This window comes from Lathyrus oleraceus, chromosome 2 (assembly GCF_024323335.1).
Source record: "Lathyrus oleraceus cultivar Zhongwan6 chromosome 2, CAAS_Psat_ZW6_1.0, whole genome shotgun sequence".
Classification (NCBI taxonomy): domain Eukaryota; kingdom Viridiplantae; phylum Streptophyta; class Magnoliopsida; order Fabales; family Fabaceae; genus Lathyrus; species Lathyrus oleraceus.
The window spans coordinates 451,137,017-451,209,105 of record NC_066580.1 but is presented as its reverse complement, the minus strand read 5'-3'; the positions used below and the strand labels follow the sequence as shown (position 1 = coordinate 451,209,105).

General features: G+C 35.5%; 2 protein-coding genes across 3 annotated transcripts; one reads left to right on the top strand and one right to left on the bottom strand.

Moving 5' to 3' along the window:
• Nucleotides 1-32,996: 32,996 nt before the first annotated feature.
• On the top strand, nt 32,997-35,582 carry LOC127121524 (serine/threonine-protein kinase STY17). 2 transcript variants are annotated; one of them, XM_051052005.1, is made up of 6 exons: nt 32,997-33,220; nt 33,403-33,493; nt 33,658-33,853; nt 33,917-34,038; nt 34,762-34,917; nt 35,020-35,582. In XM_051052005.1, the coding sequence occupies exons 1-6, from the start codon at nt 33,039-33,041 to the stop codon at nt 35,413-35,415; spliced, it is 1,143 nt and encodes a 380-aa protein (XP_050907962.1). In that variant the 5' UTR covers nt 32,997-33,038; the 3' UTR covers nt 35,416-35,582. The 2 variants fall into 2 exon arrangements, with proteins under 2 accessions (XP_050907962.1, XP_050907961.1); XM_051052004.1 differs by having other exon boundaries at nt 33,403-33,535.
• A 14,523-nt stretch (nt 35,583-50,105) lies between these two features.
• LOC127123677 (serine/threonine/tyrosine-protein kinase HT1) lies at nt 50,106-53,011 on the bottom strand. The gene is made up of 7 exons (XM_051053878.1): nt 52,810-53,011; nt 51,694-51,895; nt 51,504-51,612; nt 51,192-51,387; nt 51,003-51,124; nt 50,682-50,837; nt 50,106-50,531 (listed from the first exon to the last, which is right to left on the bottom strand). The coding sequence occupies exons 1-7, from the start codon at nt 53,009-53,011 to the stop codon at nt 50,106-50,108; spliced, it is 1,413 nt and encodes a 470-aa protein (XP_050909835.1).
• Nucleotides 53,012-72,089: the final 19,078 nt, after the last annotated feature.

Here is a 72,089-nt window from a genome sequence, read left to right as displayed (position 1 = left end):
TTCGGGAGGTACATTATACAAAGGGAAGGTGTTAGCACCCTTTGTATCCATGGTTATCCATGGGCTCTTAATTGCTCGATCACTTATATTATTTTTTGTCTAAAAAAAGTGTTTGTGAATTGTTTGGAAAATTGTTTTGAAAAGAGAATTTAACTTTGTAATGATTCTTGTATGAATGTATACAAAATGATTATCTCGTTTAGTTTTGAAAATTGTTTAGAAAAATATAACTCGGTAATGATTCTAGTATGAATGTATACCAAGTGGTGATTTTCTGAAGGTATTTTGAAAGGTGTGAGGTGTGAAAAAATGTTTTAGGTTGTGAGCCAGCAATTAAGAGTTATACCGACCCAAGGTCTTTATGAGTATTTCCTATCCTTATGAGGGTAAAACTGTCCTTATTATTGAGAAATAAGTAGTTTTATCCTTTGGATGTAAAAGGGTCATCGTAGGGTCATCGATTGGTCATTGAAGGCAACAGTTATGAGGATACCTTAGCATTCGAAGGGACTATCATCTTTTAACCGTAGGCAACATCGGAGGGTCATCGAGGGACAAAGTTGTATATTCGAAGGCAACATCCGAGGGACTATAATTTATTTTATGATGATTTAACCGAAGGGTCTTTGCTAAGGGTATCCCCACGTTCGCGGGACATGACCGTAATATCGTAATCGTAAGGCAACAAAGAGAGGTCCAAGATCACTTATTCAAAGGCAGAGTTTTACAATTAATTATATAATTAGGATGAAACTCCACATTAAAATTATTAAAAATAATATATTAAAAAATTAATACATTAAAAATTAATACATTAAAAATTAATTTAGGGTGAAACTCCACAAGGGTATCCCACAAATAAAGTGGAATACCTAGCCAATAACCTTTTCCTGGGATATGTGAACCTTTGCGAAACTCAAAAAAAAAAGAAACATGTCAGAACACCAAATCAGGGTGCAATCGAAGATTACACCGGAGAAATATCATAACAATAAATAGGATAGGATGAATAATGCATGGCTATGATAAAACATAAAAAAAAAACAGAATAGGCCACGGATTTTGAATTTGAAAACAGCCCCACGTTAGGAACTTTGAATTTTATGGCATTTTATCACAGGAATAACATGATCAAACATTCAGGGTATTCAGGCATATTTAAATTCTCATACGAAAGCAAATTATATATCAACATTTAATCATGATGCATTATATATGTAGATATGGCCAATTGAAAGTATAAACAATAGAGATACGCAAACCTGTTTGCCAATTCAAGGTTGAAGGGATTGACCACTTGTAGTATCGGAATAAGTTAGGCAGCGGGAATTGGACGGCGATGGCTTCGGTGCAGATGGGCTGCCTTCAGGGTTTCTTTACTCTGAATTCTCCGGGTAGGCAGGGTTCCTATGCCAAAGTTTCTATCTGTCCTTCTCTGTTCTCTCTCTTTCTTTTTCCTCAAGGTTTTGTTCTAAGGAAACCTCAGAGTGTTTTGCTTCTCTTCCTTCTTTCTCCAGTGAATCTCCCAGTGTAAACTCCAAGTGTCACTCCCCTACTGAAACTTCAGTATTTATAGACTAATTTCGTGGGTAATGGGCTTGGAATGAGGGAGACCCAAGTCCAAAATAATTTGTTATATTTTATTTATTTTAATTATTTAATTAATTAATTAATTAATTAATTAATTAAAAAAAAAAAATTCTCTTTTTTTTTTCTTTTTTTTTTCGTTTTTTTTTTCGTTTTTTTTTTTTTTTTTTTTTTTTTTAGGAAAAATGATGGGTAATTTTTGGGGTATGACAGCTGCCCCTGTTCAATATTCTTGAACCGAGAGAGTTAGGATGGCGTGTATGCCATTCGTGGTCTGGAGGTGGAAGATTATTGAACACTAGAATGCCCCAAAAATTTGCACTTGAGAATCGACAGTTGGTCTTGATGGAGATGGGCTTAAAGATGCCATCCGGGAGGTTTGATGACGAAAGCTTCAGATCGCGCCGTATATTAGGCCAATTTGAAGACATGGGTGCCACACTGGGTCGTACGTTAGACCGTATAATGAGTCATCCATTAGGCTGCCGACTTCGCTGGGGAGTCGGAGTGTGTCATATGCTGTTGGGGATAAAGGATCAGAATGGACCATACGCTAGATCGTATCTGAGTTGCAGAATGAGCCGTACGTTAGGCTGAATCTGATGACGAAAGGGGTAGTCGTACGTTAGACTACACTTCAGAAATGTACCGTATGTTAGGTAGGATCTGATGATGAAAGCGGTAGTCGTACGCCAGACTACACTTCAGAAATGTACCGTACGTTAGGTAGCATCTGAGGGTTGTAAGATCCAAACGGGTCGTACGTTAGACCGCGTTGGGTTGTTGAAGTTCAGAATGGATCATACGTTAGATCGTATCCGAGTTGTAGAATGAGCCGTCCGTTAGGCTGCATCTGAAAAAGAAAGTAGTCGTACGCTAGACTACACCCCTGAATGTACCGTACGCTAGGCAGCATCTGAGGATTTGAAGGTCCAAATGGGTCGTACGTTAGACCGCATTGGAGTTGCTGAAGAAGTCATATGTTGGGCTGAATCAGAATGAACCGTACGTTAGGCTGTATCTGATAACCTGTATATGTTGTACTTGCAATAAATGTCTGGGATGGGCTTAGAGATGCCATCGTTAGGAGGATATCGAAGTGTTGTCAGAATGAATGTTCCCATGAACTGTATTTGAAATATGTATCTGAATCTTGAATGTGATTGATAAAGGTGTCTGTCTGAATGAACCTTCTACTTTGACTATATCAGGAGGATAATTAACCTGCAAAGAAAAAGTTAGCTTCATGCTATGTCATGATGCATGAGATGTTTCGTGTTATGCTAAAATAAATGTGAATGTTGTATGCATGCGTATGCTGTGAAAGGATGTAATGAATGAGTTATGCGTATGAGAAGTTCTGCTTGGGGACTCTACTGGGGAAAATAAATCCCCATCTACTGATTTGAGACATTTGTGTCGATGACCCTTTCTCGGCTGGGGATGCTTGATTTCTGTCTAATGGTGGAAATATTCAACAGAGCCTGGCTGGGGATGGATGAGATGATCAATCTGTCTGGTGACGCCGACCTCTGTTGGGGAGAAACTGGCTGTGCCTGGGGATACTGCCATTTTCTGAGGAAAAAAAAACAGGCTTGCTGGGGAAGAGAATTGGTAGCGGATTCATTGGAAGCATGATTAGACCTTTTCCTTGATCCTGAAGTCGGGTAGTAATTGCTATTGCTATTCTATGCATGTATTTTTGGTAAACATCAGTCATATTCAAATGCACATATTAATTCAAATTAAATCAATGGACATTTACGCAACCAAAACAGAAAAGTAAAAACAAAAGCATCTTTTTTTTGAAAGAGGGTTGTATTGATTTTGAAAGGAGGCCTATAAACAGGCAATTTGTGTACAAGGAGACAGAAATCCTAGTAAGAGGAAATTGTCGAAAACAAAGAGAAAGCTATGTGGAAGAAGTCCTATTGATTTTAAGCCTACTACTGTCATTATGTCTTCGAGCATCTCATCCCTTGCTGTCGGATAGAAGTGATTGGCTTGGTCAGTCCCTCGAACTTGGATGAAAGTTGACTGAGAACGGGACATAGTCATACGCTTTAATCCCTAATTTTTGCCTGGACCGCCTTTTCAGGTTTTCAGTCCACCAGGATACCCTTTTTTGCCCAAGCCGCCTTTTCAGGTTTTTCGACTTGCCGGGTGTACATTTTTTTTTATATATATCCCTAATTTTTGCCCGAACCCTTTTGGTTCGCCGGGATGCCCTTACTTTTGCCTAGATACGTTGATCTAGCGGGTCTCTTTTATGCGTAGTATTTTTTAACTATGTTCGCGTTCACGGGATGTGGGAAGTCTTCACCATCCATAGTAGCGAGTATCATGGCTCCACCAGAGAATACCTTCTTAACCACAAATGGCCCTTCGTATGTGGGAGTCCATTTGCCTCTGGGATCACCTTGTGGTAGAATGATACGCTTGATCACCAAGTCGCCAAGTTGGTACACCTGTCTCTTAACTCTTTTGTTAAATGCCTGGGTCATGCATTTCTGATATATCTGCCCATGACAAACAGCCGCAAGTCTCTTCTCATCAATCAGATTTATCTGATCGAGTCGAGTCTGAATCCATTCATCTTCATCTAAGCCCGCCTCTTTCATGATTCTTAGAGAGGGAATCTGAACTTCCACTAGTAAGATGGCTTCCATTCCATAGACTAAAGAGAACGGAGTTGCCCCTGTCGTAGTGCGCACTGAAGTGCGATAACCGTAAAGAGTAAAGGGTAACATCTCATGCCAGTCTTTGTATGTTACTGTCATTTCTTGCATGACCTTCTTGATATGGTTAGCAGTCCCCACGGCGCCGTTCATCTTTGGCCGGTACGGAGAAGAGTTATGGTGTTTTATTTTGAACTGCGTGCAGAGTTCAGTAATCATCTTGTTGTTCAAATTAGTACCATTGTCAGTGATAACTCTTTCAGGAGACAGCAGGTTTCTCAAATAGGTATTTGATAGAATCCATCTTAGAAGTCAATAAGGTGGTATGATTCAACATATACTGTCTTAGTCGGCGAGCAGCCCAGGCCAAAGCACAACAAGCTTTCTCGGGCTGTGAGTATCTTGTTTCACAGTCGGTACCTTTCGCTAAGGCAGTATATGGCATGCTCTTTTCGACCAGACTCGTCATGTTGCCCCAACACACCTCATTGAATTTTCTAACACGGTCAAATACGTAATTAAAGGTCTTCCTTCAACTGGTGGCATCGGAACTGGAGGTTCTTGGCGATATTTCCTGATTTTGTCATAAGCTTCTTGGCATTCATCATTCCATACCATCTCTTGATTTTGTCTCAGTAATTTGAAGATGGGTTTGCAGGTAGCAGTCAAGTGTGGAATGAATCGGGCAATGTAATTCGAGTGCCCCAAGAAACCTCTGACTTCTTTCTTGTTTATTTCAGTACCCAGATTTACAATTTCAATTGATTCCTCATGCGGCTGTATAGTCTTTTCTTCTTGCAGTAGTCGGGCAAGTTCTCCAGGGACTTCACAATCTTCCTCGCTTCCATCCTCGGCTTGGTAGATCGGATTTTCAAAGTCATAATGAACAGTAGCAGAGTCATTACCAACAGGATCCAAAGTGGATATGGATCGGCAAATTGTTACGTGAGTGTGTGCAAGAAACATAGCTTGTTTGAAAAATGACAGGAAAGATAAAGAGCGCAATATTTGAATGCAAAAAGTCCATTGATCTATTGAATATGAATATGCTTATGAAAATGACAAACCCCTAACAAATTAGCCATTGTGCCTCGGGCATAGACACAATGCTTTAAGAAGTTTGATTGTAAAAGAAAATTAAAATTTGCAATTCTAGAATAAACAATAACAATTACTCCTGACTAAAGGAAATCGGGATAATGTCTTCAGTCTTCCAATTGTTGAGTCCGTCACCAATTGTTGGGAAAATCCAGCTATCCAAGTCACAATCACTATCAGCATCTTCCATAGCATTAATCTGATTTTTGACTATCTTTCCAGAGTTAAACCCCAGGCCAGCTTTATCAGACTTGTACGGTACATTAATCAGTCGACCCCAACCAGCACGATCACCATTTTCAATCGCGGCTTGAGCATCTTTCAGAGAGATCATGACAGGGGGAGCACGAACAACCTTGGGCACAAGGGGAGTTGGCTTAAGGACAGGACTGGGTGGAGGAACCACTTCAAATGACTGAGAAGGAGTCTCAAAGAATTCACCATTCATCTCGACGTATTTGAAGGCTTGCACACTACTGACAATATACTCTTCTTCTCCACATACAGTGACAACCATGCCTGCTATTGGATACTTCAGCTTTTGATGAAGCGACGAAGCTACCGCACCTGCCCCATGGATCCAAGGGCGCCCCAACAAGCAGGAGTAGGCGGGACGAATGTCCATCACGTGAAAGGTAGTGTTGAAGACTTGAGGTCCTATCTTGATAGGGAGAACCACTTCACCATAGACAACACTCTTCGCACCATCGTAAGCACGCACCACAACATCACTAGGTTTCAGTTCAATGCCTTTGTAGTCAAATTTATCGAGTACAGCTTTCGGGGGCACATTCAAGGAAGAGCCGTTGTCGATCAACACGTGAGCCAGGGTGATCCCCTCACACTCGATGGAGATATGCAGAGCTTTATTGTGATTCTTTCCTGCTGGCGTCAGGTCAGCATCGGAAAAGCCTAGGCCATTGTCAACAGTCAAATTAGCAACATAATGTTCGAATTGATCGACGGATGTTTCTTGAGGCACATGAGCGGTCTTCAAGAATTTCATCAATGCATTGGCATGGGATTCAGAGGATAATAACAAGGACAACATTGAGATTTTAGACGGAGTATGCCCCAATTGTTCCACTACATCAAAATCGCTCTTACGGATGATTTTCAGCATCTCTTCCATTTCCTGTTTGGCAACATCTTCAGAAGTAACTTCGACCGATGTCTCTGACTGAGGAGGATTGACTGGTCTTTTTCCTCGAATTTCGGGAGCGGGAGGTGAGATTTCTGGGGAGTAGATCCTTCCACTTCGAGTAACTTTACTAGTCCCCACAATATCATTAGGATTAGCAGAACTACCAACCTGCTTTATGCCATGGATGTAAACGTCGCCTCCATAGTTCCACGGAATAGCTTTGCTGGAGGAATATGGCACGGGGCCAGGTGCGGTAATAATCAGGGGAGCCACTTTGGGCTCAGCGGTAATCTTCACAGGCACTCTAGTAGCGGTAATCTTCACTGGAGCTTTGGACCTAGCAATCACAGATACCTCTTCAATAGAGTTGTCCACCTTAGGAACCCTTTCAAATAGAATTGTACGATCATCCATCAGCCGTTGAATACCGTTCTTCAACTTCAAACAATCATTGGGTCGGAGTACACAGAGATCGCAATCTTCAGCACAACCTGGAAATAAACCAGCTTGCAATAAATTCTTCTTAACGATCAGGAGAGGAGATGCTAAATCAGCAACGTCAGTAACGTGAGAATTGTCGTCCACAACATTAACATTCTGGTCATGATTAGGCATAGGTGCTGTGATGACATTGGGGGTCACCGGAGGATCAAATTCAATTTCTCCAGCGTCGATCGTATCCTGAATCTTGTTCTTCAACAACCAGCAATCATTCGTATCATGCCCGGGGCTATCGGAGTGATAGGCACACCTGGCGTTGGGATTATAACGAGGAGAAGTAGTGTTGGGATTTGCAGGAGGGCCTCTGAGGGTAATCAAATTGGCCTTTAACATACTCTGCAGTGCTTGGGTTAAAGTCATATTGATCTTGGTAAACTGTCTTCTCGACCTGTCTTGTCTGTGTTGGAAGTTCTGAGATGGCGGTGCGGCAATTGTAACTGCCCCAACAGTATGGTCACGATTCTTCTTGTTATGCTTCCTCTCACTGTACACAGCATTTGATTCACTCTTTCCCTGATAGGACTTTTTGGTGCTTGCAGAAGTAGCTGCCTGTATCTTTCCACTTCGAATGCCGCTTTCAACCCGTTCACCTGTCAAGATAAGTTCAGTGAAACCTGACGAGGAACTTCCCAGTAGATGGCTGTAGAATGGGCCAGTCAGTGTACCCATGAACATGTCCACTAACTCTCGATCAGTCATAGGGGGTTTGACTCTGCCAGCCAAATCTCTCCACTTTTGAGCATATTCTTTGAAACTTTCTTTAGAGCCCATAGTCATATTTTGTAGCTGTAGCCGAGTAGGCGCTAACTCAGAATTATACTGGTAGTGCTTGTAGAAAGCTGTTGCTAAATCAGTCCATGTGCGGATGTTAGAGCTCTCAAGCTGATAATACCACTCTAACTGTGTGCCAGACAGACTCTCTTGGAAGAAATGGATCCACAGTTTCTTATCAGTAGTGTGCGGCTGAATCTTTCTCACATAAGCCCTTAGATGCATCTGAGGACAAGAGGCACCATCATACTTAGTGAAAATGGGAACCTTGAATTTGCGGGGAATGACCACATCAGAGACCAGACCCAAGTTTTCGAAATCCAGACCGGGCACTTTCTGCCCCTCCATAGCTAGCATACGTTCTTCCAGCGACTTGTACTTATCATCCTTCGGAGAGTACTGTTCATGTTCATAATCTTCATCGTCGTCCTCAGAATTGACGAGATTAGGATTCTCATCTTCCGAATCATTCTCGGTCTCTTCTTCTGAATCCTTCGGAATTCTAATCTTGACTCCTGTAACCTGTCCCTTAAGCCTTCTCCCCGGGTTGATGTAACCCACAGGTTTCTGGTCCTTCTTCTTCTCCATCAAAAGAGCTTTCAGTTCTTCCTGCCCCTTAGATAAGCTCAGCATCATTTCCTGGAATTGAGCATTCTGGGCCTGGAGATCTTTGACAGTTTGTTCGAGAGCCATTGTTCAATCTGTTTGAATCTGCTGGAATCTGTTTGATAGGAAAATCGTGAGAACACTGATCCTTTAGAATACCTGTTATGCGATGCAATGCAATGTATGAAATGTTTTCAAGGACTTTCGGGATTTAACTTTGCATAAACTAACAAAAAGAGCTTTTTTTTTCTTTTCTCTTTTGTTTTTGCTTTTGTTTTTGTTTTTTTTAGCAGAGTTAAATCCCTAAATCCTTGAAATGGTTAGTACAATGCCATGATGTTATGATGTTATGATGTTATGTTGTTAGATAAATAACAAGCACAAGCAAGTCACACAACAATCATTCCTAGGTTTTAAGGCTTGCGTGAGTTTCATAGGTAAGTACCCTCCCCACTGAAGTTTGGTTGGTTCAACCTGTCTTAGAATAGTAACCGGGTTCTAGAAGGATCTCAAATCATTGACCTTTCCTTAAGTCCACTTCAGTGCAACACCAAGTGGTTGACCGAAGCTTCCCTAAAGTCCAATCTCAAAGAGTGTAGTATCGAGTCTCAACCAACTCCAGTCGGAACCGAAGCCAGTTATCTCACTACTTTCTAATGGCCAGGATGAGTCAATTAGGGTTCTAAAGGTCTGGTTAATGCTTTTATGACACCACGCGAATGCCAAATATTTCCTCAACTAACATGAGGAACATCAGGACATCCAAAGTGCCACATTAACCGTAGCCATCATTTTGACCATTCCAGTATACGCCGGACAGTCGCGATGATCTCTTGCTACTTACCTAAGGTACACTAGATCCGGGTGTAGGATCTTTCACTCAAGCATAACATACCCAAGCAATCCCTTAAAAATAAATCAGACAAATTGAATAAGTGATCTTGTTTTTAAGGTAACCTCTCTTTTTAAATAATTCTACTTCCCCAGCAGAGTCGCCAGTTCTGTCATACGGTGAACTGGACTTTTTTGTGGTTTTAATCGCAATGTCGCGGTTAGCAAGAGTCGCCACCGACTTTTCTTTTATCCAATAAGGAAAGGTGGAAAAGAACAGGAAAGACCTTAATTTAGATTTTGGGTTCGGGAGGTACATTATACAAAGGGAAGGTGTTAGCACCCTTTGTATCCATGGTTATCCATGGGCTCTTAATTGCTCGATCACTTATATTATTTTTTGTCTAAAAAAAGTGTTTGTGAATTGTTTGGAAAATTGTTTTGAAAAGAGAATTTAACTTTGTAATGATTCTTGTATGAATGTATACAAAATGATTATCTCGTTTAGTTTTGAAAATTGTTTAGAAAAATATAACTCGGTAATGATTCTAGTATGAATGTATACCAAGTGGTGATTTTCTGAAGGTATTTTGAAAGGTGTGAGGTGTGAAAAAATGTTTTAGGTTGTGAGCCAGCAATTAAGAGTTATACCGACCCAAGGTCTTTATGAGTATTTCCTATCCTTATGAGGGTAAAACTGTCCTTATTATTGAGAAATAAGTAGTTTTATCCTTTGGATGTAAAAGGGTCATCGTAGGGTCATCGATTGGTCATTGAAGGCAACAGTTATGAGGATACCTTAGCATTCGAAGGGACTATCATCTTTTAACCGTAGGCAACATCGGAGGGTCATCGAGGGACAAAGTTGTATATTCGAAGGCAACATCCGAGGGACTATAATTTGTTTTATGATGATTTAACCGAAGGGTCTTTGCTAAGGGTATCCCCACGTTCGTGGGACATGACCGTAATATCGTAATCGTAAGGCAACAAAGAGAGGTCCAAGATCACTTATTCAAAGGCAGAGTTTTACAATTAATTATATAATTAGGATGAAACTCCACATTAAAATTATTAAAAATAATATATTAAAAAATTAATACATTAGAAATTAATACATTAAAAATTAATTTAGGGTGAAACTCCACAAGGGTATCCCACAAATAAAGTGGAATACCTAGCCAATAACCTTTTCCTGGGATATGTGAACCTTTGCGAAACTCAAAAAAAAAAGAAACATGTCAGAACACCAAATCAGGGTGCAATCGAAGATTACACCGGAGAAATATCACAACAATAAATAGGATAGGATGAATAATGCATGGCTATGATAAAACATAAAAAAAAACAGAATAGGCCACGGATTTTGAATTTGAAAACAGCCCCACGTTAGGAACTTTGAATTTTATGGCATTTTATCACAGGAATAACATGATCAAACATTCAGGGTATTCAGGCATATTTAAATTCTCATACGAAAGCAAATTATATATCAACATTTAATCATGATGCATTATATATGTAGATATGGCCAATTGAAAGTATAAACAATAGAGATACGCAAACCTGTTTGCCAATTCAAGGTTGAAGGGATTGACCACTTGTAGTATCGGAATAAGTTAGGCAGCGGGAATTGGACGGCGATGGCTTCGGTGCAGATGGGCTGCCTTCAGGGTTTCTTTACTCTGAATTCTCCGGGTAGGCAGGGTTCCTATGCCAAAGTTTCTATCTGTCCTTCTCTGTTCTCTCTCTTTCTTTTTCCTCAAGGTTTTGTTCTAAGGAAACCTCAGAGTGTTTTGCTTCTCTTCCTTCTTTCTCCAGTGAATCTCCCAGTGTAAACTCCAAGTGTCACTCCCCTACTGAAACTTCAGTATTTATAGACTAATTTCGTGGGTAATGGGCTTGGAATGAGGGAGACCCAAGTCCAAAATAATTTGTTATATTTTATTTATTTATTTATTTTAATTATTTAATTAATTAATTAATTAATTAATTAATTAATTAAAAAAAAATTCTCTTTTTTTTTTTTTTTTTTTTCGTTTTTTTTTTCGTTTTTTTTTTTTTTTTTTTTTTTTTTTTTTTTTTTAGGAAAAATGATGGGTAATTTTTGGGGTATGACAATCTGGCTTTAACTTCTGCTTGAAAACCCATCTGACGCTGATGGCTTTCTTGTCTTTTGGAAGTTCTGTCAGCTTCCACGTCTTGTTTCTCTCTATAGCATCAAGTTCTTCTTTCATGGCCTTCAGCCAGAGCTTCTGCTTAAGAGCCTCTTCTGTACTTATGGGTTCAGAGTCTACTAACATGGCACACTGAATAACTTCTCCTTCAGAGTCTACTTCAGTGTCTTGCAGCATGTCAAATTCTGCATATCTTCTGGGGATGTTTCTGATTCTTTGTGGTCTCTGAACTTGTTCAGAGTCTTGAGCTTCAGAGTTTCTAGCTTCAGATGGTTGACTTCCTCCAGAGCTTTGATCATCTTCAGGGTCTGGCATATTTCCAGAGTCTGAATTGCCACCAGAATCTAGATTACCATTAGAGTCTGGGTCATCAGAGTTTGGGTCATCAGAGTCACCTTCATCTTTTGAGTCTTCTCCAGAGTCAGAATCACTATCAGAATCAGAATCAACGACAGAGTTTACTCCAACTTCAGAAATTCTTAACTCCGACCTCTCTTCAGAAGTTCTAACATCAAAATCAGATTGAGACTTATCCCAATTCCAAACTTCTGATTCCTTCACAATCACATCTCTGCTGAATTCAATTTTATTGGTTTCTGGACAATAGAGCTTGTATGCACCTGTACTGTGGTACCCTATCAGAATCATCACTTTGCTTCTATCATCCAGCTTCTGTCTTCTGGCTTCTGGAACATGTTTATAGCAAACAGAACCAAACACCTTCAGATGACTAACACTTTGCTTATCTCCAGTCCACTTCTGTATTGGAACTATTTCCTTCAACTTCTTCGTAGGACATCGGTTGAGTACATACGTTGCAGTGGCAACAACTTCTCCCCAGAGCTTCTGAGGAAGTTTCTTCTCCTTTAGCATGCTTCTCACCATATCAAGCAAAGTGCGGTTTCTTCTTTCAGCAAGACCATTGTGTTGAGGGGTATAAGGAGCAGTAACCTCATGCTCAATTCCATTCTCCTCACAGAACTTCTAGAACTCTTTGGAGTTATACTCACCTCCACCGTCAGTTATAAGAATCTTCAACTTCTGACCACTCTGATTCTCAGCCTTCATTCTGAACTTCTTGAATTCATCAAACACCTCATGTTTAAGCTTAATAAGGGATACCCATGTCATTCTTGTGAATTCATCAACAAATAACACAAAGTATTTATTCCCTCCAATCGATGCTACTGGAAATGGACCACACACATCAGAATGTACAACACCCAAGGCATGTTTTGCTCTTGGAGCAGTTTCTGACGCAAATGGCAATCGTGGTTGTTTTCCTTCCATGCAAACTTTGCATGACTTTTCAGGCTTCTTAATTGCAGGAATTCCATGTACCAACTTCTTTGAATTCAGATGTTTTAAGCTTCTGAAATTCAAATGACCAAATCTTTTGTGCCACAGCTCACTCTCCTTCTCAGCACTTGTTGCACTAAGACATTCTGAGTCTGCAGTTCTGACATTCACCTTGAATGTTCTATTCCTTCCCTGTTCTGACTCCATAATCAACTTCTGATTGCAGTCATACAGCTTCAGAAGATTGTCCTTCATGGTAACTGAAAAACCTTTCTCAATTAATTGTCCCAGACTCATCAGATTGCTTCTGATGCCAGGTACATACCACACGTTCTGAATCAATGTTGTTTTCCCATTGTTCAGAATCACTCTGACATTTCCCATACCTTCTGCATTAAGATATTTGTCATCAGCACATCTGATCTTTGTCCTCTTTTCAGAGTCAAAGTCAACCAGCCATTTCTTCTTTCCAGTAAGATGTTTGAACAGCCAGTGTCCATATACCACCAGTCTATCAGATCCATATCATCAGATTCAGAGGCCATCAATAGCACAGATTCGTCATCAGAACTTCTGGCTATATTTGCTTCTTCTAATTTTCTCTCCTTGTTTGACCAACAGTCTCTAGCAAAGTGACCAAACTTCTTACAACAGTAACATTGGATCTTCTTCTTGTCATACTTCTCTTTTCCCTTCTGAGCATTCTTTTGTCTATCAGAGGTTGAGCTTTCTGACTTCTGACCACCATCAGATCTTCTCCTGGCTTCTGATACCTCCTATCAGAAGTTGCTTTCAGAGCCTGCTGCTCTACTTCCCTTTCAGAAGTTCTCTCAGTCAAACGCAACTCTTGCGCTTCTAGACTGCTCTGCAGCTCTTCAATTCTCATAGTGCTCAGATCTTTGGAATGTTCTATTGCTACCACAATGTAATCAAATTGAGAGGTAAGGGATCTCAATACCTTCTCCATAATTGTTTCTTCAGAAAGAGTTTCTCCACACGCTTTCATCTTATTAGTGATCAGAATCACTCTGGAGATGTATTCAGAAACTTTCTCATTATTCTTCATGTTGAGATTCTCATATTGCTTTCTCAAGGACTGAAGCTTCACCTTCTTCACTGATGCGTCACCACCATAACATCTAACCAGTGTGTCCCACGCAGCCTTTGCTGTCGTTGAATCTGCAATCTTCTCAAACACATTTACATCAACACATTGATGAATGAAGAACAATGCTTTCTGATCCTTCTTCCTTACTTCCTTCTGCGCGTTTTTCTGTTCATCCGTCGCATCAGCTGGTACCAGAACATAACCATCAATGACAAGATCTAAAACATCTTGAGCACCAAACAGTACACGCATTTGGATCATCCAACGATTCCAGTTTTTACCGTCAAATACTGGAAGTTTGGTGTTCATGTTGCCGTTTCCGTTCATCTTTCTACCTTGCACAGTACACTCAGATTTCTCACACAGTGTTTCCCAACCCACAGAATTAAAATTTTGATCAGATTTTGTTCAAGATTCAACACGAATCTAAGAATCAAAATCAAACACACAAGACCTCACGTTCACTCGTGTTTCCCGTGTTTCCCAATGAATCCGAACCGGAGCTCTAGATACCAATTGTTGGTGCAAAGGTAGAATAAATGATGAATGGAAATATTCTATTCAGAGAATGACGGCTACAAAACATGATAAAAGTTACAATGATTGTCACCCTATTTATAAGCTAAAACTAGGGTTACTAGAATAGGATAAAATACTAAAATACCCTCTAACAAACTTAGGGGCTAAGAAAATAGTACAACTAATAAATATGAATTACTTCTAATACAAACCACAAAATTGTAGTAAGGGGGACAAAATTAAATTTATTAGATTTTATTTGATTTGGACTGCGAAAAGTGACCACATGTGCCTAGATGAATAATTGATCACTTATGCCCTCTAAATCTCTATAATACTCTCTTTATTTTTCGTTGCTACCATATTTATTTGTGTGTTAACACTCTATGTTAATAGTTTAAACAAATATGTTTGTATTATGTTCAAGTTCTTATAGAGTGAGACAGGGAAGCCCTTAATGGTTTAAGGTATAAAATTCCTGTGGTGTGACACAATGAAATTTAAGTCTAAATTGTTTTAGCGGATGTTTGTAATTTGATATGGTTATTGTGAAAAAATCATAGTGTGATAAGATTGAGCTAACATATAGTTAATACGGTGAACCATGATATTTTTGTGTGTGGATCTATATCCGTACCTTTTTTATTTTCCATTGCTAACTTGTTTGTATGTGTGTTATCAAAACTTTTGATAAATCTGCACAATATTGAATTAGTTTAAACCTTTTCCTTTCATTGTAATATTATCAAAGAACAAACACTTGGATATAAGTTTTTATATATTCAATATTATTTCTTTCAAAATTATACACCAGAAGTTGAGCTTTATTAAGTTTACTACTCTACATTAGTTTTTTAAACAAACATCTAGTTTGAGGCAGGATAATCCTTAATGGTTAAAGGTATCAAAGTCATCTATTTTGAAGCAAGGAAATTCTAAGAATGTAGTGTTCTAGGGATTGTCTGTAATCCAATTTAATTATAGTAAAAATATTTGAATGTGAAGGGATTGCACCAGACATAGTTAACAAGGTGAATCAAGACAAAGTCTTTGTGTGGATATCTATCAATACTCTCTTTATTTTTCATTGGGTTTGCGTGATATCAAAACTTTTGAAATGAATGTTCATGCTTTCTTTTCTTGTGTAGAGAGAATGTATTGTTTATTGTATTTTTTAGACTTTGAATGAATGTCAGGTAAGCGTAGTTTTCACAAATTTGAATTAAGATTTTTCTAAATAACCATGTATTTCTGTACTTAATAAATATTATCAGTAAACATATTTTCATAAAGGTGTGATGAGAGGTATCTACTTTAATCTTTTGTTTATTCGTAGACAAGGTGATAATAACTACTATAAATTTATTTTCCATTGCTAACTTATTTGTATGTGTGTTATCAAAACTTTGGATAAATCTACACAATATTGAATTAGTTTTTATTGTAATATTATCAAAAATTCCTTTCATTGTAATATTATCAAAGAACATACACCTGGACATAAGTTTTATATATTCAATATTATTTCTTAAAAAATCATACACTGGAAGTGGAGTTTTATTAAGTTTACCATTCTACATTAGTTTTTTAAACAAACTTGAGGTAGGATAATCCTTAATGGTTAATGGTATCAAAGTCATTTATTTTAAAGCAAGGAAATTCTAAGAATGTAGTGTTCTAGGGATTGTCTGTAATTCAATTTAATTATAGTAAAAATATTTGAATGTGAAGGGGATCATCCATAGTTAACAAGGTGAATCAAGATAAATTCTTTGTGTGAATATCTATCAATACTCTCTTTATTTTTCATTGGGTTTGCGTGATATCAAAACTTTTGAAATGAATGTGCATGCTTTCTTTTCTAGTATAGAGAGAATGTATTTTTTATTATATTTTTTAGACTTTGAATGAATATCAGGTAAGTGTAGTTTTCACAAAGAAACAACTTTGACACAATAATATCCTCATGCCCTAATCTCTCACTATCATGATTGTAAGAAATACTTTCATACAATAGTTGATGTTCAACATTGTGTGTTCGTGGTTCATAGCTCTTAAAGTATGTTTATACTGCTTATCTAGAAGCATTGAGTCAAAAACTTGTAATTCCTTAAACTCTTTGTAATTCCTCAAGTGACTTGTTTAGGTATGTAGACTTGAGAAGGCTAAGAGGTTGTCAAACTCTTAGACATTTTTGTAATATGTTGAGATTAGTGGATTAAGTCTTTATTGAAGGAGAAATCACCTTGGCCGGGTGGAATGGAGTAACTTTGAATTTCAAGCGAACCAAGATAAACTCTTTGTGTTGTCAGTATTTATTTTATGTGTGTGGTGTTGCAAAAGTTTTTAACTATTGTGAAAATAATTCCAACCCCCTTTCTTGTTTTTATCTACCTTCAATTGGTATTAGAGCTTAGGCTCTGTTATTGATTCTCGAATCAAACACTTAACTGTGTAGAGAGATCCAGGGTGAGAAAAACTTCATCGCTAACACAAATGAAAGAGATAGCTACAATGCAAAATCTCCAGTTTTTTATGGGGAAAAATTTGACTACTGGAAGGACAACATTGAAACTTTCTTCCTAGGCTACGATGCTTATCTCTGGGATATTGTTACAAATGGTTATGAACCACCCATCTCTGCAATTGGTATCTCTACTCCAAGAAGCAAAATGAATGATGATCAGAAGCGTGCATTCAAGAATCACCATAAAGCAAGAACCATTACGTTAAACGATTTTTCCTATAATGAATACGAGAAGATATCCAATAGGGAAACAAACAAAGTAATCTTTGATTCCTTGAACATGACGCACGAAGGAAACAATCAAGTCAAAGAGACAAAGGCTCTGGCCTTAATCCAGAAGTATGAAGCCTTCATAATGGAAGATGATGAAGTTGTTGAAGTGATGTTCTCAAGGTTTCAAACCTTGGTTGCAGGACTCAAGGTTCTGGGTAAAGGATATACTACAAAAGATCATGTCAAGAAGATAATCATAATTCTTCCCAAGAAATGGAGACCTATGGTTACTGCTCTGAATTTATCCAAGGATCTGAACAACATAAGTCTCGAAGAACTTATCAGCTCTCTCAGAAGTCATGCAATAGAGCTTGAAGAAGATGAACCTCAGAAGAAAAGAAAATTTGTTGCTCTAAAGTCTAGATCAGAAAGAAGAGATCCATAAAGGAATAAAGCCTTTCAAGCTGAAGAAGAAGAAACTGATGACTCTGAAAATGAAGTTTCTGATGATGAAGAAGAATTATCTCTTCTTTCCATAAGAATCAAACAGCTCTAGAGAAAAAGACAAAACAAATTCATAAGGCCTAGACAGAAGGGAGATCGTCCAGATTCAACCTCCAAAGGCAAACCCAACAAGGAAGTAACATATTATGAATGCAAAGAGCCTGGACACTACATAAATGAATGTCCAAAGCTAAAGAAGGATAGCTCTAAAAAAAGAAAGCTTCAAGAAGATTTCTTTCAAAGCAAAGAATAAAGGACTCATGGCAACATGGGATGACTCTAAATCTAAAGCTCCTGAATCTGATTATGAAGACGGGCAAGCAAACATAGCATTCATGGCCACTACCTCTAGAAGTTCATCAGAAACAGAGTCTGACTCTGAAGAGGTATTATCTAGCTTTTCTCGTTCTGATATAGAAACCTGTTTGTCAGAATCTTTGAGCGTGTATCAGAAGCTTTGACAGAAATTCAAGAACTTGAAAAAGGTTCATGAAGAAACTGTTGAAGAGTGTGATAAGCTTGAGAAAGAAGTTTCTAAACTTAAAGAAAATAACTTTATTCTTGAAATAGAAAAAGAATTATCAACTAAGAAATGTTCAAAACTTGAGGAAACTCTCTCTAAAGCTCCACCTACTTCTGACACTATCATATGCAAATATGAAAAAGCTTTTCAGAATTTTTTGAACCACAGCCTAGAAAGAAGCAAAATGGCTTTTATGATCTATGGTGTAAGTCATAATAGAAAAAGAGGAATAGGTTACGATTCTGATGACGATGATCAGAAACCTACTATAGAAAACAAATCAAAATCTCCTTTTTCTTATCATTATACACCTGCACAAACACAAAAGTTTAATAATGCTAGAAAACCCAAAGTTTTCAGAAACTCTAGGAGAACTAATCCTAAAGGACCCAAAAGATTCTGGGTACCAAAAGATAAAATAATGTATGTTGCAGATATCATGTGCAATAGAGTTAAAACACCAATCATGGTACCTAGACTCTAGATGCTCGGGACACATGACGGAAAGAAAGCATATGTTCCAAAACATGGAACTTAAAGATGCTAGTTTTATACACGCTTGGGTCACATTATCTTGAGGATGATTTGTCAGCTAAATAAACTTGAGTTAGTTAGAGGCCTACCTAAGCTGAAGTTTTCTTTAGATGCTCTTTGTGAAGCATGTTAGAAAGGTAAATTTTCTAAAACCACTTTCAAAACCAAAAATGTTGTTTTTACCTCCAGACCTCTGGAACTTCTACACATTGATTTATTTGGACATGTTAAAACAACACCATTCAATGGTAAGAAGTATGGACTTGTCATTGTTGATGATTATAGTCATTGGACATGGGCAAAATTCTTAAGGCACAAGAATGAGTCACAATATGTGTTCACTAGTTTCTGTTCAAAAGTGCAAAATAAATTTGACACTAAAATCATCAGAGTTAGAAGTGGTCATGGTGGCAAATTTGAAAACAAACTTTTTGAAGAACTTTTTGAGTCTAATGGAATATCCCATGATTTCTCCTATCTGAGAACTCCATAACAAAATGGAGTTGTACAAAGGAAGAATAGGACTCTCCAAGAGATGGCCAAAACCATGACCAATGAAACTGATGTAACTAAGCACTTCTTGGCAGAAGCTGTAAATACAACATGTTACATTTAGAACAGAATCTCCATCAGACCTATTTTGGAGAAGACTCCTTATGAACTGTGCAAGGGAAAAAAACCCAACATTGCTTATTTTCATCCTTTTGGATGCTCTTGTTTTATTCTGAACACTAAAGATAATCTGAACAAGCTTGACTCTAAGGCACAAAAGTGTATTATGTTAGGATACTCAGAACATTCTAAAGGATATCGAGTATACAATATAGAAACACAAGTTGTGGAAGAATCAATACATGTCAGATTTGATGACAAGCTTGACTCTAAAAAGTCAAAGCTAGTTGAGAAATTTGCAGATCTGGAGATCACACTTGTAGGTTCTTATGAAAAGACCAAAGAATTTGAAGAAGCGGGAAGAAAAACTTCAGAAGCACTTGAAATCACAATCAATCAGAAAAGACAAAGAAATAGGAAGAACGTTTCTGAAGAACTGATTTGGGAAACAAGAATGTATCTGTCAGAACAAGATCAACATTCAAAAGTTTCTGAAGAAACACTTTTGGGACTAGTATCTCTGATAGAGCCAACATCCTATGAAGAAGCTCTTCAAGATAAAGAATGAATTATGGAAATGAAGGAAGAACTTGATCAGTTTTCCAAGAATGATGTTTGGGATCTTGTACCAAGACCCAAGGGAACCCATGTGATTGGAACTAAATGGGTATACAAAAACAAGCTAAATGAAAAGGGTGAAGTAGTCAGAAACAAAGCACGACTGGTGGCACAGGGTTATAGTCAACAAGAAGGAATTGACTACAATGAAACCTTTTCTCCAGTTGCGAGGTTAGAATCCATTCATCTCCCTGTATCTTTTGTTGTAAATTACTCCATTAAATTATACCAGATGGATGTCAAAATCGAGTTTCTGAATGGTTATATTTCTAAAGAAATGTATGTTCATCAACCTTCTGGCTTTGAAAACTCAAAACTTCTAGAACATGTTTTTAAACTTAAGAAATCTCTTTACAGTCTGAAACAAGTTCCCAGAGCTTGGTATGAAAGACTCGGCTCATTTCTTCTGGAAAATGATTTTATTAGAGGAAAAATGGACTCCACTATCTTCTGAAAAAACATCAGAAACAATCTTATGATTTGTCAGATTTATGTTGATGACATAATATTTGGTTCTGCTAACCCCTCAGTTTGCCAAGAATTTTCTTAGTTAATGCAGGCAGAATTTGAGATGAGCCTAATGCAAGAACAAAAGTTCTTTCTGGGGATTCAAATCAATCAAACATCAGAAGCCACATATGTCTATAAAAGAAAATACATAAAAGATCTTCTGGAGAAATTTGACATGTCATAAAGCAAGCTAGCCAAGACTCCCATGCATCCTACCTTCATTCTGGAGACGAAAAAGGTAAGTCAAAAGGTTTGTCAGAAACTCTATCGTGGTATGATCGGTTCTCTCCTTTAACTGACTGCTTCGCGTCCAAATATATTATTTAGCGTATGTCTATGTGCTAAATTTCAATTACATCCAAGGGAGTCTCGCTTAACTGCTGTTAAGAGAATTCTTAGGTATATGAAAGGAACACATAAACATGGCTTGATGTATAAGAAAACATCAGAGTATAGGCTTTCAGGGTATTGTGATGCAGATTACACTGGAGATAGGTTGGAATGCAAAAGCACATATGGGAACTGTTAGTTTTTGGGAGGAAACCTCATCTCATGGGCAAGCAAAAGACAATCAATCATTGCACTATCAACTGCAGAAGCATAATACATTTCAGCTTCACTATGCATCACTCAGATGCTTTGGATGAAGAATCAACTTGAGGACTTTCATATTTATGAGAGTAACATTCCTATCTTTTGTGATAATACTACTGCTATATGTTTAAGTAAGAATCTAATTTTACATTCTAGAGCAAAGCACATAGAAATTAAACACCATTTTATCAGAGACTGTGTTTAAAAAGGGATAATTATTTTAAAATTTGTAGATACAAATCATCAATGGGCTGATATCTTTACAAAACCCTTAGCTGATGATATATTTCATTTCATTCTGACAAACTTAAATATGGCATATTGCCCAAAATGATTCTGAATATGTGATTCTCATCTCTGATGTTAAATTAGACTCTGACTCAAACATATGATGTTTATCTGATTCTGGTTCTGATACTTCTACAAGTTAGAATATATCTTTATCATAAACCTTCTGAGTCAGAAACCTCTTGGTATTCTTAACTTCACAAATATCAACATGTGCTCCCTCAAACATGAGGCTCTAGATCTTCTAGCCACATGTCTAGCTCAGAACTCAAAGGCCAAACTGTTGAGATCCTCTCGAGAAATGTGCACATCTTGAGATTAGACACCCATCATTGGTTGCATTTAATTCTCCCCGCGCTTGTCAATTCATTTTTTAGCAATATTAATTATTTTCATTTCCTCTCTTGCTAACGCTGTCGTTTTTTCATGTTTTTGAAATAGTGTATATTTACTTCCACATTTCACACATTCACACTTTTACTACTCACAACTTACACAAACCCTTAAACTCAACTTCTCTCAACTTTCTCTATAATCAATCTTCATCGTCCTCAACAACATCATGAATCATGAACAACAATAAGTGTTTGAATATTCCCAAGAGGTGAACGCCACTGAACAAGCTGCCCATTCATAATAAGTTGCAATCCCTACTGTTGTTCCTTCAACAACCTCATGTCAAGAACCTCATGTTCTTGATCGTCCTGCTCATATCAATCTTTCAACGCATTTTGATAAGCTTGAAGTTCTTTGTGAGTTGTTGGTAGATTTTGACAACCTCAAAGAAAATGGAATAGATTTAACTCAAGAACTGGAAAATCAAGGGTGGCTCAACTAATTCAACCGTTTATATGACCCCCTCTACTCAAACTTGGTAAAGGTGTTCTGGAGATTCGCAGATTGTGATGATCACTACATTGTGTCTCACGTTTTGGGAATAAAGATGGTGATTATCGAGAAGTACATAGTTGTGCTCATGAACATGGAAAAGGTTGGGGGGAAAAGAATCAATAACATTAACCCTGGGTCTAAGTATATGTCCCAGGAAGTTATCCCCACAATCTACTCTCAGAATCCAGAAGGAAAAACATCCAAGAACAAAGAGCTTCACCAGCATCTGAGGGTGTGGCTTAAGATGTCTGGTGGAGAGTGGTCTGGTGGAGAGTGGTCTGGTGGACCATCTCATCTTCTTGAATCCACTGGAAGACGTCACTGTGGACGTGAGGAAGCCTCTGAACGACAGGAATCTGAAGAGCATGGGTCTGATAGACAAGGTCAAAGTCAAACCCTCAAAGGAAACCTCCTGGGAAGTTCTGAAGGATCAAAGGGAGATATCAAATGGGATTTATTTATTCTCCAAAATTGATCCTCCTGAAGTCATTGTGTGTTACCTGCATGATCTGGAAGCCCAAGGATACGATATCTCTGGCTTCATGTTGGGTTGGCTCCTAGATAAACCCCCCGACTTCATGAAAATAAAAAGGGAACCATCTAAGAAGAAGAAGAAGAAGAAGAGTCTCAAGTTGGGATAATCTTCAGCGACTCAGAAGCAACCTGTGCCTATAAGCTCTTCAACACCAAGTAAGTCTCATATCTTAAAAGTCCTTATTTCTTCTGGTTCTAGGAAATTTATCTCATCATTAACTCAACCACCCCCACACTCTTAACCTCTGTCACTACTTCCTCCACTCCACCTTCCACAAAATCCATATCTCAACAAAATCCCTCTAAACCAACAACCTCTATACCTATATGTTCTGAATCCATTACCTCTGACCCCATAACATCTTCACCTCCACTACCTCAATTCAACCTCACAACAACATTCATCCCCATATCTGAAGCCATAATTTTCATCGACCCTATATCACCCCCTTCTTCTAACCCCAGTTCCCCCTTACTATGACCTTTCTTCAAACTCCAAACACTCTGGTTCAGATAACCATGACCCAACCTCCCTAAACCATCAAGAACTTTAGGCCATAATTGGCTCTGAAAAGATTTAGTTTGTACCAGAAACCTCTAAACCCATACCTGAAACCTCTATTCTAGCACCTTCTGAACCCACTCCTCAACCCTATGAACCTGACCCCACTTTTCTTACCCTTAATGAGGAATTTTCCAAGTTCTCAGAGACTTTTGCTTCAAGACTCAAGAAGCTGTCTGACGAATATAGTGTCAGTGATAACCCTTATGTTGTAAGGACTCACTGGAACGGGTTCATCAGGTGGATGACTTTTGAAGTCTTCAAGATGAAGGGGTTATCTGAACAAGTCAGAAATGACTATATCATAAGTGCTAAATAGAAGCTGGAGGCTCGTCTAGCTCAGGAGGCTGCTGAGAGGGCGAAGAAAGAAGATGTGGAGAAAGCTGCTATAGAGGCTGCAGCTAGGGCAAAAGCTGAAGCTGAAGCAGCATTAGCCGCTGAAGCAGAAAGTTGTTGAAGATGCTGATAAGACAACTAAGGTTGCTCTGACTCAAGGTGAGTCATCAACAACTGACCTAGCTCCTCTAGTCATCAAGACTCTGGAAGAGTTGTAGAAAAAACAACAACTAGTCAGAGCCAGACTCGACAAGCAGGATCAAGTTAACTCCAGCATCCAGAATCTTCTAGCTCAACTTCTTCAGAGGATGTCTCCATCTCCAAACCTTTAGGAACTCTAGGAATTTTCTTTTGTAACTTTTCTAAGTGTTTTTTCCTATGAGGCCTTTTTCTTATGGTTCGTTTTGTTTTGTAACTCTCTTTCTTATCAATGATTTTTTTTTGTGATTTTATTACTTGTGATTTTCTTAACTTTTTGAGTCTGACAAAAAGGGGGAGAATTAAATAGAAGTCCTTTTGATGAAATAAATTATCTAACTCTTATAAATGCACTGCTTACGATTCTGACATAATCTTTGCGCAGTCTAAGTCATTTTTTAGGATCTATCTGAACAAAGCGAAAATGAATCTTTGTGAGAAACTAATAAATCAAGGCAAGCAACCTAAGAAAATCTGGTAAGGAAGTCTCTACCCTAGAAACCTAGCTGATACTAAACATTAAAAGTCTTAAGTATCAGACTTAGGGGGAGATTTCTAATCTCAGGGGGAGTCACTTTATCTGACTCTAATCAATTTTTATTTAGCATATCTGAAAAGTGCTTATTGTTTCATCAAAATTCTAAGTTTTGATATCATAAAAAAAGGGGAGATTGTTAGAACAAGATATTGATTCTGCAATATATCTCTAAGTTTTGATGATAACAAAGAATGAAACAATTTTGTAACCTAATGATTTTCCTAAATGTGCAAGATTCTAAGTTAAAATAACTTTGAGGAAACGAATATCTGACATTTGACGTAGTCAAGAAAAGCTGACCCAACATAAAGAAATTAGATTTGACTTTGAACAAGAACAAATTTGAAGAGAAATCACATGAAGAATATGAATGCTAAAGTTTAAACCCTGATATCTGAAGACTATTCAAGAGAATATCTTAAGACTATTCAAGAAATAATATGAAGACTTTGCAAGAGAAGATCTGAAGACTCTGCAAGAGAATATTTAAAGATTGCAAGATATCTAGACTCTAGCTCAAGAACTCTGATCATGCTTACTCTAATACATGATCAACACTCTATCTGATATCACCGGATCAAAAACTTACTCTGGAAGTATTCAAATCCTTGCAAAATTCCTTTTATAAGGAAACCATGGATTATGTTCCAAGACTTCTATGGAAAGGACAAGAAATTTAATACATTTAAATCCCATAGATAGCAAGAAATCTACATTGATTTCCCTCAAACGGTATCATCTTAAAATGTTATCTAAAGGCCTCCTTAGAATTTTCTAAAAACAAGAACTTTATATACAATGAAACAACTTTGACACAATAATATCCTCATACTCCAATATCTCACTATCATTATTGTAAGAAATACTTTCATACAAGAGTTGTTGCTCAACATTGTGTGGTCGTGTTTCATAGCTCTTAAAGTGTGTTTATACTGCTTCTCTAGAAGCATTGAGTCAAACACTTGTAACTCCAGAAACTCTTTGTAATTCCTTAAGTGACTTGTTTAGGTTTGTAGACTTGAGATGGCTAAGATGTTGTCAAACTCTCAGACGTTTTTGTAATCTGTTGAGATTAGTGGATTAAGTCCTTATTGAAGGCGAAATCACCTTGGTTGGTGGACTGGAGTAGCTTTGAATTTCAAGCGAATCAGGATAAACTCTTTGTGTTGTCACTATTTTTTTTTGTGGTGTTGCAAATTTTTTTAGCTATTGTGAAACAATTCAAACCCCCATTTCTTGTTTTTCTCTACCTTCAGGAAGAACCTACATCAACTCAATAAAACCAACCAACCAGAATACAAGTTCATGCACAATTCGGCGGAGTCTATCATCAAGCAATCAATAACGTGCATCACAATAATGGACATGCATTATCATGGAACAAACATGCCATCAAGTAGGTTTTGCTTGTGTTCATAGTCTCAATCCTAATCAAAGGAAATCATGCATTCAAACATATCATTTAGACATCAAAAACACATAGCATGCAAGTTTCATGAAGAAAAAACATGACCAAGCAAAACAAGTGGAGAGATATCAAGCAAAACACACATTCATCAAGCTATATAGTCCTCCCGCCATGCATTGCCCTAATTTGGTTCTACCCAAGATCACAAACCTAGTGGAACCCCATCTTGACCTTGATGAGTTTTTGGTTTGAAGGGGATGAAGGAGCTGAAACGGTGATCAAATTATTGCCTTGAGTCTTCTTCTCCAAGAAATCAAAGAACTTCATACATACAATTGAAGAATGTTGATGCTTGATCAAAATCTCCCCATTCTCTTACAAAATCTCCTTGCCCACTCTCAATTTCAAAACTTAGATTCTAAAAGAGATAATATAAGTGAGAAAATGAGGAATTTGGCTAATTTTGACTTTATATAGGAAGACCAAGCAATTACCATAATGCCCTTGCCATTAAACTCAAATTTACTAATGGTGCTACTAGGGTTTATTAATCCCTAATTATTTAGATAAATCACCCTAATTCCATCATTAATAACATGATATTGTTTACAAGTTTAGGGCATTACATATCTTAAAGGACATGATTATTGGCACTCAACGAAAAGTGACCACATGTGTCTAGATGAATAATTGATCACTTATGCCCTCTAAATCTCTATTAATACTATCTTTATTTTTCGTTGCTACCATGTTTATTTGTTTGTTAACACTCTATGTTAATTGTTTAAATAAATATATTTGTATTATGTTCAAGTTCTTATAGAGTGAGACAGGGAAGCCCTTAATGGACTAAGGTATAAAACTCCTATAGTGAGAGAGAATGAAATTTAAGTCTGAATATTTTTAGCGGTTGTTTGTAATTTGATTTGGTTATTGTGAAAAAATCCATAGTGTGATAAGATTGAGCTTACATATAGTTAATACGGTGAACTAGGATATCCGTACCTTCTTTATTTTCCATTGCTAACTTGTTTGTATGTGTGTTATCAAAACATTGGATAAATCTACATAATATTGAATTAGTTTTAACCTTTTCCTTTCATTGTAATAGTATCAAAGAACAAACACCTGGACATAAGTTTTATATATTCAATATTATTTCTTAAAAAATCATATATTGGAAGTTGAGCTTTATTAAGTTTACCACTCTACATTAGTTTTTTAAACAAACATCTAGTTTAGGCATGATAATCCTTAGTGATTAAAGGTATCAAAGTCATTTATTTTGAAGCAAGGAAATTCTAAGAATGTAGTGTTCTAGGGATTGTCTATAATTCAATTTACTTATAGTAAAAATATTTGAATATGAAGGGATTAGACCAACCATAGTTAACAAGGTGAATCAAGATAAATTCTTTGTGTGAATATCTATAAATACTCTCTTTATTTTTTGTTGGGTTTGCGTGATATCAAAACTTTTGAAATGAATGTGCATGCTTTCTTTTCTAGTGTAGAGAGAATGTATTGTTTATTTTATTTTTTAGACTTTGAATTAATGTTAGGTAAGCGTAGTTTTCACAAATTTGAATTAAGATTTTTCTAAATAACCGTGTATTTTTTTTACTTAATAAATATTATCAGTAAACATATTTTCATAAAGGTTGGATGAGAGGTATCTACTTTAATCTTTTGTTTGTTCGTAGACAAGGTGATAATAACTACTCTAAATTTATACACACAATAAAAAAGTTTTAGATTTCAAAATCAGTCAATGAGGATGCGCTGGGGGAGTTAGCGCATCCCCCAAAAACTAAGAGGAGGCCCCAGATGCATTGACGCACATGCATTGGGCCTCATGAAGAGGCACCTGCATGGCCCTCCAAGAGGAGGCGCCAATACAGCTAGCACCTATGTGTGTGTTTCTTTTGAAAATAAAATTTAAGTTTGCAACCAACAAGAATTAAACACACAACTTTTGGATGAATAGTGAAACAAGTTACCATTGCACCACAAACACTTCATGTTAATTTGTTTCATCATATATTTAATGAGCCATTGTTCTTAGATCATAAGAGAAAAACACTAAATTTTTATTTTAAATTTTAATATCTTAAATATATGAATTATATTCTTCAATATTTATATAATTTATTTATAATCAATATAAATTGCTATTTCCATTTTAAATTATATGTTACTCCTATTTTGTAAAAAAATTTGTTTTATATTTTAACCTTAAACATATTATTTTGTTTTATATTTTTTGAAATATTCAACCTTAAACATATTATTTTTTATATTAATTTTTACACAAAAATTCAAATAAGACTTCATAATATTTATTATAAATACAATTGAAAAATTATATTATTTTAAATATAATATATTTTTAAATATTATATTACTTTTTATAAATAATATAATATATTAATACATGTCTAAGTTATATAAAATAATACTTAAATATTTAATATATAAAAAATTAATAAAATATAAATACATTATAAAATAAAACACAAAATAATTGAATATTAATTTGAATATATTAATATATAATATTTTTAAAAATTAAAGAATAGCGATAAAATTTAATAAAATAAAAAAAGAACAATATATTAAAGAATAGAGATAAAATTTAATAAAATGAAAAAAGAACAATATATGATTTTTTTTTTTAAAATAACCATGTTTTTCATTTTATTAAATTTTATCTCTATTCTTTAATATATTGTTCTTCTTTCATTTTATTAAATTTTATCTCTATTGTTTAATTTTTAAAAATATTATATATTAATATATTCAAATTAATATTCAATTATTTTGTGTTTTATTTTATAATGTATTTATATTTTATTAATTTTTTATATATTAAATATTTAAGTATTATTTTATATAACTTAGACATGTATTAATATATTATATTATTTATAAAAAGTAATATAATATTTAAAAATATATTATATTTAAAATAATATAATTTTTCAATTGTATTTATAATAAATATTATGAAGTTTTATTTGAATTTTTGTGTAAAAATTAATATAAAAAATAATATGTTTAAGGTTGAATAATTCAAAAAATATAAAACAAAATAATATGTTTAAGGTTAAAATATAAAACAAAATATTTTACAAAATAGGAGTAACATATAATTTAAAATGGAAATAGCAATTGATATTGATTATAAATAAATTATATAAATATTGAAGAATATAATTCATATATTTTAAGATATTAAAATTTAAAATAAAAATTTAATGTCTCTTATGATCTAAGAACAATGGCTCATTAAATATATGATGAAACAAGTTAATATGAAGGGTTTGTGATGCAATGGTAATGTGTTTCACTATTGATCTAAAGGTTGTGTGTTTGATTCTTGTTGGCTGCAAAATTAAATTTTATTTTCAAAAGAAACACATACATAGGCGCCAGCTGTATTGGCGCCTCCTTTTGGAGGGCCATGCTGGGCCTCTTCATGAGGCCCAATGCATCTGGCGACTCCTCTTATTTTTTTGGGGTGCGCCAACTCCCCCGGCGCATCCTCCCCCAAACATGGTTATTTTGGAAATATATATATATACGCGCACACACAAAAATACATTGCATTATAGTCAAAATTAATTAACCATGATTATACATTCATGGAATGAATGGGTTCGAATCCGAGCTTCAACAATTTTTTACTCTTTCGTTACAATGAGTGTTGTCCTTACAATAGGGTTCAAAATCACCACGGTAATTGTAACCGTTGTAAAAGGAGCTACATTTCATCATGGTTTTTTAATAAGACCATGGTGAAATTGTTTAACCATATATAAGTGAATTAACCCTCGCTTCTTGTCAGTATCGTCATATCTCTCAAAGCAAAACTCTAACACACATTTTCTCTTTTCTTCTGCGTCATTATCTTCCCTATTCTATAGTATAATCACCAATCTTGTTCTTCATACATAAATATATTCTTTTTCTTCATTATTCTCTCATTTTCGTGTATGTTGTTGTTATGTTTCACATGATTTTCTTCTTATTCAAGAGTTTATGCATTTTGTTGTTGTTGTATGTTGTTGCATGTTGTTGTTATTGTTGATAAATATAGATAAATGTTTATTGAAAGGATTTTCATATTATTTACTTCGGTTTCACGTGTTTTATTGTTGGTTGTTGTTGACAAATCTTTTTTCATATTCTCTCTTATTCGTATATGTTGTTGTTATGTTGATGTTATTGTAATGTATGTTGGCAAATTTTTGTTGGATTACAATGTCATGCTACTTTATGTTAACATGTTACTTTTTTCATGGTGTTTGCAGGATTGCAGTTGGGTATCAAACCCATGACCCTATATTTATGACAACGATTGTTTAAGTCAACCGTTGGGATAAATGACACACTACATAATTTATCACAACGGTCACATGCTCGTGGTTCAAAACATCGAACTTACAACCACATCCTACTTCATCACGGTTGTTCAAACGTGATTATATCCTTTTTCTAACTATGATGAAAGGGGTTTTTCATAGTAATGAGACTTGCTATTGATATGCCTAAGACTTAACTATAATTATTGAATTAAGTTTGAGATGCTTGTTGCTATTAGATATGATTATTCTAGCACTTATATTCATATATAATTTTTATAAGTGAGTTTTATTATTTTATGTTGTGTATAACTCATATATATCTATACATTAAGAATGTTGCAAAAAAATCAGAAAAATGAATGTATAGGCTCTAACATATTTTATTAGCCTAGAAAAATTAGATGTACAAAATCAAAAATATATGATTTTATACGGGATAATTGGTCAAATAGGATTTTAAAAAATCAAACCAGACTCAAAATAAATCCTTTGAAAAATAATAGGTCAAATCTTATTTTTTTTTTTAATTAGATATAGTCTATTTAAGTAAAGTTTGGCATAGTCCAATCTATTTACGTCTCAAATATTAACATATATACTCAAATAAATATTTGTAGAGAGATAAAATATTGTGATTGGAGTTTAAATATGAGATTTTAATAAGCAAACCACAAAATTATTGTAAGGGGGATAAAATTAAATTTATTAGATTTTATTTGATTTGGACGGCATAAAATTCATATGGCAATGACTTTATGTTAGAATTTTTTAAAAATGTTTTGTATACTTTAATTAATAATTATTTAAATTTTAGTTTTAAAAATAATTAAAAAGTCGTGCATAAATTTGGATAATTACGAATATGTCACATGGAAATTATCTTATTTACAATTCCCCTGTTTTATAATTTATATTTAAAATTATTTAAAATTATTAGATTTTATTTTAATTGATGTGTGAAGAAGGAAGGTTCATGTGACCATACATTTCCATATAAAAATTAGCTAAAATAACTTTGAATGTTTTAAATATAATAATAATAATAATAATAATTATTATTATTATTATTATTACAAATAATATATATTTATTTGAATTTAATTTTAAATATAAATATAAATTATATGTCATTAATTTTTTTTTATATTATCATTTTTAATGGCAAAAATATGAAAAGAAAAAGAAATTATGTAAATTTTAAATAGAGACATTAATTTTCTGAATGTGGTAAAATAAATGGATCAAAGCTTAAATTATTTTATGAATGTGTTGTAAATGCTTGTTGTTTGTTTAAGTTCCGACCTAAGATGTTAAATAAATATATCATTTTTGTATTTTTAGTTTATAAAAATAGATATTATTTTTAAAATTAAATACAACATTGTATATTATTTTCTCAATACTATGATTATATTTTATAGTTTATGTTGATATAATATTTAGAAGATTTTAGAGAGTTTAAATAAAATTTTCAATTATAATATATATTATTATAATGTTTTATAGATTAAAATATGATAGTTATAACTATTAATTTATGGTTTTATACAAGTATTTATATAAAAAGTTTATTAAAAACTTTTTATTATTTTATTTTTTCAAAACTCTTCCTTCCTAACTACAATTAGAGTTTTAAGAGATAAAAATTGGACCATTATTCTAATAGTTAAAAAACGATAGAGAATACGGTGTAAAAAATATTATAAATTTATTCAGCCCGTCAACTATTGCCTATTAATTCTTTAAAAATATATTATCTATTAATAACAATGATAAATATATAATGAAGTATAGTAATTTAAAATTAAAATTGAAAAAGTAACATAATACTTTTTTCAAAAATAATTTTCTTTGTTAAAAAGACACTTGTTTTTGCTAAACCACTTGCAATATGAGATAAACAATAATTTTTTTTATTGGAAATAGGTAAAATCAAGTTAGACTTTGTAAATTTTAAATTTCACATAAAACAATAATATTTACAACTGTTATGTCATCTATAATATCTAATAACGTCTTTAAAAGTCAAATATGCCATTTTAAAAAATCGGTATATTATACTATCATATTTAAATAAGTTAGATAGTAGTCTTTAAATAGAATATAATAAGTTTATAAAATAGTATTTTAATTTTTAATAAAATATTTTAGAGAATCTAATTTTATACGAAATTACATTTATAATAATACATTTAAATATATAAAAATAATCATAGTATATTAATTTACTTAAATGACTAAAATATTAACAAATTTAATATAAATTACAAAATTAATAATAATAAATATTATTCATAATTAATTAAATATACCAATTTGATAGAAATAAAATATTAGTTTTTGACCAACATTACCATTTTAATGAAGTACACTTTTTATAAAATGAAAATCTTACTTATTTACTTAGGATTATGTAGGATTATGTGGTTGGTGTTCGATTTTATTCTATTTATATATCTTAATTTATTGTTTATTTAAAAAAATTATAAATGCAAGGGATACATTAATGAGATACACTTATTCAATTAGAAGAATTTATTTTTTGTAATTATATTTTTTTGGTTAAATAGTTTAATAGTTGAAATATAATATTTTAAAGATGAATAAAGAAATATTGTCGAATTCGCAGAAATTACTCATTGAACTGATTTAACACTGACATATTTTTTTTTCTTTTTTTAATTTTTTTTCTTCTTTTTACCTCTTTAATAAATGACACTTAATGTAATTTGAAATATTTTTGCCTCTCATTCTATATGCATCACTATCTATATGCAATGCTACAATAGGAAATTTACAAGTTTCCATATAAGCTACAACACTTTTTACTTACCATTTCCCCCCTTGTTTTAAATTCTATGTACTATATATAAAGCCTGGATATCCATGCATTTGTTATAATGTAACAATAGTAAAAATGGCTAGTGAATATCCAAAGCTCTCACAGTCAGACATAAACACTATGTTACTTTACCAAATGTCACTCGCCTACTCCTCCAAGAATGTCGAAAACAGGTCGAGTGATAGTATTGTTTCTGATGGTTTTGTCTTTGATATTGATCCTAATTTGTTGATGGATTCTGATAAATTAGTCATTGATGAGATCATCGGAGAAGGCTCAGATTCCATTGTATACCGAGGATGGTAAGTACTTGCTACTATGTTTACAATACTATTATAATCGATTCTGAATCGATTAGACCACTCGAGTCACGTTTAAGATATTCAATCTTAAACGTGAAAGAATGCATAAATTTTTTATTTAGACGAGTATACGAGCTTGTTTAAGATCTATTGAGCCACTTACTAGTCGCAATTAATTTCAGGTATGAAGATCAACCGGTGGCCATTAAAGCTATACAGCCGGAGAGAACAAAGGATGTTCCGCCGGAGTCTAAGCTCAAATTCGAGAGGGAGGTAAAGCTTTTATCTAAGATTCAACATACAAATGTTGTTAAGGTATTCTTTTATTCAAAACAAGTTTACTATAACAAAATTAATTTAATCTAAATTCATCAAAATATTTCTTTGCCTAAAATTTCAAAGTTAGCTAGATCATAACATTAAAGTTTAATTTTCAGTTTATTGGAGCCATTGTAGAACCATCAATGATGATAATCACAGAACTACTAGAAGGTGGTTCGCTTCAGAAAACCATGAAAAACATCTATCCAATAACCTTTTCATTGGAACAATGTTTGAGTTATGCTCTTGATATTTCACAAGCTATGGAGTATTTGCATTCAAACGGCATCATTCACCGTGATCTCAAGCCTGGTAATTTAATTTTATATATTTTTTCCAAATGATATTTTATATGTAATTTTTTTTTATTTGTAGGTAATTTACTTCTTACAAAAGATAAGAGTAATATTAAAGTCGCTGATTTTGGAGTAGCTAGAGAGAATATATGTGATGAAATGACTTCTGAAGCTGGTACATATAGATATATGGCTCCTGAGGTATATATGTATATGTTCATTCATTTGTATGATTAAAATTATCATGTTTTGTGTATATATATTTAATCAATGAGAAATGATATTTTTACACCATTTTCATACACCAATACTTACACCATATACTATTTATCGTATAGTATTTTTTTTTTGTTTTTTTTAAATAAAATGATAATATTTATAAAAAATATTTTTTTTAATATAAATATAAAATTTATTACTAACCAATTTTATTATTATATTAATCATACATATATGTTATTAACCACTTATTTTACTTATAATTTATTGACCAACTTTACTAATTTATTTACAAATAAATTACACAACATTAACCAAACATTAAAAAGTATAAAATATAATAATTAATCTATATTTTATAATTTAATGTTAGAATTTGGTTAATATTGTGTATTTTATTGGTTAATAAATTAATAAACTTGATTAATAAATTATAAGTAAAATAAGTGGTTAATAACATATACTTTTATGATTAATAAAAAAATAAAATTGGTTAAGAATAAACTTTAAATTTATGTTAAAAAAACTATTTTAAAAACAATATTTTTTTTATAAATATTATATTTTATTTATAAGAAAAAGCACTGTTCAACATATAAATACGGTGAACAGTGTATGTTGTATGAATGGGTGTAAGAAATAGTAGAGACATAGTATTTCTGTTAATTAATATATATTTTTCTTATATTTGAATGTATTATATAGATTTTAAGCAAAGATCCACTTCCAAAGGGAGCAAAGAAAAGCTATGATCACAAAGCAGATGTGTACAGTTTTGCAATGGTTCTTTGGTCTATGATCAAAAATCAAACTCCATTTAAAGATAGAAAAGATTTCATGGCTGCATATGCTACCGTAAACGTATGCAATATTCATTACTTCATTGATGAGGTGCTTGTTTTCATATATCCTATGTAACATTAGAACATTTTTAATGCATGTAATTGTTGAAAATGGTTGCAGAATATGAGGCCAAGTTTGGATGATTTTCCTGAAGTAATAACTCCCTTGGTGCAATCTTGTTGGATTGAAGATCCAAAACTCAGACCAGAATTCAAGGAAATCACTGGAATGCTGATAAGGATTCTTCATGATATTTACACAGAAAAGATTAATGCACTTGCAAACTTAAAAAGGTTCGATGAAGGTATTAACAAAAGTGATGAAGAAATATCAAAGGCACAACATACTCCAACGTCTAGCGTTGAATCAACTAAGGAGAACGAAAACATCTCAAAAAATGAGAGTGAGACTATAAAACTTAATGGAGAAACAGATGGTGATTCTCAGAAGAAATCAAAAAAGAAAAATAAGATCAAACGCTTTTTTTCTTTTTTCTGTAGTTGCATTTCCTTTTGATATGGTATGACACAATGCTAAAAGCATCAAGTATTGATTGTTGAGTTAGTTTCTAAAGGATTCTTCTAATGTTTTTGCAATGTTATCATTGTTGCAAGAATGTTAAAACTCGGGTTTGTATTTATATTTAAATATATTTATATTATTTTGGCATATTCATTTTTTTATATTGTGACAAACTTATATTTATAAAAGAAAAATGGTAGATGTACAACTTTTTTTTACATCAGCTAGACATTTGGTTAATTATGTACAAAATGGGGTTGGATCCTGTATGCGGATGATACTTTTATTTTGGCAGAAGCCTCCATGGAGAATTTTAAATTATAAAAGTTATTCTCCATGTGTTTGAGCTTGCTTTAGGGCTATGGGTGAATTTTTTTTAGGAGTAAGCTTTTATGTGTGAATGTTGATAAGGCTTTCTTAGGTGTTTCCACAAATGTCGTCAATTGAGAGTTTGAGACTCTTCCATTATAATATTTTGGTCTTCTTGTAGGTTCTAATCCTCGTCTAAAGTCTACTTGAGAGTCTTTGATTTCTCTCAATTCTAGAAGGTTTCTTTCTTGGTGCCATAGATATGATAGCCTCGGGGGAAGGTAGTTTTGTTGAATTTGGTTCTGAACTTTATGCCAATTTTTTTATCTTTCTTTCCTTAAGATTTTGGTTAAGGTATGAAAGAGGATTTTTAGAACTTAAAGGAGGTTTCTATGTAGGGGAGGTAAAAGGGAATGTTAAGATCTCTGGGGTGTGTTGGTTGGATGTCTACAAACTTTTACGGTGTGATGGTCTTGGTGTTTGTGATCTCTACTTGGTTAATTTGGTCTTATTATATAATTGGCATTAGAGGTTTCTCTCTGGAGCTTCTAGAGTGTGTAGGGATATTCTTTCAGCTATATATGACGCTCATGTGAGTGATTATATGAGGGGGTAAATCCTCTAATCTCGGCCCTATCTCATCCTGGTAGAGAGGTTTCTTTCTCATTGGTTCGAAAGTTGGGGACCCTTTTGATTGGTTTGTTGATGGTATTAGGATGCAAGTGGGATTAGTTCTTTTTACTTCCTATTGGTTTGATCCTTAGGTGGGACTCATCCCTCTTAGAGAGAGGATTCATAGGCCCTACCTAATTGGTCACCACTAGGATATGTCAGTGGTAGAAATGGTAGTTTTAGGTAGTGGTTTGGTGATATGTATTTTTCAGTGGTGTAGATTCTTTTTTGTTTGGGAATGTGATTTAATAGAAGATTTCGTTAGGTTTGTTCAGGAGGTTAAGCTTATCTTGGAGAGTGATTGTTTTGGTAGTGGGAGGAAGAGAAAAATGGTATGTATTTAGTAACCCCGACTTATGTTTTCCTCCTTGCGACTAAGTTTGGTCTTATTTCCCCCTTAATATAGTAGACGGGATGTTATCGTGTACTTGGGTAAGTTGGGATTTGTCCAAGGTTTTAAACTTCTCTTAGCAATTTCTTTTTGATAAATTTCCTTCTAGACTTAATCTATATAAACGAAGTGTCTTATCTGACATGGTAAAAGTGTCTTGTAGTCTTTGTGGTGCCCCTTGAGTTTTCTTCTCATCTTTTTGAGACTTATGAGATAGCTTTGGTGATTTTGTATAGGATCTTTATATGACTAGGTTTGTCTTTTGTTCTTCCTAATAATGTTTTGTTGCTTTGTGAGGACTTTTTATCTCAAGCTTGGTCGAATAAGTTGAGATGAGGTTTCCTTATGGTTTACTCTACTTGGAAGTATTAAAATTATTTGATTTTGAAAAGTATTCAAACACCTCTTTTCTTTTCTCTAGTTGGCTGAAAAATCCTATTATTTGTTTGAGCCAATAACATATTGAGTGGTTTTGTCCTTTCCCTGGGGTCTGGGTCTGATTTGCTCTTGCTCCTTTTCCAGGTTAATTTTGTTTATGTTTATGGTGGTTATTGGTGTTAAGGTCTATTCAAATTTCCTCTTTGGTGGAATGTTAGACTTTTTTGTGGTTGTTGCTGGCTTTTTTGGCGTGTGTTTCTTGTTTTGGCAGAGTTGGATACTTCTTCGACCTATAGCTTTGGTTTTGTATTTGTAGCTAGAATTTTGCGATGTTTCTTCCCCTTTGTTTGTAATTTATTAATATATATTTATCATTAAAAAAGTTGAACTACGCTCCATATTTGAAAGAGATTTAGTCTTAATCGATTAACCTTATTGGTTTAATCGATTAAGAGATTTTTGAGATCTCCTTTGGTCCATTTGGGCCTTGAGAGAGTTTGGATTTTGTTTTGCTTTCCGCACCATCTTTCATTAGTTCCATACCCCCTTTTGCTAAAACCTTTCACTTCTCAAGCAACTTGATTAGAAATTAAATAATATTAATGGTCTAAGCATATTGACTTGGCAAGTGTTAGAGAAATAATCGTAATTTGTTGAATTTATTTTTCTTCTAATTGTTTTACCATAAAACCTTAAGAGATTGTTTAGGAGATTTTTTTCTCCTTTTAACAAGATATGAGTCATACATTATATCTCTTTATTTATGCATCTCTCTGAATCATTTGAAACCATAATTGATCTTAATGAAACTCTTTCTCCTTGGTTGGATATCTTCCAAGGGTTTTCTCTTATCAATAAATTTCTTCCATGTAATTCCTCAAACGTTTGATATAATTTCTTAGAAAATTCTGTAACTCATGTTTTTCACGACTTTTCTTGATTTTTATTTAGATTCTTAAAGTTGTAAAGAGTCCCTACAGAACAATCAGGTTTTTACGTTTGATGCCTAGATATTTTTGGATTCTTTATGGTTAACGAATTTAAGATGTCTTGAGTCATTCCCTTTAGAACATCTTAAATCATACATTTTAGTTAAACATAACAGCTCTAAATGACCATGCTTAAGAGGAAAATTGCTTTTATACATAAAACGATTGGTCTTCTTCTTAACTTGACAAATACTTATGAAATATTTATTAGGTTGATTACATAGCCATTTTTATTATAAGAACTATTTGATTTTATAAAATTGAGTATAGATTTTGGCCTAATCCTATCGCCAAGATATCTTCTTGAGATTTCACTAAAATCTTGAGTTTTTACAAGTTATTCCCACGAACCTTTCTTATAAGAGAATCGAGAGATTTTACAGTGGCTTGTCACCCCAACCAATAGAAAGGTTTTACACAAGATGAACCCACTCATCGACTCTTCTCAATAACCAAACATAACTTTTACATGATGAGGTCTATAACCAAAAAGAGATTTTTCGATGGTTTATCTCAAGAACTAAACTCGGTCCTTCAAGAGTATCACACTCCTGAAATAAACAGTGACACGACACAAGTACAACACTTTCCTCACAAGTAATTTTCACTCACAAGACACTAAGCAAACTTTGGTGAGAGAAAATATTTTGAGAGTGAGGAAGAGGGTGATAAAATATTTAAAACTAAGAAAACTATGAATTTTGGTGTGATTTCGACCGATAAGAAGCCTCTTTCATATCGAAGAAGATGTGACTCAAAAAGGAAATAATTCATGGGCCGGATTAATGGGATAATTAATTAGGCGCCTAAAATAATTAATTGTTAAGGCCACGTCACCTAAAATAATGGGATAATTGATATATAGACGTTACCGATCATTAAGAGATTGTCTCAATCAATTTTAGACTCAACTAAACATGAAATAATCTATTTGGTTTATGCTCTAGTCAATTATTTAGTTGAAAAAGGTCTTTCAATTAATCAGACAATATCATAATTAACTGGTTTTGCTACTGTGAAAAATCCGACTGACTGAATGACACAGAGTCGCCATCGATATTTATTTGTTCCTCGTATAAAAGAGAGGAAAGGGGAAATAGTCGATAAAAATCTTCTTAAAGAAAAAAAGAATAAAGGAAAAGGATTGATCTCGCAACCAAATATGGGTTCGAAAGTCAATTACGCAAGGGGAAGATATTATCATCCCTCACGTCCATGGTAATCCATGAGAACCATTTAAGTTGTCTGCGTACGTGAGTATTTATCTTTTTTTTTATCCTATTTTATTTAAGCATCGACCTTTGGGTTGATGACGATCTTTTCCCATTTGATATAAGCATCAACCTTTGGGTTGACGACAATCTTTTCCCGTTTAATCTAAGCATCGACTTTTGGGTTGACGACGATCTTTTCCCATTTGATCTAAGCATCAACTTACGAGTTGATGACGATATTTTCCCCATTTGATATAAGCATTAACTCTCGAGGTGATAAAGAGATTTTCCCGTTTGACCTAAGCATAAACTCTCGAGTTAACAGGGATATTTTCCAATTTGATCTAAGCATCGACCTTCGGGTTAACGACGATCTTTTCCTAGTTGATCTAAACATCGACCTTTGACTTGACGACGATCATTTCCAGTTTTATATAAGCATTAACTCTTGAGTTGATTAAAATCTCCTTATCCTTGATCTAAGCATTAACTCACGAGTTGACGACGATCTTGTGTCTTATCCTAATCTAGATTGTGTTCTTATTTTTTCCATATTTCTCTCGGTGGACAAAATTGGGGTCCTTCTATATTAAATTATCTTCCATAATGAGAATATGAAGACTGATGTTCTTCATCTTCTCCGATCAAAGATATTTAAATAGAGGCAACTGTCGTACCCTAAATTTTGTCTGTATTTTACTTGTTTACTCTTTTGGTGTATGAAAAGTATTTGCATTTGTTTTCATTTTTTTGACCAATTCAAAATAAAATGTATATATAGAATATGTATTACTATTTATTATTTATTCAAGTTTTCATTAAAACGTAAAAAAAAGTCAACAAAAAGTCAGACTTTTAAAAGTATTTTAATATTATTTTCATATTTTTAATTAGGTATTTTTTATTGTTAATTTTGTATTCATTTTAATCACAAAATAATCGAAATTCACAAAAAATATAAAAAAAATCATAATATACACAATCTTTCATGATTTGTCACTCTTGTTTTTAATTGGTCATGATTTGTTACTCTTGTTTTTAATTGGTCATGATTGGTCACTCTTGTTCATAATATTTCATGATTTGGCACTCTTGTTTTTAATTGGTCACAATTTATCACTCTTTTTTTTATTTGGTCGTGATTTGTCACTATGACTTGTTTTCCTTTTATGTTAACCAGAAAATTAGTATGAATAGATATATAATTTTCACACAATGGAGAGTGGACCATGATGGGTCGTCATGATGGAGGAATCATTTACATTGGGTCAAACACTCATCTAAAGGTTAAAGACTCACCCAAACAAGTGAGAAAGACACCACATATTAACCCCAAACATTAAGGGGATAGGTGTATGGGTCCTCTTACTTATAAAGTACTCAACCTCCATTTTTCTAAGCAATATGGGACTTAGAACTCACATTTATTTCTCAACACAACTCACATTTGTTTCCCAATAATATCCCTCTTAAGTGTGAGTCCATTTACTATGATCTCCCTCAAGCGGAAGCTCTTTCATCCACATGCTTGTACCGCCATTGGGAGACACCCTTATCTCGTCATGGGCACTTCAACAGAACACGATGTCTGACAACTATGTCAGGAAGACTTTCGACACAAGGAGTTTGTCCCTTACTCGAACCACATCTCTAATATCATTGATGGTTCATCATAAGGGGGAAGCATACACACTTGTTTCAAACATTCACCTGGAGGTCAAAAGCTCACCCTAACAAGTGAGAAAGACATCACATATTCACCAAAAACCTTAAGGTGATAGGTGTATGAGTCCACTTACTTATAAAGTGTTCAACCTCCACTTTTTTAAGCAATGTGAGACTTTGAACTCACATTTTTTTCTCAACAAAACTCACATTACCAACAGACCAATCCTAAAAAGAAAATGAAAAGGCATACAAATACCACTCAAACTTCACTTTCGACGCACCACCTGCCGAAACGCATCGCGCCGCTGTACTTGCTTCGTTGTCTCCGACGCACCGTCCATTCTCTGATCCGGTAGTTTTTCTTGTTGTTTTTTGTGCTATGTTGTTGTGTATTGATTTTGTTTCATAAAGAGCTTGAATGATTTTTTTAATTGAGAATAGAGAGTGTTAGAGAGGGAGAAAGACTTGTTCTCTTTTACAAAATTAGTTTTTTTTTTCTCTTTTTTATTATTAAATTGAAATTTAATTAAATTGAAAAGAAGTATAAGTTTCTTTTTGAGGCATCTAGCATTTTTCATACTATGTCGAATAAAAAGGATCAGGTAGCTTTGTTATTCATTTTTCACTCATTCTTTTTCTATTTCCTTTATTATTATTTATGTGCTTTCTTTTTAAAAAAGATTTGAATAAACAAGTTGCAGTTATGTTGATAATCCATGTATTTTGTTCTATGATAGTTGTATTTGGTTTCCACTCATTTCCTCATTTTTTTCTTTATTATTTATTATTACTAAATTAGGTGTATTAATATATTTGCTATTGAGCCCTCTTTTCATTTTGCTCCTTAATCCCATTAAATCCTTTCTACTTGTTCCCCTTTGCGATTCTATTTATATCCCCTTTATTTATTTTTAGTTTTTTATTACACTAATTATTTTAATTAATTAATTTATTAAGCAGATTAATTTTTGAATTATTATTAACATGAATATCAAGAGACTCACAAACTCTATTTTTTAAATATAAAGGAATCAAACTATTTTCCACAATTAAATCAATTATTTCCACTATTAAAACAAAAATATTTTCTCAATAAAAATCGGATTAAAAAGGACAATTGATGTACATCATTTTGATCCCCGGGTAATCAGAGGCTTAGTGTACACTTTGCTTCAACCGATTATTCATATTCCGTAAAGCCAAATTTCATTAATTAATTTGGATTTAAAAGGGAATAGGCGGACGTACATCCATTTGTTCCTCGAATAATCAGAGGCTTAGTGCACACTTTGCTTAAACCGGTTTTTTGTCTTCCGCCAAAGGCAATATGTCATTAATTAATTCTGGATTAAAAAGGGAATAAGTGAATGTACATTTGCATGTTCCTCGAGTAATTGAAGGCTTAGTGTACACTTTGCCCGACTTGGTTATTTGTCTTCCACCTAAATACAACTTCAGCCAATCAAACCTATTTTTTCCGCCTTAACGTGACTAAGCAAGCTCTTCCACAAACGAATGATGATTTATCCATTCCAACGCGAAACAACCAAACACTTTATTCTGCCCATGCGCGACGAACAAGCAACACTTAACCGCTCGAATTCGAATTAAACATCATTCCCTAAAATCAACAAACAAATAAATATTTTCTACGAAGAACTATTTAGTTTTGAGTTTCCCATCGCACCTAGGGATACGTATGAGCGAGACTCAACATCTCGTCAGGCACATTAATAAAAAACTAAAATTTTCCCCTTTTGTAATTGTCTTTGAATAAACTGAAGAACCACAAACATCCTTAAATTAAGAACTCTTTTCCTAAACTAATTATAAGGTTCTCATTGAGTACAACAGATGTGAGGGGTGCTAATACTTATACTCGCATAACCAACTCCTGAACCTAAAACTGGTTGCGACAACCATGTTTTTGCTCTTCAAGGGTTTTATTGACGTTTCCATTTAAAAATAAAACTTCAGTGGTGACTCTGTAGTTATTTTGAGTGATAGTGAACTCGGGTATTTTTCGCACCGCGACAGGAGGGAGTAGTCGCAAAACTGTCAAACACCTTTATAATGACTGGGCCCGAGTGGTTATCGACTAAAAGGTGGGAGTTTAAACTAGAGGATGTTTATGTTCTAACTAAAGGAGAGGAACCATTATTTCCATAATCACTATACAAATTTACAGGATGATCATTTATATGAGTCATTGCGAAAATAAAGACTGGGCACAAGGAAATAAGTTCAAAGTAAGAATGGTATCTGAAGAGAATGAAATATGGCGAAGAGGGTGGAGATTAAATGCAAAATGGGAAAGCTTTGTTCCATAAAAGAATATCGTTCAAGCAAAAGCTCCTAGAAAGAAAATAAATTACTCTCAAAAAAGGGAAGGTAACTCAAGAATGGAAAAAAAATCTCCCAAAAAGTATGGAAACCCTTATATAGGGGGAAAAAGTAGTAGGTCAGATCAAAGAGAAAACATGAAATTAAAAATCAACGATCGGATTTTATAGTGGGAACACAAGAAAAATTAAGTGCACTCAAATTCCTAGAGATTATTTCCACACCCTAACTTCCAAGCCTAAAGCCACGTACCTAAAAAATCGACGAAACATATCAATGATGGGAAATGCATTTCTTGTTCCCCACTATTTTACAACTGCCTCATAGCCTTCCCATTTCTTCTTGTGGTCAGTTCGATGGCCAGATGTCGGGGGCAACCCCTGAAAGACTTCTCGGCTGATAAAACTCTAGGTAAGCCTTGGAGGCAACTGTTCTAAACTGGTCAAAGGCCTTATATGGGTGAGATTCAGATATCAAGCCCAACATCGTAAAATCCAAGAAGAATTATTGACCATATATAATGGGCCCACGTAAGACTTAAGGAACACTTTTCTGATCTTAGATTTTCACTTCACTCATTTTGAACTCTATAACTGACTTGGGTGTCGGAGTTTTAACCTTGAAAATCCACCCACGTGCCACCGCATCGAAGATTAGTGTCACTATGTAAAGAGTCAATTGTCACCAATCAATTACAATTCTAGTTCCAATAAGGAATATTGTCTTTTGGCATATTTTAATTAAATGGAATGATGCTTTACACGTTATATGTTCCTTTATATTCAAGATATCTAACATTTTCAAATAGGGAAATACATGTGCAAATAGACTAGTCAATGTGGGTTATTTTTTATTGATTATGACACTTTGTGGAATTTATTTCTTACTTTTCTGTTCAAAGTTTTTTTGGAATAGGTTGGACATGTTCAACTATCATTTTTGCTAGTTATTTGATGAGTTAGGTTTTTTTACCCTCATCCTTCTTATGTATACATTTTTATTCAATAAATTTCCTTTATTAAAAATGAATTTTATCAGTTTCCAAATCATTAATATTTCCATTAAAAAATACAATGTTAACATCCATTGCAAAAAAAAAACTTTGATATGAGACCATAACAAGAAATTGTTTTATTTGATTAGAATCATTTTCACACGCATTTGATAACAAGCTCAATTCAATTATATATATATATATATATATATATATATATATATATATATATATATATATATATATATATATATATATATATATATATATATATATATATATATATATATATATATATATATATATATATATATATATATATATATATATATATATATATATATATATATATATATATATATATATATATATATATATATATATATATATATATATATCGGTTTCTAGGGATGTTTTAGTTGTTCTTGGCTCTAGATCATGGAAAACAATGTCTTTAGGCTTGACTTCGATCTATCATTTTGTGGTTGGACGATTTGAAAAATGCATAACAAAGTTATTTTTTGTTGGAAAATCTTGACGGTAAATCACTATATGTATAAGATTATTATTTTATCAAGGAAGTGGATTTATGCCTATGCTCCATGTTTTATTGCTCCTCTAGTTGATTATGAGTGGGATCCACTCACTTGGATAAACATTTAAGGGTTAGTTGACTAGTTCCCCTCCTTTTGTTTTGTATAGGGGTCTGTGTCTACCTCTCTCTCCATCTTGCTCTTTTTGGGGTATCTGAAGTTGAGGTTTTAAGATAGATTGGTTGCTAGAATTAGTTGACTTGTGTTTCTTTTGCTCATTATTTTATTGTTAGTCCTTTTGTATTTGTTTTTCTACTTGTATTTTTAGCAGAGGTTTTTGATTTTTTTTTTTTTAAATATCCAGATTTTTAAAAAAATTTCCAAAAATACACATTTTTTCAAAAAAATTACAAAACTGGGCATTTTTTGCCCTATTTTTGTACTTGGGCGCCACCCTAGTTGGCGCCTACCCTTAAGGGTAGGGCAAGTCGCCACTAGGAGTGGCGCCTACACTCAAATTCTTTTTTTTTTTTAATATGTTTTTTTTTTAATTTTTTTAATTTTTTTTTAATTTATTAATTTATATTTATTATAAATTATATTAATTTATATTAATACATATATATAAATAAAATTATTTACAAGATATATATATATATATATATATATATATATTAATTTATATATATAGTAATTTAAGTAATTAATAATATTTATAAATTTTTGGGAGAATTAGGGTTAATCATGTTAAGGTTAATTAATCAATTATAATTAGGGTTTATTGATCGGTTATAATTAGAGTTTGGTAGTTATGACCTAATTCAAACCCTAATTCCCCATAAGACTAATTAATCAAGTGCGACACTAATTAGGGTTAAGTAGATTGATGTACAACCTAGATCTTTTCCTATAAATAAAGTGTTATTTCCTTGCATTTTGTTCACCACTATTTCCTATCACTTTCTCTATCAAGTTGAGTTCATGGCATCCCCAAGACCGTCGTCATGACAGCGAACATCATCAAGGCGGCCGGATCCTGAACCAGTAATCTTAAAAAGGGATGGGCATGTTATTTTCTCGCCTGTGAAACCCCCAATGGAGATGAAATTTTGGAACATCTGTTCGTTGGACCAACTAAAAAGGTCCTTGATGACTTGGTTAGAGGGAGATTACGAACTTGGTGAAGTCATCAGAAGGATTCAGAGGCTTAGAAAAAGTATCTCATTTCAAACTGGAGAAACGGTATGTTCGTGGGTTGAAGTTGAAAGCGACATTGATTGCATCCAAATGATGCATGGATCAGACGACATAGTGTTAACTGTTGTAATTTCTTAGATTTTAATGGTTTTTTGTCATGTTGTTGTTGTATTTGTTATTGTTCTAGTACTTGTTCTTGTTTTAGTACTTGTTTTTGTTCCAGTATTTGTTTTTGTTTTAGTAATTGGTGTTGTAATTGGTGTCACACCTTTGCATCATCAGGTTCCACCAAGTCTTCCCCAAGACAAGACAAGTGCAACCTAATCTGTACCAATGCATGCCAACCTATCCACCTAGCCTGCACCTATTCTGCAAGATTCCCACGCATGCCTTACACGTGTCACACCTTTGCATCATCAGGTTCCACCAAGTCTTCCCCAAGACAAGACAAGTGCAACCTAATCTGTACCAATGCATGCCAACCTATCCACCTAGCCACAAGATTCCCACGCATGCCTTACACTTGTCACATTTTTGCATATTCAATCTACTTGAAAACGAGTATAAATAAAAGGTCATTCTTGCAAGTTTTCATCAACCACTAACACTTTTATTCAGAGAACTCCGGCGAAACTTCTCATCCACCAAGCTTCGTTCTACATTGCAATCATGTCTCTTCTTACCATGGGCCAAGAACACAGAGGCACTAGGGCAAACATTGCCTCATTCGTAAGTTTTTCTTGAACATTGCCTCTTTCGTATGTTTGTAATTTGTTTTTTAAAAGTCCAATCGAATGATTGTTTATATTGTTTGTTTTTGAAGGATCCCAAGAAATTTCGTCAACGTTCACACCCTATGCCTTATCCAGACCCATGGTGCGTACCTTACATAGAGCGTGCGGGTTTCGGTCATGTTATGCATGTCGTAAATGCCACAATTGATGTCAAATTTATTCTTGCTCTGTGTGAACGTTGGAGACCAGAGACACACACTTTTCACCTACCAACTAGTGAATGTACCGTCACACTAGAGGACGTGTACATGCTTTTGGGTCTTAGAATAGATGGTAAGCCTGTGACTGGAAATGTTCAACAACCCAACGAAATATGTGTTCAAATGTTGGGGGTAGATCTGGTCGAGGGTGAGGGATCTGCAAAAGCTAAGGGTCAGGGTATTAAACTATCGAGCCTCCAATTGTACCACGACTCCATAACTTTGACTGAGGATTCGTCCGAACAAGAAAAAGTCATAAAAACCCGGGTTTACATTATGTTATTGTTTGGGAACTTGCTATTTCCCGAAGGCACGGGAAATAGCATAAACTTTATGTACTTGAGTTTGCTCGAGGACATTGATAGAATAAGCACGTATAGTTGGGGTTCTGCTGTATTGGCATTCCTATATAGCTCTTTGTGTAAAAATGCACAAAATGACCACTGTACATTTTCTGGATGTGCTTTTTTGCTCCAAACATGGGGGTGGTGGAGATTGCCGAGGCTAGCCCCAGAAAATCCTAACGTCTACTCCTTCCCCTACGCAACTAGGTAAATTTATGATGTTATTTCATTTTGTATATTTATTCTATAAATATTTGTAAATAATATTATTTATCTTTTTTTGTTTAGGTTCATTACAACCGGACTGGATTACAGTCTTACCCCCAAAAATAAAATTATATTTTATCGTCAACTCTTGGATCGTCTCCGAGCACAAGATGTATTACCATTAAATCACTCATCTTCTAACTGATTTATTAATATCATGCATTCTCAATAAATAACATATTTGCTTTTTTCTTTGCAGTTTATTTGGAGGCCATATTTGGGATTGGAACATCAACCCAACCCCGAAGATGCAGCTGTTTGGACAGCAAAAACGGCCATAATGCGGTTCACCACTGTGGAGATGCACCAAAGTGACCGTGTCAAGCTGCAATTCGGAATGCATCAAGAAATCCCAGGCCCCCCAATGTCTTTGGAACCTTGGCATCTAAAAAAAGTCAGCCACCAGTGGTATGCCCAACATTGGAAGGAATTTGCTAAGGAGTTTCGTAAAATGTGGAAAGACCGTGCCCATTATGTTATACAATTTCCGGTGGCGCCCAACGAAATGAAGCCGACAAGGGAATATGTGGATTGGTATAGAGCAAATACAAATCCATAAATGATTGTGTCTGACCCGTTCTATTTGGACGATCCCCGGATGCAACAACCATATTTCCAACAACAACAACCACCACAATATTCCCAACAACAACAACCACCACAGTATTACCAACAACAACCACCACCACCATTTTACCAACAACAACCACCACCACCTTATTACCAACAACAACCACCACCACCACCGTATTACCAACAACAACCACCACAACACATGTCCACCCCCGAACCAAATCAACACTACATACCACAAACTCAACCCCAATACCATAAAGATTACCAACATCAACCTCAACATTCCCACCACCATCAACAGTCCCAACACCTACCACAATATCAATCCCCCCACATCCACCAATCCCAACACTTCCATCACGACAATGTCCCGAGCTCTTCCAGTCCTCCACCTAGCCCCGACACGGGTATACAAGAGGATTACCAACAAGACTACTACACACCACAACAAACATTGTTCTTTGGCCAACCCGATTCAACCCTAAACTACCAAAGACCACATTTCGAGGGCGCACCCAACAGTAGTCTGTTTGTCCCACCGAGACAAAGCTTTGAGGGCGCAGAGGGGACCCGTCTTTCCTACAGCACTGAAGGGACTTCGACCCAACCACAACGGCAAACGGCAAAGGGACGCGTTAGGACTAGGGGTGGTAATAGGGAAGCACCACCACCACGTGAACCGTCTAGGCGAGTAGTTAGACCTCCCCCGTGCGGATCGTACCAGGGACCGCATCATATGTGATAAATCCCAAATTAATAATGCATTTTAATCCTATCTTTATAATATTTGTCTTGTGTATTATTTAAATAAAAATATTTTGTGTTTATTATCTTTATATCTTTATCTTTATCTTTAAAGATATTGTCTATCATATCTTATATATATATATATATATATATATATATATATATATATATATATATATATATATATATATATATATATATTAATTTACATGTATATAACTATTTATTTACACGTATATAAATTAATTTTTTTTCCAAAAATTTATAAATAATATTAATTATTTATTTCTTAAATTAATATATATATAAATTTATATATATATATATATATATATATATATATATATATCTTGTAAATAATTTTATTTATATATATGTATTAATATAAATTAATATAATTTATAATAAATATAAATTAATAAATTAAAAAAAATTATAAAAAAAAAAAAAAAGAATTTGAGTGTAGGCGCCACTCCTAGTGGCGACTTGCCCTACTCTTAAGGGTAGGCGCCAACTAGGGTGGCATCCAAGTACAAAATAGGGTAAAAAATGCCCATTTTTGTAATTTTTTTGAAAAAATGTGTATTTTTGAAATTTTTTTTAAAAATCTGAATATTTAAAAAAAAAATCGAGGTTTTTATTTTCTATTTCTCTTCGGCTTTTGTTTATATTCGGTTTCATTATTTTCTTAGAAAATTTTGTATTTGGGTTGTATCATATTCTTTTATTCATTTTTATTTTACTTCTTTGTCAAATAAAAAAATTGTTCACAAAATTAAGATCCAAGATCCTCAATCACTAATTTGGAAACACCTTGTTTAAAATCAACATCGATTACACCATAATTGATATCAAATAATGAAAAGGAAATAATATCTTAAAAAGAAAAAAAAATCACATCAGATTGACCGATCCATAGACTCTTTTTTATCTTAATATTACTAGAAGTTCCTTTTGTAATATTGTGTACTAATATAGCACAAAAAAACAACAATGAAAAAATATCTTAGAAGAATCCTTTAGAAAGAAATTCAAAAATTCAAGCATGCACCATTGTGTCTTCCCATATCAGAATGCAATGCAACTGCATGAAGAAAAAAGACGCTTGATCTTACTTTTCTTTTTGGACTTCTTTTCTATTGAGTTAGATAATGATGTCATTGTTCCACTATGAGATTCATCATCAGTTTCTCCATTAGGTTTTATAGTCTCGTTCTCAAGTTTGAGAATGTTTTCACTCTCCTTATCAGATTCAAAGCTGGATAGAGTATATTTTCCCCTTGATATTTCTTCCTCGCTTTCGCTATCAACTTCTTCAACAACTTTTATGTTGGAAAGTTCATTAATCTTTTTGGTGTGTATATTATGCAGAATCCTTATGAGTGTTTCAGTGATTTCTTTGAATTCTGGTCTAAGTTTTGGGTCTTCCATCCAACATGTTTGAAGCAAGAGAGTTATATCTTCTGGAAAATCATCCAAACATGGTCTCATATTCTGCAACCATGATCAACAACAATATGCATTAAGGTCACACAACATATATGAAAAACATTACATCAATGAAGTGAAGATAAAGAAATATATTTTGAGATATATATTAAAATATGTTAAAAGAAACATTGAAGGAAGTAATGAATTACATACTTTTAATGTATCATATGCAGCCATTAAATCAAATCTATCTTTAAATGGAACTTGATTTTTGATCATAGACCAAAGAACCATTGCAAAACTGAACACATCTACTTTGTGATCATAGCTTTTCTTTGCTCCTTTTGGAAGTGGATCTTTGCTTAAAATCTGTATAATTCATTCAAATATAAGAAATATATATTCATTAAGCGTGTGTATATATATATATATATATATATATATATATATATATATATATATATATATATATATATATATATAACATGCATGATAATTTTAATCACAGAAACTAATGAATATATACATATATACCTCAGGAGCCATATATCTGTAAGTACCAGCTTCACAAGTCATCTCATCACATATATTATCTCTAGCTATCCCAAAATCAGCAAGTTTAATATTATTCTTGTCTTTTGTAAGCAATAAATTACCTACAGATAAAAAAAACATAATTAAATATAAAATATCAATTGGAGAAAATATATAAAATTAAATTACCAGGTTTGAGATCACGGTGAATGATGCCATTTGAATGCAAATACTCCATAGCTTGTGAAATATCAAGAGCATAACTCAAACATTGTTCCAATGAAAAAGTTATTGGATACATATTGTTCATGGTTTTCTGAAGTGAACCACCTTCTAGTAGTTCTATGATTATCATCATGGATGGTTTTACGGAAGCTCCAATAAACTACAAAATAAAATTTAAAATTTTAATTATCTAGCTAACTTTGAAAATTTAGACAAGGAAATATTTTGATTAATTTAAAATTATATATATATTATTATCTAGTAATATCGGAATACCTTGACAACATTTGTATGTTGAATCTTAGATAAAACCTTTACCTCCCTTTCAAATTTGGCTTTACATTTTTTATGTATAGCCTTAATGGCTATAGGGCGATCTTCATACCTAAAATTATTTAAGAACCTTTATGTTTCAATATAAATATTTGTGATTTCAAAAAATAATAATAGAAGTAATGGTACTAACCATCCTTTGAATACAAGAGAGTACGACCCTTTGCCGATCCTGTCACCAATGACTATCTTATCATAATCCACAAGCAAACTAGGATCAATATCAAACACAATACCATCATTAGTATCAGAATCTGCATTGTCACTTATCATGTTTTCGACATTCTGTGACGAAAAAGCGAGTGACAATTTATAAAGGAGCATGGTGCTTGAGCCTGATAATGCCATTTGCTGAATTATTACAGAATAGCAAATGTATCAATAGGCTTGATAACTCGTAGCATTTAAAATTAAATGTACACACACAAAAATCTAAAGTTAAAAGTGTGTAGCTTAATTGGAAATCAAATTATTTGTTTAAATGTGTTCATATGAAAATAACATTTAATGTTAAATTTTTTATTCAAATCATTATTTGGTCTTTAAACAAAGTGGAAATGAACAATGTTTTAAAAACTGAATCGAACCGGTCGGTTCAACCAGTTGAACCGGTCGGTTCAACCAGTTGAACCGAGAATCGGAGTTGAATCTGATTCGGTCAATTTTTTAAAATCGTTAGTGAGTCAAAATTGAAGTAAAACTGAAAACATCGAATAGAACCATCCAAAATTGTTCGAACCAAAGAATCTAAATCGATTTTATATAATCATCCGATTAAAAAAATGCATTAAATTGATCATTTATTTTTAATTTTTTATGAAAACTTTAATATATTAATATCAAATTTTAAAACATTCCCTATTTAAAAAAAAGTACCTTCTTTTTCTAGAAACAATACAACTTTTAAGTTCTATAACTTTTAGATATTCTTAATATTATGTTCTATTATTTAAATTTTATTTTGAAATGGTTTAATTTATTTTATTATAATTTTTTAATTTGTTCAAATTATTTTTAAATGAAGGTTGATATTAAATGCACGATTTTTTTATAAGCAATTAGATTAAAAGCGCAGAAGGGGTGTAACCCGAGGATACAAAAACACAACAAAAGAACACAAAAAAACGGGAGACCAAACAAAACTAATTCAAACCCAAATTTGGGGTGACACATCACTCCGACTAGAAAATAATACAACCCGGTTTTAGCACCAACATAAACCACTCCCATGACAAATGTTTGATCATACCCAACCCATCAAAATTGACAAACGAAACCACCTCAAAGATAATAGAATTCCGACAAGCCCATATAGTCCAACAAATAGCCAATCCAAAAATCCAACTGATATCCACCTTAAGACAAGAGTTAGCTGAAGCCTCCAAAACTTTGATACGATGAAGTGCAGATAACAAATTAGAAGGTTTCCCAATCCGCGACCAACCAATCATATGAGAGATTCCACCAAACCTCTAAATCTGACAACTACCAATAAGATGATTTGGTTACGCCGAAAGGATCCCACATTCCTTTTGCTGCCCGGCTAACATTTGAGTGCACCAACAACGTGGCTGAATACGAAGCTTGCATATTAGGGATTGAAGAGGCGATTGATTTGAGAATCAAGAACCTTGTTATATATGGAGATTCAGCTCTGGTTGTAAATCAAGTTAACGGAAAATGGTATACGCATCAGTCTCATTTAGTTCCGTACCGGGATTATACTAGGAGATTGTTGACGTTTTTCACCAAGGTGAAGATGCATCATGTGCCCAGAGAAGAGAATCCCTTGGCAGATGCCTTAGCTACTCTGGCTGCCTTGATTAAGGTGCAATGGTGGAATCAGTTCCCCAGTGTTGAGGTTGGACGTCTGGATAGACCGGCTTATGTGTTTGCTGTTGACACAGCGCCTGATGATGAGAAGCCGTGGTATTATGATATCAAGCGCTATTTAGAGGTTCAAGAGTATCCTGAGGGAGCATCTAAGAAGGACCGAAAGACTCTGCGGAGGTTGGCCATGGTGTTCTATTTGAATAAGGATGGGGTTTTGTACAAGAGGAACTTTGATTGGGTCTTGCTCAGATGCGTTGATGATAGAGAAGCAAGCCAATTGATGAAAGAGGTTCACGAGGGATCGTTCGGTACCCATGCCAGTGGGAATGCAATGGTGAAGAAGCTGCTGAGGGCAGGTTATTATTGGATGACAATGGAGGCCCAATGTTTCAATTTCGTGCGGAAGTGTCATAAATGCCAGATTTATGCTGACAAGGTGCACGTGCCTCCAAATCCGTTGAGCTTAATGTCGTCTCCATGGCCGTTAGCTATGTGGGGCATTGATATGATTAGAAAGATTGAGCCTACAGCTTCGAATGGGCACCGGTTCATATTAGTGGCTATCGATTACTTCACCAAGTGGGTGGAAGCAGCCTCTTATACGAACGGGACAAAGCAGGTTGTTGCCAGGTTTCTCAAGAGAGACATCATTTGCAGATATGGGGTTCCCGAGAGGATCATTACTGATAATGGTTCTAATTTGAATAACAAGATGATGGCAGAACTGTGCCGGGAATTCAAGATTGAACATCACAATTCTTCTCCCTATCGTCCGAAGATGAATGGGGCGGTTGAGGCAGCCAATAAGAATATAAAGAAGATTGTGCAGAAAATGGTGGTGACCTATAAAGACTGGCATGAGATGTTGCCGTTTGCATTGCATGGGTATCGAACGTCGGTACGCACATCTACTGGGGCAACGCCTTTCTCACTCGTGTATGGAATGGAAGCGGTGTTACCGGTTGAGGTTCAAATCCCCTCTTTGAGAGTCCTGATGGACGTGAAATTGCAAGAGGCCGAATGGGTGAGGACCCGGTACGAAGAGTTGAGCCTGATTGAGGAAAAGAGGCTGGCAGCCATCTGTCATGGGCAGTTGTACCAGCAACGGATGAAACGTGCTTTTGACAAAAAGGTACGACCTCGGGTATATCACGCAGGTGATATGGTGCTGAAAAGGATCCTTCCTCCTCAGAACGATCGTAGGGGCAAATGGACACCCAATTATGAAGGTCCATTCGTGGTCAAGAAGGTTTTCTCTGGCGGAGCCTTGTTGTTAACGACCATGGATGGTGAAGATTTTCCATCCCCTGTGAATGCGGACGCAGTTAAAAAATACTTCGTATAAAAAGACCCGCTGGACGAAAAGAACAAAATAGTCCAGGCAAAAATGGGCATCCCGGCGAACCAAAAAACAGAAAGAAAGGTTCGGGCAAAAATTAGGGATAAAAATGAAAAATTGTACACCCGGCAAGTCGAAAACCTGAAAAGGTGACTTGGGCAAAAAAGGGTATCCCGGTGGGCTGAAAACCCGAAAGGGCGGTCCAGGCAAAAGAGGGATTGAAACGAACAACTGCGTCTGGCATGATCGTTTGTGCTTTGGTTAAAGCATCATGGATAATACCCGGTAGGGATCAATCGGAAACGTGTTGTTCAGAAGGCAGAAAGCAAGGAGAGTCTGAGGACATATGGGGTGTAACCGAGTTGGAACTCGATGAGATCACGGGTTTCACATTGCCATTAGGATAGATTTTTCCTTTTGTCCGCAATTACCTCTTTTCAGGAATTGCTTCCTTTGTATTGCTCAATTTGAGCCACACTTTTTCAATCAATAAAATGCACATTCAGTCAAATAATTTTGTTTTTGTTTTTCATTACCGCTTTGATTGCAAAAACATCCAATTATTGTGATAAAGAATTTTGCATTTTAAGACATACAGGTCCCTTCCAATGCATGCTTATAAGATTGAAAGCTTGAAATCTTATTCGGAAAGTTGAGTGACCCAAGTGTTGAAATCTTGACACGCCTGGGGCACGGTTTTATCTAACGATCTCTTTTGCAGGTGTTGTTAGATATTTTTCACTCACTTGCAGGTTGTGATGTGGAAGCTTTTGACGAAACAAATTCCCACGGAGTCTAATCAGGGACAAATGAATGGAAGAACAGTGAAGGGACGATGGAAGACGTACGACGATCCTTGAGAATTAATTAAGAAGACTCTTCAAAGTCTGAAGGTTGAAAGGTCTGTATAAATCTCCACGAGTTCGCTCTCCGTCGAGTACGGAGCGGTTGGGAATACAAGGTGATGAAGCAGAAAAGGTCCAGACGAGTCTGGGAGTTCTCAAAATTGGAAAGCAGACATGGGAGTTGGATATGAATACCAAGGTTCGACGAGTCGTCGGGTGTTCAGTACCAGACTGTCCTCCTCCCCAAGAAGAGTCGTGAGGACTAATTCCCCAGCAGATTCAAGGTCTGTGGCTTCCCTAGCAGGGTCAGGATGGTTATCCCCAGCAGGTTTTAGATCAATGCTTCCCCAGTCGCCAGGCCTGAAGGTTGCAATTTCCCCAGCGGAAGTATCTGTGTGCGGTGGTTTCCCTAGCAGAGGCAGGATTTATATCCCCAGCAAGATAGAGACCGTTGTTTCCCCACAGAGTGCATTGGTGGATCTTTCCTCAGCAATGTCCCCAAGCGGACCGGGTGCAAAGGAGGTTGTTCCCCAGCAAGGTTTGCCTTTTTCCCAGCAGCAGTGCTAGTCCCCAGCAAGGTGGAAGTTGGAGTGTTGGCGAGTTCCTCAGCAGAGTGCCTCGAGCTCCCCAGAAGAGTCCCTTGAGGGGGATGCTTTTTTTATGCATACATCATTTAGGAGATCATAGCATATTGCATAATAAATCGCATAGCATTTCCATGATTATGGAGCATTACGCTGAAAAGAATATCATGCATCATTATTGCAAGCATGAGCTAGTCTCAGACCGTGGTTATCGTTTGAGAGGTGGTTGCCTGAGGGTGAAGGTGTTGCTCCGAGGAGTTTGGCACCGTATTTTTATCAACAATGTTCCCCAGTAGTGCGATACTGGAGGAAACTTTTCCGTCGAACAGAGATGGAAATGTTACGCAATCAGCGCGACTCGAGCTGTGGTTACCATCCGAGGATGGGTTTTGCCGGTCAGTGAAGATGTTACTCTGAGGAGTTTAGCATCATGACGTCAGGTCAGCAGTGTTCCCCAGTAGTGCGATACTGGAGGAAACTTTTCCGTCGGGCAGAGATGGAAATGTTACGCGATCAGCGCGACTCGAGCCGTGGTTACCGCTTGAGATTTGGTTTCGTCGGATGGTGAAGATGTTACTCTGAGGAGTTTGGCATCATGATGTCAGATTAGCAAGGTTCCCCAGTAGTACGATACTGGAGGAAATTTTTCCGTCGGACAGAGATGGAAATGAAGATCGCGATCAGCGCGACTCGAGCCGTGGTTACCGCTGGAGATTTGGTTTCGCCGGACGGTGAAGGTGTTACTCTGAGGAGTTCAGCATCGTGATTTTGGAGCAACAGTATTTCCCAGTTATTCCCCGGCAAGCGTCTGCCTGGTTTTGACATATGTGGATGTAATCCTTGCGATACCAGTAAGTGTCGTGTCGATCCTCGTCTGGTCGAGTTTTCTTTGGTGTCAGTAAACATCATTGTTCGATGTCCAGTAAACGTCGAGTTCCCTCCCAGTCATTCAGTAAATGTCTGGTCGAGTTTTCTTTGGTGTCAGTAAACATCATTGTTCGATGTCCAGTAAACGTCGAGTTTCCTCCCAGTCATCAGTATATGTCTGGTCGAGTTTTCTTTGGTGTCAAGTAAACATCATTGTTCGATGTCCAGTAAACGTCGAGTTTCCTCCCGGTCATCAGTATATGTCTGGTCGAGTTTTCTTTGGTGTCAGGTAAACATCATTGTTCGATGTCGGGTAAACGTCGAGTTTCTTCCCAGTCATCAGTCAATGTCTGGTCGAGTGTCTTCTGATATGTCGCCATCGAAGTGGCGTTTTGGTGTTACTTCCGGCGTTGCCAGCAGAATTATCACAAGAAATTGGAGAGTGGGGTCCAAATGGAGAAAGGGAAATGTTGTGGCATTTTCTGGAGAACGGGGTTCACAATGGCGATCACAAGTTATCGTCAGGCGACTGGGGTTCAAATGGAGAATGGGGTTCATTGTTTGGCAAACAAGACTACTATGAAGTTGTCGGGGTTCAAATGCAGTGATCCGGGATCATTTGCGCGAAAGAAAATTTCGGGGTTCAAGAAAACGAAAAAAGAGAAAATTTTCGGGGTTCAAGAAAAGCATTAAAAAGAGGATAATCCCCAGCGGATGTGGTGTTCAGGCCATGGTTATCCCTGCGTTACCATTTATTTTGGTATCCAGGTCGACGTTTCTATTTCGGTGATCAGGCCGACTTGCTCCGTACCAGACGGATTCTGCTTTTAAGATTACTTCTTTGCCGATTCTGACAGGCATTGTTAATTATTTCCCATTAGAGTGCAAATTGTTCGTCTGTTCTTGGTATTCAATCACTCTTCACCCTTATCATCTGAAAGTCGAGGTTGTTCATATCGACAGGTTCACAGTGGATTGAATAGGGGCAGCTGTAACACCTCAAAATTTGCCCTCCTCTCTTGGGACTAGCTTAGCATATTGCATTTCATTTTTAGGTCACTAGACACTGCATCTTTGCATATCATGTGGCAACAAGCAAGTCATCCTCCTAGGTCTTGATCAGAAGATAAAGAGGTTAAGATATTCAAGTTGAGGGTTTCATTGAACTGATCACTAATCATCTGAGGGTTGGTGCTTCAAATTAGGGTTTCTTGATTCATCAAGGGGGTTGAGTTTTATCTTGGTTGAAATGGTACATCATCATCATCATGGTTTTATCATCACCAAGAGATTCATTATGCTTGATTAGATTCCTTGAGATTAGGGTTTTGACCTCTGGTCAACCCTAATCATCTAGATTGTGCCAATCAGGGCTTGTTAAGGAGATGAGGTCTACATTGAGATGGGGGATCATTTTATGGTTATATTGAGCTTATGGAAGTTAGGGTTTCACCATTGAGCCATTGCATCAGGAGTTTGAGGCTCAAGTTCATCAGTGCACAGCCAATTCATCTATCAGTCAACAAAAGTCAACCACAAGTCAACTGATGGATTTGGAGGTGGGAGAGGGTTAGAGACACTTCATTCATGTCTAAACAAGTTTCATTTGACATTTCAAACATCAACAATGAAGAAAATAAAGTCAGATGAAAACTTTCCAAAAATAGAAAGTGACTTGTAATTCAAAATTGCCAAAAATGGAAAGGTTTTCTCCTCAAAGTTACATGTCCAAAAATGCTTCAAATGAAATTTTTCCCAACATGAAAGTTGAAGATCTTTCTCTCACCTTTCCAAAAAGTCCAAGGACATGAATTTCTCATTTGTGGTTGGTAAGTTATGATCAAATCATTGTCCAAAAAAGTTGAATTTCAAAGATGCATAACTTTTGATTCAAATGGCCAAATGGAGTGAGACTTTTTGGAGCAAATTTATTTTGATTCAAGCATTACATTTCATGAATTTTGCTCGCACAAAAAGTCCATTTTTCAAGTGAACCTATTTTGAATTTGGAGGGAAAAAAGGTCATTTTGAAAATTATTCATTGTTTTCACTCAATTCCACTTGCATCAGCTCACAAACATGTTTTTAAACTTGCTCCAAACCAGAAATTTCACTGTTACATTGGTTTTCACATGAGAAGGTGAATTGGCCAAAATGCTAAAATGCACCAAAACTTGATTTCACTTAAACACTCACATTAGCCTAATCATGATTAGTGAACATCATTAACATCACACATATAAACCTAATTCTAACTGTTTTCTAATTAACCATAACAGAATTGTGAATTCTAGATCTAGATCAAAAAAACTCTTCACTTTCTCTCTCACTTTTTCTCCAAAAATCTGCATAAACATAGCATTGTTCTTCATCAATTCATGATCCATGAGCATTGTTGAGGTGATTAGAAGCTAGATCCAAGAACTGTGGAGCTGATTTTGAGACTGTAGCAAGAAGCATCCTCCCATGGCAGTTGAAGAATTCCACATTATTCAACACAATTGAGCTTCGATTCTCCCTTCATTCACTCATATAAACCTTGGAGAGCATCTGTTTTCATGTTACAAAGCCAAAAAACAACAAATCCATCACTGTGCTTCAAGTAAGGTTAGTTTTCGAATGTGATGATTTATGAAATTGATGTATGCTTTAGATAGATCTTTGAGAGTAGGTCATGCTGCAAGTTGAACCATCGAATTTGGTTGAGAAACAAGGAATTTATGTGGATTAGAACTTTGATGCATGATTACGTTTTTTCATCGAATCTCTTTAATTAGGAAGAATTAGGACAAAATAAGTTGAGATTCGTGATGTGCTTGGAAAGACGGTTCTAGTGATATATATTTTGTAGATTTCTGAAACAAAATGTTCTTGAGCTAGGGTTCGTGATGAACATTGGATGAATGTTTGAAAATTTTCTCCAGAACACGTTAGATCCTGCCTGGTCGTGTCCTGCATGCGTTTCCTTGTTTGTGAGCCATGCGTCCAATTAGATCACGCCACATCATTTAGTAAAACGCAGCGCTTCAGCCAAGCGCGCGCTGATTTGAAAGCATACACACTTCGATTCTGGTTTCAGCACATTCTCATTTTGGCTTTGCATTTTTCTTCATGTATGCTACACATATTTCACCATGCCATTTCACATCATTTTTAATTTTTCTCCACACTTAAAAATTCATAACTCCTAAACCATTAATCCAATTGATGTGATATTTTTTGTGCCATGATCCTTGCCATGTCTACTATTTTATGATGATTTTTGCAAAAATTATGCACGTGTGATTTTTTGAATGGCCTAGGGTTTGTTCATGTGTGTTCTTTCATGCACCTTGCTTGATATTTTGATTGTGAAATGATGATGCTTAATCCAAAATTCTTGAAATTTTACATGTGCAAACTAGACACCTTTAGGGATTTTTTGGCTTTGAGTTTATGATTTTATCATTCCTGGTTTGTGAGATATGAGCTGATCAATATTGGTGTGACAATGTGTGTCACACCATTTCTTGTCTAACTTCCTGAATTTCTTTACCATGCCATATGAACTTGAAATGAGCTAAATTTTTGCATGTTGATTCTTATGGATGTTAAGTTTGCTTGTGAATTTTCCTGGAATTTTTGAATGTATTTCCTATTTGTTTGAGATTTTCTCCTCTGTTTGACCAATTGTGAACCTTTTGTGAGTCATGATCTCATATGTTTTGTGAAATTCTTGTGGTTTATTGGATGGACTTGAAATTTGGCATGTGTATTATAGACATCTTGAAGTTTGCCATGGTTTTGGTTTCACTCATTTATCATGTTTGGTTTCTGTTTTATGATTGCTTGAAGTTGATGCATGATTTAATGCCTTGTATGAGCTTGTTTGAGTATGCCTTGCCTTATGGATTTTAATTGACTTGCTTCCCTTTGTCCAAATGGCCTGAAATTTGGTGTGTAGATCATGTTATGAATGCTGTTTGACCATGAAATTTTTGGGGATTTATTGAAATGTTTGTGAGTTGATTTGAGTTGGATCTTTCTGTTTGGTCCTGTGAAGTTCTAAATGGCATGCTTTGTACTTTTTGCTTCATGAAATGATAATGGTTGATGATATGAATGTGAGACCACTTGGATTTGATTCTTATTTGATTGATCTTGATTTTTGATAAGTTTCATGTTCTGTTTTGGTTTATTGCTCCCATTTTGACCCTAGTCTTGTACTAGTGGTTTGTGTTCTCACATTTGAGCTTTGTTTCAGGTCAAAGAGCACAATTGCTTATGCTTGATGATGTGCACTCAATTAGGATTGGTGTATTTCTTGTTTATGACTAACCTTGAGTTTGTTTTGTAGGCATTGAGATTTATGCTTAGGCCTTGTGGCTTGCACCTATGTGCATTGATGCTTGTTATCTGTTTGTGCTGTGGACTTGTAATTTTCTGTTTGACTTTTGTTTGTCTGGTATACTGATTATGTTGGATTGATTTCAGGTACCTTAGTTGCTATAGTTCATTTTGAACTTGCTTGCGCTGTTGCTTGGTTGCTTAACCAATTGAGGTAGAATTTTTTTTCTCCATGTAGTTTGGAAGACCTGGCCTGTTACTTGGCCAGGCACCTGTCTGAAGTCCTCCTTAAGAGGCAATGCTTGTGCTTGTTTATTTTTGTCCCCAAGCAGGAAAAGACCTTTGTTAAGGCAATTGGCAGATACAAGAGATGTGCAATCCATCTCCTACTATTCTTGTTGAGTCATCCCTTTGCTCACACAACTGGTGTTGATGCATTGAGGATAGTAGCCCAAGATCCTTGTACAGTTGTACAGTTGAGTCAGTCATAAGTGTAGAAGGGTTCCCATTTTCTGGACCCACACTTCCTTTGTCTAAAGCTCTCCCTGGCCAGGGATAAGAGCTGTGAGGCACACCCCTCACTTCCTATTTCATCTGCTTCACCCTAACTCTCAATGTTAGGGTTAAGAGCTAACATCACCTGATACAGTTGGCTTGCTTTTGCAGCCTAACCCATGTGTGAGCCCACTTTGTCTATATATAGTGTGTGCTAATTGTGAATGTTTGCTTTGTTTTGATTATGCTTGTATGCTTTGCTTTGCCTGTTTAGGATAGCTTGCAGCCTGTGCAAGTTAGATAGCAACCTTAACTTAGGGATGATATGCATGATAACATCTAGGCTCGAGTCATAGTCTCCCTAGTTGTGTCTCCCTCTGTATCTGGTTAGGCTAGTCTTTCTCCCCTGTTTAGGGGAACTACGTTGCCCTGATCCTCATACCAGATGAGGTACGTAGGCAGGAGGTCGTACGAGATCTCTTCGGGCACCTTTTTTCTCTTTTTTGTGTGTGTTTGCTTGACAGTTGCTAGGCTCGAGTGCCTGACTCCTTAGTAACTTGTTACTTGTTTCTTCTTGTGTGTGTTAGGAGATGGACATAAGCCCAGCCATTGGCAGTCCGTATCCTATTGTTGTGTGCTTGGAGTCCGGTATAAGTCCATCAAGTGGCATCTGGTTTCCAGTGTGGGTTTGTTTGGTTCAGAAGCTGATGTAAGTCCAGCAATTGGCGTTCGGGTTCCATGTTTGCCTCTTTGTGTTTTGTTTTGTTTGGCGTGCGTGAGCCGAACTACGGTAGCTCTGATTCTCGTTCCAAACGAGATACGTAGGCATAGGATGCGATATCCTAGCGAGCCCTCTCCCCTCTTCTCCCACCTGTGTTGTTTGTGTGTGTGATGTTTATTTTAGCAACCTTGTTCTATCCTTCTGAGCGTGGATCTCGTCGAGTACGACGGATGCGTAGGGGTGCTAATACCTTCCCTTCGTATAACCGACTCCCGATCCCATTCTCTTTGGTCGCGAGACCATGTCTTTTCCAGGTTTACTTCGAGCGTTTCCTTTCCCTCTTTTGGGATAAATAACGAACGGTGGCGGCTCTGTGTTGTTTTGTTTTAGCCCGCCGGTTGTTTTTCGCGGATGCGACACATTGGAAATTATATTAAATCATGTATTTAACATAATAAACAGTGAGCGGTATCTAGCAACACATCACTGCTACCCAAGACACGAAAATGTCAAGTGATCTGACAATTCCTTCTGTGATAATACTTATGTGTATAATTACCCTATTTCCCTTATGTCTATATTGAACACAAGGCATAGACCGTGTCATCCTTGTCCAGTTCAATATTGGGCCCATAGACATTTATCCTGTTACGCAGGATGGGCAAATTCCATCTAGGTCACCCATGTCCCTTAGCATGCTTCGTGGAGTACCCATCAACTGTCTTTATGGTTATCCAGTTACGGATAACGTTGGATCAGCAATAAAGCACTCGACTCTACATCTAGGGTCCATAGTGGTTTCAGGTCTAAGAGTGGTATACACCATTATCACCATGAGAATAACTTATGACACTTTGCATAACTTTCTATATAGTATTCTCATAGCGGGTCAATCCGGTATAAATATTACTCCTAATATTCATACCTATGTTTAAGACTTGATAACTCTTTATCCATGATCCATGAGATGTGATCATCAGTCTACAAACATAATAGTCTTAATGCTTTAATGTTATCCCACTTCACACTAAAGCTCGACTACGGATACTTTAAGAATAGTGTCCTTATGTTTAATGTGATCTCATGATTAAGTCATACTTGATACATTAAACAGACTAGCTATTCTAGGGACTTTATTAAACAAACGTAATAAAGACAAAGCCTTTTATTATTAATAAATAATTTGATACAAGTACCAAAAGTATTGGCCTCTAGGGCTTACACCAACAATCTCCCACTAGCACTAGAGCCAATCAGGCATACCCTTAATACCCATAGATCTAGTATGGCCATCATGCTTCTGCTGCGCAAGAGGCTTTGTCAGTGGGTCAGCAATATTGTCAAGTGTAGGTACTCTGCATATTTTCACATCTCCTCTATCTATTATCTCTCGAATGAGATGATAACACCTAAGTATGTGTTTGGATCATTGGTGAGATCTAGGCTCCTTGGCTTGTGCGATAGCACCATTGTTATCACAATAGAGACCAATGGGATCCACAATGCTAGGAACTATGCCAAGTTCACTAATGAACTTTTTGATCCAAACAGCTTCCTTTGCTGCACTTGAGGCAGCAATATACTCGGCCTCGGTTGTAGAATCAGCAACTGTATCTTGCTTTGAACTTTTCCAGCTCACAGCGCCACCGTTTAAACAAAACACATAACCAGATTGCGATCTAAAGTCATCCTTATCTGTCTGGAAGCTAGCATCGGTGTATCCAATTACATACAACTCTTCCTTACCTCCATATATCAAGAATGAGTCCTTAGTCCTTCTTAAATACTTAAGGATATTCTTGACAGCTACCCAGTGAGCATCACCAGGATCAAATTGGTACCTACTCGTTGCACTTAAAGCATACGAGACATCTGGTCGAGTACATAACATGTCATACATGATAGATCCTATTGCAGATGCATATGGAATCTTATTCATGCGATCCCTTTCTTCCTTAGTTAAAGGGGATTGTGTTTTTGATAGACACAGGCCATGTTGCATAGGTATGAATCCTTTCTTGGAATCATGCATATTAAAGCGTCTCAACACTTTGTCTATGTATGTACTCTGACTTAGGCCAAGCAGTTTTTGTGATCTATCTCTATAGATTCTGATTCCTAATATATAGGTTGCTTCACCTAGGTCCTTCATAGAAAAGCATTTCCCCAACCAAGACTTTACTTGTTGTAGGGTAGGGATATCATTTCCAATGAGTAATATGTCATCTACATATAATACCAAGAAAACGATCATGCTCCCACTAACCTTCTTGTAGACACAAGGCTCATCTTCGTTCTTGATGAATCCATATTGTTTTACTGTTTCATCAAAACGAAGATTCCAGCTTCTGGAAGCTTGCTTCAATCCATAGATTGATCTTTGTAACTTACATATCTTTTGGGCTTCCTCTGGTATGTCAAATCCTTCAGGCTGTGTCATGTACACATCCTCAAGAAGATTTCCATTAAGGAAAGCAGTTTTGACATCCATCTGCCATATTTGATAATCATGATATGCAGCGATAGCAAGTAAAATCCGAACAGATTTAAGCATTGCAACTGGTGAAAAGGTTTCATCATAGTCAATCCCATGAATTTGTTTATATCCTTTTGCAACCAGTATTGCCTTATAGGTATGTACCTTACCATCCATGTCAGTCTTCCTTTTAAAGACCCACTTGCATCCTATAGGGTTAACTCCTACAGGAGGCTCTACCAAGGTCCAAACTTGGTTTGTGTACATGGAATCCATTTCAGATTTCATGGCTTCTAGCCACTTCTCAGACTCGGGACCAGTTATGGCCTCTTGGTAGGTCACAGGCTCATCTTGATCCATGAGTAATACATCACCTTGATCAGTTATGAGATATCCATATCTCTCAGGTAGTTGACGTATCCTGCTTGACCTACGCTGGTTTTGTTCTACTTGAGCAGGTTGCTCTTCCACAACTTCTTGTGTTTCCTGCTCTAATTCCTCCATAGGTGTATCTATGCTTTATGGTTCTTGAATTTCTTCAAGCTCTACTTTCCTCCCACTGGTTCCTTTGGAAATAAAATCCTTTTCTAGGAAAACTCCAGTTCGAGCGACAAACACTTTGCCCTCAGAAGGATTGTAGAAGTAATACCCTTTTGTTTCTTTAGGATACCCCACAAATAAGCATTTGTCAGATTTGGGCTCAATCTTAGTTGAAATTTGTCGTTTCACATAAACCTCGCAACCCCAAATCTTCATGTAAGACATATGTGGTTTCTTACCACTCCATATCTCATATGGTGTCTTCTCAACCTTTTTGGATGGAACACGGTTAAGTGTGTAAGCTGCTGTCAATAGTGCATGTCCCCAAAAGGAGTTTGGAAGATCGGCGTGACTCATCATGGATCGGACCATGTCTAACAGGGTTCGATTTCTTCTCTCAGATACACCATTCCATTGGGGTGTTCCAGGAGGAGTGAGTTGGGATAGGATCCCACACTCTTTCAGATGGTCATCAAACTCTAGGCTTAAATACTCACCACCTCGATCTGATCGAAGAGTTTTAATATTCTTACCTAGTAGGTTTTGTACTTCATTCTTGAATTCCTTGAACTTTTCAAAGGACTCTGATTTGTGTTTCATTAAATACACATAACCATATCTACTGAAATCATCAGTGAATGTGATGAAGTATTGAAAACCTCCTCTGGCTGGTATGTTCAGTGGTCCACATACATCAGTATGTATTAGGCCCAAAAGATCATTCGCTCTTTCACCTTTTCCTGTGAATGGAGACTTTGTCATCTTTCCAATTAAACAAGATCTGCATGTCTCATATGATTCATAATCAAAAGAGTCCAAGAGTCCATCTTTATGGAGTTTGGAAATGCGTTTCTCATTTATGTGGCCTAATCGACAATGCCAAAGGTAAGTTGGATTTAACTCGTTAGGTTTCATCCTTTTAGTATTAATGTTATATATAGGCATTTCGAGATCAAGGACATACAGTCCATTGCTCATTTGTGCAGTAGCATAGAATATATCATTCAAATAAATTGAGCAACAATTGTTCTTTATTATAAATGAAAAACCAAACTTGTCCAAACAAGAAATGGAAATAATATTCCTGCTAATTGCAGGTACATAATAACAGTTCTCTAACTGAATTATTAAACCACTAGGTAAAGTTAATACATAAGTTCCTACGGCTAAAGCAGCAACCTTTGCTCCATTGCCAACTCGTAGGTCAACTTCACCTTTTTCCAAATCTCTACTTCTTTTTAGCCCCTGCACATTTGTACAAATGTGAGAACCACATCCAGTATCTAATACCCATGATGCAGAAGTAGATAAATTTATTTCAATAACAAAAATACCTGAAGTTGAAGTCTCTACTCCATTCTTCGTATCTTCCAGGTACTTTGGGCAGTTTCTCTTCCAGTGTCCGGTCTTACCGCAATGGAAGCAGGTGCCTGCCTTTGCTATGCCTCCTCTAGGCTTCAAAGCAGCAACAGTGGGTCTGGGTTTGGCAACTTCCTTGCCTTTCCCTTTATCACCCTGCTTGGTGGGCCTTTTGTTCTGTCTCTTTCCATTTCCGATCATCAGAATGGACTTCCCTTTTGTCTTCAGATTCTACTCAGCTGTTCTCAACATGCCTAGCAGTTCAGGAAGAGATTTATCCATATCATTCATATTGAAATTTAGGACAAATTGACTGAATCTGTCTGGCAACGATTGCAAGATCAAATCAGTCGCAAGTTCCTTTCCGAGGGGAAAACCCAACCTTTCAAGGTTTTCCACATACCCAATCATCTTGAGCACGTGGGGACTTACAGGGGCTCCCTCAGGTAACTTACTTTAAAAAAGGGCTTTTGAAACTTCAAACCTCTCATGCCTTGCTTGCTCTTGATAGAGCAACTTCAGGTGTTCGATCATATCGAACGCTGACATGTTCTCATGTTGCTTTTGCAATTCTGAGTTCATGGTAGCTAGCATGAGACAAGCAGTTTCATTGGCATCATCGACATGCTTCTTATAAGCATCTCTTTCTGCCTTAGGTGCAGAACTAGGAGGTTCCTCTTCAGGAACAGGAGTCTCCAAGACATACAGCTTTTTATCATGTTTGAGGACAATCCTCAGGTTTCGGTGTCAATCCAGGAAATTTGTCCCAGACAATTTTTCCTTGTCAAGGATTGATCGCAAGATGTTGTTAGAGGTGTTTGTTGTCATGGTAATCTACATAAGAATTAATGAAAATATAAGTATCATTGACATATTTAATTAGGCCTTTAATTAAATATGCTCCCACTATTTTACTCAAAACAAATGACCCTCATCATTTGATTCGGAAAATCCCGTTGGAAGATTTTCTAGTGGGTCGAGATCCATATTTCACTTCGTTCTAAGTCCGCGTAGGCGGATTACACAAAACTAGGTTATTTAGGTAGGAACTCCTTCCAATTGTATCTCATACAACTCTCGAAAATTTCAGTTGGGTGAATAACTCCTTATTCCAATCCATCATATGGATCATTCCCAACTCTTGCTTCTAAACATATATAATCTTATTATATATTTATTTAGTTAAGTTTGACCCATTGTTTTAGCAATTGGATATTACAATTATCCCATCACACCTTACTAATATAGAACATGCACCTCGCGTAGGCGAAACCTACATTATCCGATACTAGTCTTGATGAGTGCTAAAACTTGGAAAGCATAAACTTAATATTTAATTTGAGGGAATTGTAATTGTCATGATCTCACCGGCTTATTTATCATATAAATCGTCTCTCACATGCATCAACATATATTCACATGCATCAACATACATACACATGCATCAACATACATAATGAAACAGTTATGGCACCTAGCGCAATTATTCTCCCAAGCCAATGAGAGAACCTAAGTTAACCTAATAACGATCTAAGCTTCTCCAAGCAAGATCTTCAAGGTTGTCCTCCTTTGATATTGAATTCTTCTCTAAGCTTCTCCAAGCAAGATCTTCAAGGTTGTCCTCCTTTGATATTGAATTCCTCTCTTTCTTCATGACATTGTCTTCTTTTCTATCTTCATTACATTACAGAAGAAACTCGTTTTACATACGAGGGATTGAGATGAGAAAAGAAGTTACATTAAGAGATTAAAAGGAGAGGCACGACACGCAGGTCGTATTTAAAACCCAAAACAAAATAAAGGACAACTAAGGCCATAACTGATCACCACAAGGCAATAATAATTAACACATTATTATTATTATTAATTTTAATTCCTTTAATTAATTAAAACAAAATTAAATTTCGGCGACCGATCACACTACGCAGAGTTAGCCGGGGGTTCCGCTGCCCGGTCATTGTTAATTATTCTAAACATATATAATCTTATTATATATTTATTTAGTTAAGTTTGACCCATTGTTTTAGCAATTGGATATTACAATTATCCCATCGCACCTTACTAATATAGAACATGCACCTCGCGTAGGCGAAACCTACATTATCCGATACTAGTCTTGATGAGTGCTAAAACTTGGAAAGCATAAACTTAATATTTAATTTGAGGGAATTGTAATTGTCATGATCTCACCGGCTTATTTATCATATAAATCGTCTCTCACATGCATCAACATATATTCACATGCATCAACATACATACACATGCATCAACATACATAATGAAACAGTTATGGCCCCTAGCGCAATTATTCTCCCAAGCCAATGAGAGAACCTAAGTTAACCTAATAACGATCTAAGCTTCTCCAAGCAAGATCTTCAAGGTTGTCCTCCTTTGATATTGAATTCTTCTCTAAGCTTCTCCAAGCAAGATCTTCAAGGTTGTCCTCCTTTGATATTGAATTCCTCTCTTTCTTCATGACATTGTCTTCTTTTCTATCTTCATTACATTACAGAAGAAACTCGTTTTACATACGAGGGATTGAGATGAGAAAAGAAGTTACATTAAGAGATTAAAAGGAGAGGCACGACACGCAGGTCGTATTTAAAACCCAAAACAAAATAAAGGACAACTAAGGCCATAACTGATCACCACAAGGCAATAATAATAAACACATTATTATTATTATTAATTTTAATTCCTTTAATTAATTAAAACAAAATTAAATTTCGGCGACCGATCACACTACGCGGAGTTAGCCGGGGGTTCACCTGCCCGGTCATTGTTAATTATTATTTGAAATGGACATTGTTTTGCATGAACACAACCCTTGCGTAGTCACAAAACAGAAACCCCAAGAATTCTGACCATGTGAGTGTGATGACCGTCACAAGCATGTTACGACCGTCACTGGTCACAAGCATGTTACGACCGTCACAGGCATATGTTACGACCGTCACGGGGCCAAAACAGAAATGCCTACAATTTTGGATCTGTGAGTGTGACGACCGTCACAAAGCACGTGACGACCGTCACGTCCTTGTTACGACCGTCATGGGTCTGTTGCGAACGTCACGCGTCTTGGTACGACCGTTACGCATCCAAAATAACAGAACTTTGAAACAGTCTACAGACCTGTTCCAAAAACCCTAAATTCACAACTCCTTGACGGCACAACCCTTGCGCCGTCACCAACCCTAATGCGCCAATTTCAGACCGTCAAACACACCTCGATTATTGATTCAGTATGATTGATCAACAGGTCATCGCTTCACCATACTAATGTCGGATTCCGAAGCAAATGACCATTGATCGCTCAAAGGAAAACAACCACTTAGTGTTTGAATGAACGAAACAGAAACAGTATATCACATATACTGTACTTTGCATTAGGACTACTTATATCATATATAAGCTGATCGGTCTCAATTGCGTAACCTATGGACGATCGATGCATCGCTGCTTCACCATACTAATGTCGGTACCGAAGCATAGTCAACATCAATCATCCAACTCGTACACTCATGATGCCAAATTTAATTACCCGTTTAATTAATTGATTCTTTCTGTCTTTTAATCATATTAATACAGAAATTAAACAGCTATCCGAGTCATGGTTTCATAAGTGGCTCTGATACCACTGAAGGAGAATTGCGGTCCAAAACGCAGCGGAAATTAAAATTTTTCTCCTTTAGAGATCCTTACAAATGGTCATGATCAGTGATAGAATATTTACCTCTTGTGACGATTGAAACCTTTGGTGCAGATCTCTTGTGACGATCAAAACCTTTGATGCAGATCCACGAAGCGATCACGAACGTTGAACGATGACAACGTCTCTACTCAGTCCACACGAACGGGTTCCTTCAATCTTAGTGCTAGCTGGTACGAATGAAGGCTTTGAGTTAGAGAGAGAGAGTGAGAGAAAACGAAAATAATGCAACCGCTATGAATGCTTCTGCACAAGGGTTCTATTTATAGAACCACTTGTGTGGGCTTCAAGCTAAAAGCCCACTTAAGTGTATTTTGGCCCATATCTCATAATATGCCCAAAATCACTTAAGCCCATGGTACCTTACCATATTTCGTATTCTACTCAAGTACACCGTACCTTACGATGTTCTATAATTCACTTAAGGGCACCATACCTTACGGTATTCCTTATCTACTCTATCTCTCATCAATCCGTCCTTTGTGTGTGACCCTGTCGGTTTTCGCGGCATTGGCAATTATATTAAATCATGTATTTAACATAATAAACAGTGAGCGGTATCTAGCAACACATCACTGCTACCCAAGACACGAAAATGTCAAGTGATCTGACAATTCCTTCTGTGATAATACTTATGTGTATAATTACCCTATTGCCCTTATGTCTATATTGAACACAAGGCATAGACCGTGTCATCCTTGTCCAGTTCAATATTGGGCCCATAGACATTTATCCTGTTACGCAGGATGGGCAAATTCCATCTAGGTCACCCATGTCCCTTAGCATGCTTCGTGGAGTACCCATCAACTGTCTATATGGTTATCCAGTTACGAACAACGTTGGATCAACAATAAAGCACTCGACTCTACATCTAGGGTCCATAGTGGTTTCAGGTCGAAGAGTGGTATACACCATTATCACCATGAGAATAACTTATGACACTTTGCATAACTTTCTATATAGTATTCTCATAGCGGGTCAATCCGGTATAAATATTACTCCTAATATTCATACCTATGTTTAAGACTTGATAACTCTTTATCCATGATCCATGAGATGTGATCATCAGTCTACAAACATAATAGTCTTAATGCTTTAATGTTATCCCACTTCACACTAAAGCTCGACTACGGATACTTTAAGAATATTGTCCTTATGTTTAATGTGATCTCATGATTAAGTCATACTTGATACATTAAACAGACTAGCTATTCTAGGGACTTTATTAAACAAACGTAATAAAGACAAAGCCTTTTATTATTAATAAATAATTCGATACAAGTACCAAAAGTATTGGCCTCTAGGGCTTACACCAACAGTTCCGCACTAAAGAAGAATGTGCGCGAGCTATCAAAAAATTTCACATGAATAACTCTATTGATTTCACCGTGAAACACACTGATTCGAGAAGGTATATCATCAAATATTGTAACAT

Excerpts from the sequence above, each read along its gene's own strand:
- LOC127121524 (XM_051052004.1), top strand. The coding sequence starts at position 33,039 with ATGTTACTTTACCAAATGTCACTCGCCTACTCCTCCAAGAATGTCGAA. Across the intron at positions 33,221-33,402 it reads TCCATTGTATACCGAGGATG|GTATGAAGATCAACCGGTGG; the intron begins GTAAGTACTTGC and ends AATTAATTTCAG. Across the intron at positions 33,536-33,657 it reads AACATACAAATGTTGTTAAG|TTTATTGGAGCCATTGTAGA; the intron begins GTATTCTTTTAT and ends TTTAATTTTCAG.
- LOC127123677 (XM_051053878.1), bottom strand. The coding sequence starts at position 53,011 with ATGATTGGTTGGTCGCGGATTGGGAAACCTTCTAATTTGTTATCTGCA. Across the intron at positions 51,388-51,503 it reads AACATACAAATGTTGTCAAG|TTTATTGGAGCTTCCGTAAA; the intron begins GTATTCCGATAT and ends TTTATTTTGTAG. Across the intron at positions 51,125-51,191 it reads TCACCGTGATCTCAAACCTG|GTAATTTATTGCTTACAAAA; the intron begins GTAATTTAATTT and ends TTTTATCTGTAG.